The 72,089-nt window shown below is 39.6% G+C and overlaps 1 protein-coding gene across 1 annotated transcript; it reads left to right on the top strand.

The window, feature by feature from the left end:
- The first annotated feature begins 42,625 nt into the window (after positions 1 to 42,625).
- LOC101160579 (solute carrier family 2, facilitated glucose transporter member 9-like) lies at positions 42,626 to 71,587 on the top strand. The gene is made up of 12 exons (XM_004076895.3): positions 42,626 to 43,139; positions 44,594 to 44,692; positions 48,659 to 48,819; positions 49,346 to 49,470; positions 50,276 to 50,421; positions 52,716 to 52,848; positions 53,711 to 53,898; positions 64,573 to 64,683; positions 64,994 to 65,095; positions 65,560 to 65,635; positions 69,358 to 69,485; positions 70,588 to 71,587. The coding sequence occupies exons 1-12, from the start codon at positions 43,095 to 43,097 to the stop codon at positions 70,840 to 70,842; spliced, it is 1,569 nt and encodes a 522-aa protein (XP_004076943.1). The 5' UTR covers positions 42,626 to 43,094; the 3' UTR covers positions 70,843 to 71,587.
- The last annotated feature ends 502 nt before the right edge of the window (positions 71,588 to 72,089 follow it).

The following is a 72,089-nucleotide window of genomic DNA, read 5'->3' as shown; positions in this document are numbered from 1 at the left end:
TAACCAAGTGGGTTAAAATAGGGAAGAGAAAACAGACCGGCATGAGAGAGAAGAAACAAAAGATTGATGTCGCTTGTCGCTGAAACCCCGCATCAACAGAAGTCTGACTTAGTACTTTAGTAGATGTACTAAATATTATTCAGTATTGACGATAATAACGGAAACAAAAATAAAAACAACAAACAAGAATAAAGAAGACAAAACCGCACAAAGCTAAAGCAGCGAAAAGAAAACAGCCCGAGTAGAAAACACAAGAAGCATTAATATGAATATTGTTACAGTTGTCCAGGGTGTGTATTTATATATATATATATATATATATATATATATATATATATATATATATATATATATATATATATATATATATATATATATATATATATATATATATATATATATATATATATATATATATATATATATATATATACACACACACACAGTAATACATTGGTTATTTTGGAGCCTAACGAATTATTGCAGTCCACCCAAACGATATAATATGTATCAATGATAAATTATTGTCATTTAATGGGCAGCTCTGCTCATTTATTGTTTCTGACTTGCTTGCATTAATATTTCATTCAGAGACAACGCGCTTCCTCCGCTGGTTACCATGGCAACAGCAGGAATGGGATTTCTCTGCTCTTTGATTTCTCTGATGTGGCTGGGCCCTCTTTACCCCATGAGGTCACGTGATCCCAGACCCACGCCACGCTGACTGACAGCCCATGCTGGAACATCTGCATGGATGGAGGTTCTGACTGTAAACATCAGTCTCTGGGGCAGTGGCCGCTCACGCGCGCCGGACCGGTCAAGGCGCAAGCGCACTAATTTGAACAATTATCCCGACATCAAAAAAATAAGCAGGGAGAATCCGCCGGGACTTCATTACGTACGGGGAACTTAAATATTAATGTTTGATATGAATTGTAAAGCGAATTCTCTTTGGCCAGAGTGAAAAGCTGCACGCCACGCTGCACCTCTGCTAGGGGCAATAAATTAACATCAGAAATGTTTGTGCTGCTAATTTACTACAACAGCCCCCCAATGCATGAGCACATGCTGCTGCATTTGCATGCTCAAATAGTGAAGATGTCCACTATTTTTTTTTACACCCAATCATTAAGTATGTTGCTTTTATTTAGAGTATTATTGGGGAAAAAGCTTTTTTTTTCAGCAGAGTTTGATCAGACTGCAGATCTGCAAATCATGAAGTGAACATTGTCATTTGAGGAGCTCAAACGTTGGCGTTGGAAACAAAAGGACTTCCCTCTATGTTTCACTTCATCCTTCTCAGCAGCTGCACCAAAGCGTCTGTAATAAACTCTGGAACCACAAGATGAAAACGACTCAGTTGCTGCTTTTCAACTTAGTCCAACAGTGATTTAACTCATGGTCCTCTGCCTGCATGAGAAGAACTGGTTTGTACTCCATGCTTCCATCAGAACTGATCATGTTTCAAACCAAAATAATTAGGATAAACTTTCAGCAAAGCTTGTGGTTTTTTGAAAACACATTAAAGGAAGCATAAAAGAACTTACTGTATGTTTCTATTTCTCTTTAACTTCCATTTAAGGTTAAGTTCCAACGTTTCCTAAGTTTGATTCGTTATTGAATGAATGTATAACTGATGATTGGATTGTTTTTGTGTATTATTCTTATTTGATTGCTTGAAATAAACCATTTCAAATCAAATCAGAAAAATTTGACCTTTTTTTCATGCTAACATTGAAACACTGCAAGTTTTTTGTTGTTGATGGTAAAATATTTTGGTTGTTGTTACTTTTTCATTATGGCAATCTCTTTTTCATTTTCAAGTCAAGGCCAGGGGGGTCAAACTGAAGTAAGTATTGTGTTGATTTATGTATGTATGACCCAAACTGTAGACCCCAAATATCTAACTGGATCCTAACTTTAAATAGTATAGAACGTTCCACAGGGATCTGTAAACAAACCAGCAGGAAAAGGATCTGGGGCTGCTCGTGCCCCACATTTTAGTTTGATCCACAGTTTAAACCATCAAACATATTTTCTCCAAAAAGTGGAAGGGAATGTGTTTAAAAGAGACAGTTGGGGCTGGAGGGAGAAGGCCAGTGTTGTGTTTGAGTTCCTCTCTGATGAAAAAATGTACTGAGTTTGTTTTGGGAACTCACTAGCAAGCCTTTCTGTGTAGTAGATGATGGTAGATTTCTTGATTATGGACTCTCTTAAGAGTGTGAGAATCCGATTTTATTTGTCAACTGTAGATTTTTATATTGAAGTATTTTGAAAATATACTTGAACAGCATGAACGGGCTGCAGCCCTAAATTCTCATTTAGAACAATTATGGAAGGAAAACGTGTCTGTGAAAGGTAAAGTTCTGTTTACATCTGCTGTTCCATTTTTCTTATTGGTTGATTCCTTGATTTAATGGGTTGAATGCTATAAAGCATAAAGCGTTCAGCCATTGTTTTCCTGTTTCTCCATTTCTTTATTCTAGTATCTTACACCACTTTTTGGTGCTTAACTCCTAAACATTTTCAGCTATTTTAACCATTCAACCATCAAATTGTCCAGCTCTTTCAGCTTTTTCCAGTTATGACTGTTGGTAATTCAAATCTTTGAACTTTTCAAGATATTCCAGGATCTCCATCTGCCTCCATTGAAATAAATGGGGAATTCTTGGTGTAGAAGCTCGCTGGTTCGATACCCGGCTCTGGCATTTTTCACAAAAATATCTCTTTTGTTATTATGCTGTTTTTGATTTATTTATGGTCAACTTTGATCATTTCTTTCTTTCTTGCCAATTATTACCGTTTCAGTTTCATTTTCATTTTCATTCAGCAACGTAGCATTCAACCCTGCGTTTTCTTCTGGAAATGCAGCTCGTCTAGTTGATGACTGTTATACCTGATTGTAAAGTGTGATCAAGTAACCAACTCAACTCAACTCAACTCAACTTTATTTATACAGCACTTTAAACAGAACAAGGTTCACCAAAGTGCTGAACAACACAAAAATTAATAAAAGCACATGAAAATATAAAGCATAAAACACATAAAATAGGTCCGGATTCCAACTCAGTTAAAAGCCAAAGTGAAAAAATATGTTTTAAGAGCAGATTTAAAAATACTAAGTGAGTCTATCTGTCTGAGGTACAGGGGCCATTCGTTCGAGGCTACTTTTGATTTACAATAATCATTTAGTGATATAGTAATGGACATGTTTTTAAAAGGCAAAATGTGTAAAATCTTGGTAGAAAATGTTGAAGCAGCCTCTAAAACAGGGGCCCCTCATACACTTCTTTAAGTGTGGGTATTCCGTGGGCCATCAAAACTGTGTCATCAAAAAAATACAAAGGTGTTTTTAAAAAATTGCTGTCAGTCAATTATCATCCCTGCCTCGAAGTAAGGCACCTAATTGACAAACAGAACAGCCAATCAAACATGGTCTAATACACACATCACTGCACATACAGTACATGTGGCCCTCGTGTCAAAATGTGTGAGCTTTCCTGCCCTAAAAGCTCCAACCCTTCAAGGGAACAAAAATCCAGCATTTGCTTCAAGAGTGACAGAAGTTAATAAAGATCAACTGCCTGTCATGTCTGAAAAAACATTCTGGAACCAGGAGAAGTGATTCATCATCCTGTTTGTTTAGCAAAACATGGAAATTGCTACTGCCAAAGGAAATCGGCGCAGCAGGCTGTCTCATTGACTTTTATTCAGAAATGCTCAGGTTGTGACCTTGACCAAAAAACTAAAATAGTCTGTTGATGATGCTTTGGACCATCACTGTCATTTCATCAGATATGCTAACAGTAAGAGGCTGGACTCTCTGAGACTTCCTTAAGAACAATGGCCCCAGTGAGAAGCTGGCTCTGTGGCTTCTTATTGAGCCATCATTACAACATGTGTGTGGTGACTGTGTGGGATGGACGCTCTCCAAAGCTGCATCAATATTTCAATCAAAAGCTTTGAAATTTGCCCACAGTTCCCGTCCACATCACTCATGTTTTACTGCTCTCTTCAGTCAGGTTCAGATTAGGACTCTACTGTGTGCTAACATTCTTCAGAGATGTTCTCAATGAAAAGCTTTGAATCATCGCAGAAAGAGGAAATCCTTCAGTACATCTGAATTTTAGATTTCTATGGAAACAAAAAAAAAAACCCGAACATGTTTACTTCCTCCATTTTTTTATTTATTTACTATGTTTCAGTACTTACATTATATTTTAAAACACATTTTGAATGGGTCAAAGTTTCTTTTAAATATTATTTTTGCTACAAAGAATATTTTTCATTAACCTGCAGACAAAAAAAAAGATCTTTAGTGTCCCACTAAATTGCCATTTTGGTGTTTTCGTCACAATTTAAAATCTTTTCACAAAGTGTCTGTTCCTTGTGCTTAATGAGTGTACAGTCAGTGCACAAACACACTTCCCATTCATGGTGTTGGTTATGAAACACAACAAGCACAGAATAACACAATGCTACTACACAAAGTATTGTTATTTCTAAGCTCTCTGTTCACCTTACAGTGTGCTGAGAAAGCGCTGCAGTGTCTGTGCAGAGGGGTCTGCAACCTTCAGCGCTAAAAGAGCTGCTTGGGTCCAGATAGAGACCAAAACACTGCAGGAGCCACAAAGTCCCAGTTTTAGTGGACATCAAGAAATTCTTAAATAAAATGTAGCTTTTAAATCCTTCCAACACTTAAAGTGTAACAGGGGTACAGTTTTAAGACAATTTTAGCTTATTTTACCTTTGACAGCAGCACATACCTTTCAAAATAAAATACACTGTGTCAAAATAGATCTTCCTGTTGCAGCTGATTGAAATGTAAGTCAAACATACATTTTCTATCATTATGACTTTGGTGCTCCGTCATTCTTTATCTCCTTTTACTGCCAAAAGGGTAGTGACAACATTGGTGTAAATTATAGTTTAAAAATCTAAAAAGTATTTGAACTTTGCCTCTGAACAGCACCTAGACACTGTTGTTCAGCAGAGGATCAGAACATGTGCTTTAACCTTATTCTAACAATAAACTACTCTGACAGTAGGTTGAACCTTTAACTATATCATTTTGCTTACCCTTTCTGTTAATATGTAAATGACAAAACGTATTAACGACTAATAAATTCACTACAAAGCTACAAACCCATTATTCATTTAAATTGTTAATATTCCTCTTTCAAGCCAAAAAAAGCCACGAAGGAGAATAAAAGAGCTGCATCTGGCTGCAGAGCCCTGGTTTTAGCAAAACTTGTGCATTTATTTAAACCACTACAGAAAATGCTCTGCGTCACAAACTCTTTACAACTGCGGTTACACGTTGCCTATAGTGGTCACATGCATATATTAAATTAGGTCTGTGTTCAGCAGCAGATGTGACACCTGGTAAAGCACCTTACCAATGCAGAGAAGCTGCATGACTGTGCAGCTGCAGTGATCAGAGGCAGAATTGTTTTTGGGCCCAGATCCTTCACATACAGTATCCTAAGCCTCTGGCTGATTTGGCCTTGTATTAGGAACAGTATTCTCCCCAAATCAATTGGCGCTTAAAACATACATTTTGGAATCTTTACGATCTAAAACTTAAAGTAGAAATGGCCGGGCTACCCTTTGTATCAATAAAACATCTGCACTAACTAGCAATAAGCGTTTTACAGCACAGTACAGGAAGTTTGGTCCAGTCCTCTTTGCAAAATTATTCATCTAGATTGGCTGGTTTTTGAAAATGAACTAACATTTTCGAGGTTGTGCTACTCCATTTCATTCAGATTCAATTCAGCACTTTGACCAGGCCAGGTTTGGATTTGTTCTTCTTAACCCAATCAGACGTTGTGGATTGGGTTGGTTGTAAAACCCAAATCTACTTCATCTGAGCTCACAGACAAAAATGAGTTTTGGTAAAAAATTCACGTTTCTATTAAACTATTTGCTCCAGTCATACAGAGACCAGACAGTCCTCAGTGAGGCTCCTCAGACACCATAGTCCCAGAGCACCCCCCCACAGAATACCACAGGGGACGCGGTCAAACGCTTTCTCCAAATCCACGAAACACACACGGACTGGATGAGCGAACTCCCACGAACCCTCCAGTACCCTAGATAGGGTGTAGAACTGGTCCACTGTTCCACGACCAGGACGGAAATCGCACTGTTGTTCCTATATCTGAGGTTCGACTATCGACTATGAGAGGACAGCATTTTAGCCGATCATTGCTAGCTCCACAGAGAAAGTGGGTGTGTGTTAGCCTGGGGGCGGGCTGGCAGTGCAGACTCTTCCTGGAAGGGGCTGTTCTCACTTTGTGATGTCACAATGTGAGAACCCACTCATTTTCATGGATTGGGAGGGGCTGGTGTTCAGAGTGCAGGTTTTTAGAGGAATACAGATCAAATCACAGCTTTGTGGTTTGTTTTCATGAGGAATGAACATTATAATTCACATACAATTTCAAAAAATTCGTTTTTTATGGTTCAGACCCTTTAAAAGAAATAACAAAGAAGAAAACAGGTGCAGTAAATAATTCAGGTATGGCCTTAACTTCATGATACACATTTGACTTCAATCCATTCCGCTGCAGGCCGACAACTTGACTTTTCCGTTAATCAAGATCTGACACCAATTTGTCAGGTTTGAAAACCTCATTTAAAGCAAATACATATTTACAATAAAATATACAATGAGAGATAACCAATACTGATTTCATTGCTAAACACAAGCTGTGTAACACTGCAAATGATTATTGATTTTTCTGTCTGTTCTTCAAGAGAACTGCAGTGTTACACAACATAGACTGATCACCAGCATACAAAGACATGAGGAAACTTTTTTTAGTATTCCTCTCCATTTCTCTTTCACTTTCTCACCAGCCTCTTGGCTAGTGTGCTGACTTCTGTTCTTTTTTTAATCCACTTTTAGCACAGAGGACACGAGTACTGTGGGTTTGTGTTTTCCAGGCCTCGGGTGGCCAGAGGGCTGCTGTTTTCCTTCCCACTGTGTGACTGACAGCTCCTTATCAGTGCACTTATCATGCGAATGTCAAGGACTTCCAGAAAGTCCCATTTTCAGGTGATTGATGGAAGCCAGTCAGCAACTAAAGAAGCATAGAGAAAGAAAGAATGGGTCAGCGGGGACAGAAGAGCAGACAATTCACATCCAAAAAATAAAAACACAGTGAGAACTGGCTGAAAGTTGGAATCAGAAAGACTGAATTTACGTCCAAGCAGAACGAGGACGTTATTAGGGCATTGCTAATATTTTCCAATCTGATAAAAACACTTTATATATACATTTTCACCATGGCTTTTGACAAGGGCGACCAATTTGTTTGCAGAACAAATCAAACATGACCAAAGACTAAATAATTTTTTAAATGGGGTTGAATGTTCTGAAGCTAAATAGAGTTATGTGGAGCGGCTAAACACCTGCCGGGAGTGAGTAGATCCAAAACCTGAGGGGAGTAGGAAACAACAGAGAAGTTTTCACATTTTCCCAAAAAAGGGTTCTTGCGGGTCAGATGACAGGCTGAACAAACACTTGAGGAAAGTGGATGGCATGGTTGATGGGAGGAATTGTTAGCTATGTAGGAGGACAATAAGAATGTTTCATTCTTGGCCCAAGCTCCCAGAGCGGAACTAATAAAGTTCTGATGGAAAAAACTCTTCATAGTGAAATCCCTCACATTAGATGGATACTGTCTACATTCTCTGGGGAAGATCCTTGTTGGGATCAATCTAAGTGAATGAAGGCAGTGAGTGGATGTTTCCTTTATTTTGCATTGTTCTCTTGTTTCATTCATTTAAAAATAGAACATTTTTGCTTCATTACTTGGAGCAGTTTTACATCGATCACATTATTTTCAACTCTTTGCCTGTATTATATGCAGAAGAACTGATTCTAGTCATAGAGAGTCGCCACTTAGCACCGTAACCCTTGTTCTATCCTAGGCACTGCAACATTGGGAGTTGGGTCATCTAGACCCACTAGACAGTGCTCTGAACCTTTTTTCTTCAACGATTTGTGATCTTCACTGGTGTCCATGGATTACATGAAATCTTTCCACCTTTATCCACCTTTGTCATGGTAGGGAGAACACGCCAATGCAAGGGTGGGGTCATTTAAGATAGTACAAGGGATAATGCTATTCGCCTTTCAGCTCGTCCCTTCTGGGGTCGCCACAGAGAATCAGCAATCATTGACCTGCACAGGTGGTTTGGCAGAGAGTTTTACACTGGATGCCCCTCCAAATACAGCCTGTATTTTCTCCGCGGTGGAGACTGGCACGGTAAATACATAGTTAGGGAGTAGTGATAAGGGTCTTGCCCAAGACTTACACTGGATGAAGCTCATCGTGCCCTCTAGGAATCAAACCTTGGTTTCCCATGTGCAGGTCCTCCAAACAGCCAACTGAGTCATCCAGCCATGACCTTAATGCTGTCTAGCCCACCACAATTTACATGTTCTTTTTTTGTTAATTTAGTTTATTTTTCCCCCAAACAATAAAAAACAACAATAGATACACTTGTACACTCAGGGATAACTACTGTCAGTCAAAAGAGTCTCTAATTCACAGACGGATAAATAAGATTAAGCAGAAAAATAGTTTTTTTTTGTGATGCCAGCTTCTTTGGGGTCAAGTTTCTGAACTTAAAGGTCTTGGTAAATGTATACATTTATGCTTGGGGCGGTGACATAGCTGAATATTTGCAGTGGTAATTGTGACAGTGAAAAACTGCTCTGCTAATCTAACAGTGCAACATTCTGGACTTTCTTGAACTATTGGTCAACTGAAATGTACGAGCATTCTGTATGTTCTTAAGGAACATACTTAAGATAACTAACACAAACCTAATTTACAGGACTTTAAGCATGTCTTAAAGAAATCCTTTAACATTTTTTACTTTTCCCTTTTTAAAAATCAATGACCTTTAACCCTACTGCCCTCATGGATAGATACAGGTGAAAATAGGGCACACCCGTACGGGGCACGCATCTTTTATGATGATAGAAAGACCAAAACAGCAGAGTGCATGTGTCATCTGCAGCTCAGTCAGTGTGTGTGGTGCAGTCTGGGGGCGAGGGAGGCACGGGCTGCTGGTGCCCCCACCTACCGCTCTCTCACGTATTTCAACAGAAAATTTGTAAATTCACTGCTTTTTTTTTCATTTCTATTTTTTTACCCACACAGAAAAAAGTAACCATAGAATAGACATGTCTAAAAATAATATTAGACTTTTTTTTTTTTGTGGAAAAAAGATTTTCCTTTCCGACAGCCTCACCTGACTGTACATCACTGGTACACGGTATTTACATGCCGTCAATGAGGCGGCCGCATGAGCCTCAAGGGAACTTCAAGACACACTTGCACTTCCTCTAAAGTCCTTCTCTGACAATATTTTCATCTATTTTGTAATTGTTCCCAGTGTTTTTTTTATTCATGATTATGCAGTTTTTAGCTAAAATCAAAAAATCAGTGTCATTTTTGAGGCATAGTTTCTGCAGAGCGGCAGGATTTCATTCGAATTTCACCTCTGAGTTGTGGAAGGTTATGTCAACGCTAATGTAAGCCTCCATTAATTTCCATCACCCTTTTATTCATACTCTCCCACCAGTTGACAGCCACTCACAACCTCAATCTAACATTAGCGGTGCAACAAAAAATGGCAAACAGTATCGAAGTTATCCAGCTGTACGGTTTTTAGCCTGATGCCAGCTCAGATGAGGAATCATCTGGACAGAACTGGATATTGATGGAGTAGAATTTGTCAGATTTGTTTTTTCACAAATGCCCTTCTTGACACAACATGAATGACATCCATTAGCATGTACCAATGAGAATTCAGGTTTTTTTAAATTATATACTATTTAACCAACTTTAAAGGGAAAGGATATTAGTGTACAGCTAACATCATAAACTGAAATGGATCAAGGAACCAGGACTGTAGATTATTCTGACCAGCACAAAGCTCAACAGTGTAACTCATCATCCCAGAAGGTCTTGTGAATTGGTACAGCTTTCTAAAAGCACAATAGTGGATATTTTCAGTTTAAAAAATGTGCCAGGAAGTAGTCATCATCTAACAATTGCAGTGTTAGTGACACGTAATTGAAATCACTCCTCTGTCTTTCAGCAATTTCAGTCTGCTGTAACAAATGATGGCGGCTTGTGTTATGAAAACCTGGCTCATAGACACAACAACAGAGCTGTGACACCAAAGGCCATCAACAAACCTCACTTTAGACGAAACACGGTCAGTCTTATCAATAAATCCATCGCTTTTATGTCACGTTGGATGAATGTCTTCATTTTTTTCCATTCGGGTTTCATCTCTGGAGCTGAGTTTTCTAGCAGAGAAATGGTGGGAGGACATGTTTGGACTCTAAAATGACAGATCTCAAATCGTAATAACAATAAGTGGACATACAAAAATTAAGTACAAAGCCTTTGATAAACTGTTCAACAACCCGGACACTTGAAATGTTTACCATGTTGGGAGTCTGATGAAGACCTCAACTGTTATCTCCTTGGAGATGTGACCTACATTGATTGAAAAAAGTGTTTTAAAAAAAATAAAATCTGACTTTTGGAGTCATCTGATCATCCCAGGTTCATTGTTCTGTAAAATAAATACACCTGTTCATTTAGCAGTGTGTTCCAAACCTTTTTTCTATAACTGCAGGTTACCAGAGGACACTGAAAGTTGCTTTCACTTATGTAAACGTAAATCTCTCATGAAAGGAGGTCTTGGATTTATAACGTGCTTGCATGAAGTCATGTCCACCCAACAGGTGGAGTGTGTCTGTAGGAACAGTAGCACCATGCCGGCATCATGAGGCCCCAGCAGCCCCCGTCATCCTCTCACTGCAATGCAGGCGTCTTTGCCCTGAGTCCAGGCTCTGTGGGTCAAGTGTGCACTTCCTGCTCCGTGTGTTGGACCTGGTGGGAGGACGGGTGGCTGTTCGCTGTTTTCTCAGTTCTTACAAGTTCATCCGCTTAGCGAGGACAATGTGGCCTCTTGCGAGTAGAACTTTTTTTGTACACCATTAATCTGGTCTTATGACAGCATAGGTTATTGGTCTGGCACAATCACCAAAGAATAATAGAAATTCTCCCATAATAGAATTTATGGATGAATTAAAGGTGGTCTGCGATCATTTTAAATATTTCCTTAAGGTAAAAGAGCTGCTAAAATGACATCACAACAAGAACTAAATGTCAAATTCAATTTCTCCTGGAAATATGTTTGCAGATTTGAACATTTTTGCTCTAAAAAAGGTTTTTAAGGTGGTTTAACTGATTGTTATTTTTTTAAGTATTTGCTAAAATGTATCATTGACAGTTGCCTAAGTTGTGTCTTAAGCTTGTACAAACCAAAAAAGGCACTTTAAAATTTGTAGAAGCACATTTCATGTGACTTGTTGTTTCTGTTATGACTGTTTACGAAATTAATTTGGAAATTATAACAGTTCAAATGCAGAGATTTGGTTTTAAACTGACGAAGAGAAACAGTTTTAGAAGTTTCACAAGGAACTAAAAAAAGCAAACATGAAACATTCATTAACACAAACTTCAAAAAATTCATTAGTTCTCCTCCTTTGTGAGCTTAAACAATTGCACTTATTTTATGTCAGTAAAACTAAAAAATATATTTTATTTTGAAAAACGCAACAACTTTATTGGCTGCTTCGGTTTGTCAACATGTTAAAAATAAATGAATAAACAAAACATAGAAAAATAAAGCATTCAAAACAAATGGTGCTCAGAGTTTCATTTGAAACATTACTAAACATGACACTGTCAAGTTTTTCACACAATCACAGTCACAGCAGTGTCGTTTCTGTCTGTTTTAAAGCTCTGCTAGTGTAAAAGACAATTCCACTCTTCCTTCATAAAAATGAAAAGTGTTACCCTGACATCCAGCCTTTCCCTGACATCCAACCTTACCCTGACATCCAGCCTTACCCTGACATCCAGCCTTACCCTGACATCCAGCCTTACCCTGACATCCAGCCTTACAAAGTAATTCCAAATTCTAAAGTCCACCAGAACAATTTGAAGAATTGACCCTGCTAAGCCTAAACGAGTTGACCATAAATTCTCTTTTTTGATTATTGTTAGATGAAACTGTTTATGATCCAAGTCATCTTTAAAATAATTGAGAAAAAGCAGAAATTATCCAGAATGTAAAACAATTTAAAAAAAAAGGTTTTAAAATCGGGTCCATAAAGGTAAAGTTTTAGAATCTTTATGCATTTAAAGAAGCACTTCAATATTTGTTTAACTATTAAAATGCATTTTGTTAAACAAAGGAAACAAACATAACTCGGTATTACTAAACAAAGACCAAACCGTTTCCAGCATGTTAAAAAGCACTAACATTAGTTTAGGATCCGACACACAGACAAACACTTTAGAAACAGACTGGCTGGTGCCGTGTCAGCCCCAGGGATGTGCGCTGCTGCCTTAATGGCTTGCTCAGATTGAAATTAGGCTGGAAAGCCTCCTAAGCCTCACTCAGCAAGGAGGCACAGCCAGGACGTCTTCCTCCATCTCTAACTTTTGTGGAACCCAAACTGGATTTTCTTTTTGCTTTCCCCCCTTAACCTTTTCAACAGATGAGATGGATTCCAGCCTCTGCCACTTCATCAAACTCTAATCATACAAACTAACTTTCTTTGTTGTATTTGCCACTGTCACGTGTGTTCGTTGCTGTGGATCATTGGGTTAGGTTAGAATGTATTTATTTAAGGATCTCCAGTAGTCTTAACCAAAGGTAAGACTACTCTTCCAGAATAGCAAAACTTCAGTTATACTCCTACTTTAAGTTGAACACAAACATTTAGACTGAAAACTATCTAGCAGATTGTTGAGCACGTGTGGACTCTAAGTGTCGTGATAGGTTGGATGGCTGGAAATATTTTCCTTCATGTACTAATGGGTCATCTTTTAGGGGTCAGAGGTCTTACTCTAATTGGTTTAATGAACTGATCTGTGCAAAAACAAGCAGGTCTCAAGTCAGTCTGGATCAGAGGCCTGCAAGGAGCTGGAAGGCACAACAAACCAGCAAACTGACAAGTGCTAGACACAACAATGCCAACAGGCATCCAGATAGAGTTACTGAGGCTGTCTTTGTGTCGGCAATTCTGCACCTCTTCAAAGAAAATAACAACGTTAATGGAAACAGTGATGTTTCTGCAGAAATATACTGTTTATGAATGGGTTCCAAAGCACTGTGACGGTTATTTTGTGAATGAAAACGCAAACAGTCTGACAGTTGAGTTCAGCTTTTCTGACAATATTGTAACTAAACTTGTATGATATTTAATTCAAACTAAAAGACCATGAATAGTAAAATGAAAATACATTTGTATGCTTTTTTATATCAAAATAAAGAAAATATCATTATAAAATATTATTTTACTCCTGCATGAAATAAACTACAGTGTTTCATTATCCAGCATTGCAACCTTCTAAATATATAAAACACATTTTTGTAATATAATGTCTAAAGTGATTTATATTATGGACTAGCCATAGGAAACATGACATCACAAAACAAAAGTGTCACTGAAGACTTTTGGAGACAGTTTCATGATATCAATTTCAGGCTTTAGGATGGTAAACTGCAGTAGGCATCAATTAGTCAATCCTGGGCAGATGTGTGGAACTCTGTGAAAACAGGTTTGTAATAAAATGAAGCAAAAAAGAGAAGAAATTATTTTTAAGCCTCAGTGAGACTATTTCTCATTAGAGATAGTAAGAATGCAGAAAAAAATAAAGTAGCAGTACAGCATGCTAAAGAGGAAAGAAACTACACCTTGGAATGGTTTGGGGATAAATCATCTTCTATAACATGTAAGAAATGAAATGCTGTTTTGAGTTTTGCATTGAACAAATGGTTGCAAACTGGAATTTTGATCCACAAAGGAATTTTACAGCATATTTTCTGACTATTATACACATTCAAAACGCGGTAAAATGTCAAATAAAATGTCCTCAGCTATGGCATTATGTACAAATTTAGTTGGGCTAGATTTTCAAACATTTGCTTTATTAAATACTCATAGAGATGCAAAAAAAGGTGATTACAAAATGTTTTTCCAAAGAAAAGAAAAACAGCTGGGGATGCAAAAAGATTGTTGTTTCATTTATTGTGTATTCCAACTGCACCAGTGGTTTATAAACCAGGGATGCAGATTTTGGAACAATATAAATTTCGCGAATCCCCCCAGCGCTTTGTCTGCAGATACCTTTTTGATCATATGATGCTGCCAAAAGATCTTTTTTGGCTCACAAAGAGAAACTTGGGAAAATGGCTCAGAGTGACACTCTTCTTAACAAGGAAATTGTATGCTTAAGAGCTAAATTTTGCTATAATAATCATGTAAAATTAGTATAAATATGTGTATTTATCATGTTTGGTGCCTGTCATGTTTGCACACCCTTTGCGTGCAAACATGACAGACAGGAAGAACTTGAAAAAAACACCAGCAATGTTTGAACATCCCAATTTAACAATAGAATGTAAAAATCATTAAAGATGGCAATAAATTCCATCCTTTGTTTTCTAATCAAAAACACAAGTGTTAAATGACTAAAGTTGATGTTATCATAAGGCAGCTACAGGGATATGAAATCCCCCCTCTGTTGGCAGGAACAATTGACTGTATACAAGAACTGGAATGCCTGACCCCTCCCCCCCAGAATTCCCAGTAGAAAGTACCTGCTGGTTCCAAGAAGCCAAAATCCCATTGACTTCTATTGAGAAATAAACAGTTGTTACTCAGTCAATCTATTGGTCAGACTAATCGTTTCTGATCTGATACCTTTTTTTTAAACATGTTCTTGATAATCCTCTTTTTTTCTGTAGTTCAAGTTATTGATGTTATAAACTGCAATCAGATGCCTAAAAAAAGAACACTATATTATCAAATGTATTGGCTCAAAGGCCTTGACTCACATATGAACTAAAGTGCTGTCCCATTCCATTTCTGGGAAGGCTGTCCACAAGGTTGAGGAGGAATTTCGGACCATTCTTTGAAAAGGTCATTGGTGAGGTCACACTCTGGTGGAGAAGGCCTGGCTCTCAGTCTCCGCTCTAATTCATCCCAAAGGTGTTCTATGGGGTTCAGGTCAGGACTCTGTGCAGGCCAGTCCAGTTCATCCACACCAGACTCTGTCCTCCATGTCTTTATTGACCTTGCTTTGGTCACTGGTGTTCAGTCATGTTGGAAGAGGAAGGGGCCGCTCCAAACTGTTCCCATGAGGTTGGGAGCATGGAATTGTCCAAAATGTTTGGGTATCCTGAAGCATTCAGGGTTCCTTTCAGTTGAACTAAGGGGCCAGGCCCATATCCTGAAAAACAAGCCCACACCATGATTCCTCCTCCACCAAATTTCCCACTCAGCACAATGTAGTCCCAAATGTACCGTTGTCCAGGCAACCTCCAAACCCAGACTCATCCATCAGATTACCAGATGGAAAAGCAAGAGAAGGCGTCTCCACTGCTCTAGAGTCCAGTGGCGGCGTGCTTTACGCCACTGCATCAGACGCTTTGCATTGCACTGGGTGATGTGTGGATGTGTGTCCATGAAGCTCTCTGCGTTCTGTACTTGGGCTAATCTGAAGATCACATGAAGTTTGGAGCAACTGACTGTGTAGAAAGTCGGTGACGTCTTTGCGCTTCAGTATCTGCTGACCCCTCTCCATCAGTTTACACGGTCTACCACTTGGTGGCTGAGTTGCTGTCATTCCCAAACTCTTCCATTTTGTTCGGATAGAGCTGACAGCTGACTGTGGAAGATTTAAGAGCGAGGACATTTCACCTCTGGATTAGTTGCACAGGTTGCATCATATGACAGTTCCACGCTGGAAGTCACTGAGCTTCTGAGAGCGGCCCATTCTTTCCCAAATGTTTGTCAGTCTGCATTCCTGAAGGCTTGATTTCATAAACCTGTGGCCAGACTAAGTGATCAGGACACGTGATTCTGATCATTTGGATGGGTGAGTCAATATTTTTAGGAATATAGTGTATGTGTCTCACGTCAGACTTTCAAAATATTTCATTGACAGATTCTGTGTAGATTGCTCTCAAGTTGTAGGAGTGTGGACTTTCAAATAGCTCACTGCTGATTGGTGAGAGTGGTTGCCATGGAAATGTTGACTCAGACCGACTCGGACCAATCACTGCTTGCTTATTACATCTGGCTCCAACATGTCCATGTCCCGAAACATTGCAGACTAAAGTTGCTTCATTTGATTAGAGCTGGAAGTAAACCATTTTCTATGGGCAACGTCACAATCACTTGTTCCAATTCTCAGATATAGTCACTGGCAGTGACCTATTCTTATTAATCAAAATAAGTTACAGCACAATAGGAGTGGAGACTAGGTTTGTGGGAAGTTTAGATTTAGAAGGTGCTTGATGCCATTACATGGACGTTTTGTGCCCAGGCCACAGCCTGACTGAATATGAAGGCAAGGCTCACCTGCTTCATGACAAGAGAATGTTAGTCGCATGATTTCTCTCATTCTGAAGAGTTGTGCAACCACCATTTCCAGGAAAACACAATGTCAGTTATCTCTTCATGGACACTAACTCCCACTATTTAAATTTGTTCATTTCTGTATCTGAGCCATTTTCTGTTTGATTTCTTTGTGACTGTTTCATGAGGTAAAAATATTTTATAGTTAATTTCATTTAGAGTTTTTATCCATTTTATTGCTTAAATAATCACATATGGATAAGATGCTAAACAAATCCCACCTCATGGAAATAACTGAAGATGAGTAATTGTTCAAGACAGACCCGCTTGATTTTAATTTTACTTTTCCGCTTAAATCACAGTTTTTATGGAGCACTGACAGGCAGAGAGTACGAGCCCTGGGTGTTTCTAATCATAAATATCTTTGTGGGTGACATGCCTGAGAGGCATGCAGTCAAGAGCTTCCGACCATCCCCAGGAAGCTGTAGAAACCTACTCCAGGAGTTATGGTGACTTGTGACTTGGCCTATAAATAGAGCTAATGGCTCATTTTGTAATAAATTATTGATATTTTTTTGTTTTTTGGCTTTTACCATAGTAACAATCAAGGTATTTGTTTTGTTAAATCATTAATAGGACCAACCCTATTGAGTTGGGTTTTGCCATGTTTCATTTTTGGTGGAATGCTTAGTACAGTACAAACAAATCTTTTGTTTCAACTAAAGAGTTAAATGATTCTGAGTCCCCTACATGACTGCAGGAAAAAGAGCTCAGCTGATAAGTTGAAAAGCAGGTGTTGCTTTTCAAGTAAACTCGTCTGGTTAAACAAAGTTTTGTTGGATTAAGTGACAAAATGTAAACGTATTATTTTGTTGAGGAGCTACCTCGTTTTCTTTTAAGTTGACTAAATGTTTTATTTAAATGCAATCCAACAAACCAAAAAGAAGCTTAAAGGCCTGTACACAGCGGGACGAATATTCGCCAGGCGTTATTCGCCAGCGTTTTTCGCCACGTTTTTTGTGTTCACACCCAGGCGATTTTCGCTGACGATAAGCCGAGCGAACATGCAATTTCCTTCCCTGACATTAGATGGCGCTTAATGTAAACAGAAATACTCCTGTACACAAGGTGGCGCTGCGCAACTTTACGCTTCTTAAAGTCGCTTTTCACTCAGAAGAAGAGAGCAAGTATTTACGCGCTAGTCAGAATAATACAAAGAAAACATGAATATTTCAAGCACCAGTAGCTCCAACTGGTGCTTGGTTCGGGGATATTTTAGAATTTCCGTCATTATTTCTTCGCGGCAGTGTAGACGCTACTTGACGTCTATCTTGTTCGCTGGTATGTGTGCTCAGCAAGGCAGTTTTGTGTTTGAGCGCCCCCAAGTTGTGTTTTACTGTAACTTCAGAAGCTCCAGACACGTGTGCAAAAGCGCCATTCTCATTGGTCGAATAGATTTCGACGCAACGCGTCGGAAAAAAAAAAACGAACCCGAGGCGTTTTTTTTTTTTGACGCTTTGACGCGTGGCGTTTTTTCGCGTCGGTGTGCACACTCTCATTGGTGCCCTTTGTTTAGTCACGAGGCGTTAAACGTCGGCGAAAATCGCCGGCGAAATTCGTCCCGGTGTGTACGGGCCTTAAAGCAGCTTGAAATGAATCAGCATTTCAACCGTGAGTTATGAATGTAACTGTCATGCAGGATGTCAGGGAAAATTTTTCTTGGCATCAGAGAAAACAAATTTAATTGAAACAGTTGTTTTGAAGTTGTTCCAATATAAAGCTCCTGCCATGGTTACATTAATTACATCCTCAAATAGATTGGCTTTGCGGGAAGATGTTGTGTTGGGATTTACGCTGCCTAGAAAGACATCTCCAACGAGGAAAGCCTTTGTAACAGCTAATACACAAGAAACTGACGTCATCGCCCCGCCTCCCCTCTGGAAATGCTAAGTGGAATTGAATTACGCTAATAAAGGGTGGATGTGAAAACAAAAATGCAATCCCCTCTTTGCATTTTCGTTTTAATTATGACACAGAATAACCGGTTTTCAAGTAGAAATGAAAAAGCATTTTGAAGTGTTGATTTTTCATTTTATTTTTGAGTCATTTGAGGCAGTTACATTTGAAAATTAAAAAGCATTTCTGTTAATCCCTTTTAATTGTCAAATTAGACAATTTCTAAATGAATCATGCTACACATTTACCAGAGAACCTTTTGAAAATGAAATGTCAAATACCGTTTTCTCTATCATTTTAATTAAGTGACAGAATAAGCAGTGCTGAAGAAGAAAATGAAAAAGCATTTTGGTGGATTGCTTTTCCATTTTAATTTTGAGTCAAAAAATGCAGCTTCATTTTGAAAATGAAAAAGCATTTCTGGTTTTGACTTTTATTTTTAATTATATGACAGAAACGCTCCCATAGCTTCTACGCCCCACAACAACACATTAGGCGCACCGCCTCATAGAGCGCCCCCTTCAGTTTGGAGAAAATTTTAGACTTTCAAGTGCGCCTTATAGTCGTGAAAATACAGTATATAATTTAACCATAAAATATGATATGATTTATCATGTTAATTATGGACTGCACGGTGGCACAGTGGTTGGTGCTCTTGTCTCACAGCAAGAAGGCCCCTGGTTCAGAACACCAATGGGGGGCCTTTCTGAGTGGAGTTTGCATGTTCTCCCCGTGCATGCGTGGGTTTTCTCCGGGGTCTCCGGCTTCCTCCCACTGTCCAAAAAAATGCTTCATAGGGTTAATTGGCAACTCTAAATTGTCCCTAAGTGTGAATGTGAGAGTGAATGGATGTGTGATTGTGGCCCTGAGACTGACTGGTTACCTGTCCAGGGCGTCCCCTGTCTTCGCCCACAAGTGGCCGGGATAGGCTCCAGCAGCCCCGTGACCCCGAAAGGGACAAAACGGAAGAAGATGAATGGAGGAATAATTATCATTATGACATATATTTTATAAAGGGACAAGCTTTAAACAGTTGCCACCACCACCCCTCCATAGCAACAAGAGGTGAGTGTCAAAGAAAGGTTTTCCCTGTTCCAGGCAGGTTGCGGTTCAAAATAAATATTTGCATTTTAACTTTTTCTATTAACTTTTTCCTAATATTCTCAAAATAGGAATTAACTGAGTCGCAAAGTTTCTTTCGATAAAACCAGGCGTTTTAGAATACGGTGGGCATTTTTGCACACCTGCACTATAGCTATACATTTTACATTCTTCCTCTGTCTGATATGATCTGGTATGTTTATAAAAAGATATGAGATATGAAACACAATCAGTAGTTGGTAAATATGTTTGCTTCATATGTTTGTAAATCTGACTCTGAATGCGTCAGTGCCTCTCCAGCCACAAACCTAACTACACATCACTGGTCTGAAGTGATATTTTATATCCAGACTTCACCCTGGTTTTCTTCTATCTCCAGGTTACCACAATAGGAAATGCAGTAAACTGGTTTTTTGTTACAGAGAAATTTTTTTGGATTTTTGAAATGGGGATGAATGAGCTCAGATGCAATTTACCTGATGTGCTTGCAAAAAATTGGATTGATAAATACAGTTCCTAAAAGCACACATGGTCTGTGTAAATAATAATACTCTGTTGTTGAAAGGATTTCAAACATTCTACGGTAGGACTTGAAGTCGATTTGAGACTTGCCTGCTTTTGACTTGGGACTTGACTCAGGACTTGAGACTTACTTGTGACTTGCAAAACAACGATTTGATCCCACCTCTGGTCTAAGGATCCATTGCCTTGGTCCTGCAACATGGTCCTGGTGGAATTTGCCCATAACACATAGCCCTTTCAGCAAGGGGTCTCTCACCTTTCAAGGTGGTCTATGGCTACCTCCTGCCTATCTTTGGAGGGTGAAGTCAAAGTGCTATCAGCCCAAGCATCTGTCAGATACATCCTTTGAGTGATGAAAGAGGCTTCACTAGCTGTTCCTCAAGACTATTTTATCTTACAAGGTCAATGTTAACTCCTGGAGATGTCCTTATCCTGTCTGGGTCAGAGGGTCTGGTTATCCACCGCCAGTCATCCCTTTCGGGTCGATAAACAAAAACTTTCGCTGAAATTCATTGGACCTTTTCCCTTCCTTAAAGATGTTAAACTGTGGCTATCCATATAGACTTTACCAGACTCTCATTCTTTGCTCCGTTGTCTCAGTTCCTATAATAGACTCTGATCTGTTTTCGTCCTCCAGACTTTGTCTTTCTATGTCAGTGAAGTGTGTGGAGAATTGAGAGGTTCTGGGTACTGTCCCCCTTTTTACTCTGGATCCCTCCTTTGTGGATTATTGTCCCTGCTGCCATGTAGTTAAAATGACACAGGTGGAGCGACATTTACAAAAGGTTTTTATGCTTTGTAAATTACTAAGGGTTTTAAAAAAGAGACGTGTTATTTCACTATGTGTCTATGTGTTTGCATAAAAAGGGGAGTAGAAGAGAAACCACATGAAAAGGAATAAGAAATGTTTTAATCAGCAATAAGTGCAGCTAACACAGCATCACTCAGCAGCATAAACATTGTCAGAGCTTAAAACAGTCCAGATCTCCTTTTGCCTCACTCTTGTATACACATGCATCAATGCACGCACACACACACACTCACACATGTGCAGCTGGGTTGGTTAATCATGGTGATGGTGGATTTACATGGCTCTACATCCACAGCCAGACTGAAGACTGTTTTTTAAAAATGCTCTGTTTGTGGTCAATAAAGTCTTGTGTTCCTTGGAGCACAGTAGACAATTCCTACAACGTATTAATTGGTCTTTCAATTATGATTATGTTGTTTCTAGACTAAATTTAAAAACCTGTGTTGTTTTCTAGGACATAGTTTCTGCAGAGCGGCAGGAGTTAATTAAAAATTCACCTTTGCCTTGTGGACGGGACTGTTGGCGTGGAGTGTGCCTGCTCTGATTTCTGATCATCCCTTTGTTTACATTCTCTTCTGCTAACTTACAGCCCCCCATACCCCCATTTTAACATTGCCTGTGCAACAAAAATGGTGAGCAATATTGTAACTATCCAGCCGTACAGTTCTGATCCAGATTCCAGCTCAGACCAGGAAAACAAAGACGTCCATGGATCTGTCTGACAGTGGATGATCGGAATGGAGCAGAGCAGGAAGCTTGAGGCTTGCCAATTGTAGTATGTGCTGAACAATTACAAGCTTTTTTAAATAGGGTTTTTTTGTCTGCTCCTGAATTACCATTATTTGAATAAAGAAATATTCTGAAACATAGTTTAAATCTTATTTTCTTCGCATTTGTCCTTCATCATGAGAAAAACGCTACAAACACATGTTAAGAACACCAAAAACAGCATTTTCATTGGAGTGGGTCTTTAAATCGAGAGAATTTCTACAATATATTCATTTCTGATCACAGGAAAGTGGAATCAAACAACCAGTGGGAAACACCAATTAACAAATGGTCATTTTGACTCTTCAGCAAACCATTTCCATCCAGCATGCACCTTTAAAAAATGTAGAGTCTAGTCGATAGGAAAGCACATCTCAGAGCCTCTGTACATGGGCATTGTTGAATTTTAGCTTCATGTAATTGAAATGCAGTAAATTGTCTTTGGCCGGGTCAAAAATCAAAATCAAATATGTTCTGCCTGTGTTTGTAAAGTTCAGGAAATAGTTTTCAATTAAAGTAAACATCTGCAGTCATGTCATTGTTGCGGTCACAATTACAATCAATCACCAGTCAGTCACTTTGACGAGTGAAGGCAGGAAAATACTCTGCCTTCGGAGGCAAGAGTGGATATAGTTAACTGTATCTTAAAATTCTGCATTTCCACAGGCTTGTTATTTTAAAAAGCTTTAATGAATCAAACTTTTGTTTGATGTTAGTAAACAGTACCACATTAAACCAGCTCCAAGCGGCTGCATGCTGACTGGGCCCTCTAGTTCCTGTGACAACCAGGATGATTGATCACCAGCAGCAACGAGTCTCTAACCTGATCAGGCAAATTACCATGGTGACTGCCAGTGCCATATGACTCCCATGTCACAAAATTAAATCCACCGAGCTCATCACCTCTTCTTGGTGACAAGCTTATGAAGACACACCCACAGGAACATTTCCCACAAACATAATGGAGACTTTTTTATGTAAAACAACTCTCTGATTTCCCTTTATCCCTCCCTTTCTCACACAAACACACACACACACACACACACACACACACACGCCTCTCCGACCTCTTCGCACACAGTCGCAGAGGATGGAAGAAAGTGTCTGTTAGGGCCTCTGGGGACCACAGTGCCAGGTGATGTGCGCGATGGGGGACATGAAGACTCATTAATGTACTGAAGACTTAATGAACTTGCACTGAGAGCAGAGGTGCAAAAAGAGGAGGGGTGGGTAGGGTGTTTACTTTATTAGTTTACAACAGATTAATGGGGATAATCATTTAAGTGATGGAGATGGATTACCCTCTCAAAGCTGGCCATAGTATTGCAGAGCCACCCACTTACACCGTTAGACAAACACACGCACATGCACACACTTATGTGCACAGCTGATGAACCAGTTGGAAAAACTGAGGTGTGTGTGGTCTGGTTGTCGTTCATCACACATTCTATAAAGACAATCTTTCCTGTCAGGGAGCCATTTTTGTCCACGTCTGATTTTCTCTGGATGGATGTGATTTATACTTGTGTGTGTTATAAACACAATAGAACCCTCGCCAATATATATGTATATATATATATATATATATATATATATATATATATATATGTACTGCTAGAATGAAACATTTATTATTACAGTTTATTATCAAAGAATGGAAACGTAACAGGAGTTAGAAAATGTCATTTTAGTGTGTCTATTTTACTTTATGACAGTTATCTTCATTAAACTTTAATTAATTACACTTTATACACATGTTGGTAAACATTGCCACATCAAAGCTTTGGAGTAAAATTTTTGCCATTATTCCAAGCGCACACGCTTCAAATGTGCCATAATAGCCAGCCAGATTTCAGTTTTCAAGAGCAAAAATTGATTTATTTTGACCTATTTTTGAGTTTCAAAATTCTTAGAGCTTTACGCTTAAAACATGAGTTTTGCAGTTGGAATAATGGCACAAAAATCACTCCATAAAGACCAGCTCCAAACATAAGCAGCTGCATTACGGACAGTCTTTGTAAATGGATCAAGCAGAAATTACATCAGTTATTATGTCCTCCAAATCCTCAACTTGTCTCTTAGACCTAATTCCCACTTGGCTTTTTAAAGAAACCTTCCCCCTAATTAATGAATCCATACTAACAATAATAAATACCTCTCTAGAAACAGGTTACGTGCCACAGTCTTTTAAATATGCAGTTGTTAAACCACTTCTGAAAAAGCCAAGTTTGGATCCTAGCAACTTGGCCAGCTGTAACCCTTTTGCTATCCTAGGCACTTTAACATTGGGAGTGGGGTCATCTAGACCCACTAGACAGAGCTCTGAACCATTTTTCTTCAATGATTTGTGATCTTCACTGGTGTCCATGGATTACATGAAATCTTCTCCACCTTTGTCATGGTAGGGAGAACACGTAATTGTAAGGGTGGGGTCATAGTATGGCACAAGGATAGACCAATATCAAACCTGCCCTTTATTTCTAAAATCCTCAGAGTTGTAGTTAAGCATCTTTACTGCCACCTACAGGACAACAGCCACTTGGAAGATTTTCAGTCAGGGTTTAGACCACAGCACTGAAACTGCACTAGTTAGAGTCTCTAATGACTTGTTATTGGCCTCAGAAAAGGGACTACTTTCTATTCTGGTCCTGTTGGACCTCAGTGCAGCCTTTGACACTATCGACCATGGTATTTTACTCCAAAAATTAGAGCATGACATAGGGATCAGCTCTGCTCTCCAGTGGTTTAAATCCTATTTATCCGACAGGTACCAGTTTGTTAATGTAAATGGACAGTCCTCTCATTCCACTTGAGTTAGCTACGGAGCCCCACAGGGCTCAGTTTTAGGACCCATCCTGTTAATGTTTTTATATGCTACCCCTAGGAAACATAATCAGGAAACACAGCATTAATTTTCACTGTTATGCAGATTATACGCAGTTGTATTTATCCATTAAACCTGACCAGAATGACCATATAGAGAAACTGAACGCCTGCATCAGAGACATCAAGACCTGGAGGACAATTAATTACCTCCTCTTGAACCCAGAAAAAACTGAGGTCATTATACTAGGTCCTAAAAACCTCAGAGATGCTCTGTCTGATCGGATAGTCTCCCTGGATTGTGTGAGTATAGCCTCCAAGTTAGAAACCTAGGGTTTTATTTGACCAGGATTTATCACTTAAGGCTCACATATCGCAGGCGTGCAGAACTGCCTTTTTTCACCTGCGGAATATTGCTAAGATCAGAAATATACTTTCTAAGAGTGATGCTGAAAAACTCATCCATGCATTTGTTACGTCTAGACTGGATTACTGTAACTCCTTGTTAGCAGCGTGTCCTAAGAGTTCCTTAAGAAGTCTCCAGCTTGTCCAGAACGCAGCAGCTAGATTGTTAGCTGGAACTAGCAGAAGAGATCACATCACTCCTGTGTTAGTTTCGCTCCATTGGCTCCCAGTTGATTCTAGAATCAAGTTCAAAATCCTCCTGTTAACCTATAAGGCCTTACATTGTATGGCCCCATCCTATATTAAGGACCTCATAGTCCCTTACCATCCAATGAGAACACTTCGCTCGCAAAATGCATGACTGCTTGTGGTTCCTAGAATTAGTAAAAGTACAGTTGGAGGTAGAGCGTTTAGCCACCAAGCCCCTGTTTTATGGAATAAACTCCCAGCTCATGTAAAAGAGGCCGACACAGTTTCTACATTCAAAGTTAGACTGAAAACATTCCTCTTTTGACAGGGCTATTGTCAGACTAGTTAGTATTCAGAGATTATTTACCTTACTGTTAATTTGTTTAAATAAAACTTAACATAACAATAAAGTTGTTAATAGGCTTCTAAAAGTTTGAAGCTGGGGTAACTATGGTGCACTGGGGTTCTGTCCTCCATTCTCGTCTACTTCTACCCTTCCTCTCTCCTCTATTCTTGATCATTACTTATCATTTAGTTCTCCATGCCTCTGTTTGGTGCATCGCGATTCATGTACTGTCCCTCTTGGGAGTGCTTCCAGATTCCAGTTGGCTCATCCGTGGTCCTGTTCCTGACCGTGTACCTCGTCTCTGGCTCGCCTCTACTACTGCTCCTACACCTGGCTGTGGATCCGTCACCCAACTTCCTTTGGATGAAGATCATCTGCTGGACTTTAAATATGTAGTTGTAGAATTAGATAAGTTATTTCTTCTCTATGAGTTCTGGTAAATCGCCTGTCCATCCTGGGGGAGGATCCCTCCTTCATGTGGACACCCCTGAGGTTTCTTCATTTTTTCCAGAATCCGTTTTTTTAGGAGTTTTTCCTCACCGTGAAGGAGGGTCTAAGGGCAGGGATGCCAGTTTTGTTTAGTCAGTTTAGTTAAAGTTTTAGTATTATCCTATTGAATTCTATGCATTTATGATCCGTTTTGATTGTATGTTCACCTTACAATCACCGGTACGAAGCCCACTGAGACGACTGTTGTTGTGAATTTGGGCTATACAAATAAAATTCAATTGAATTTTAAAGGTGTCACATTTGAATAAAAGGTGAATTTCTGCAATCACTTTCAGATTTCCTCCACCAAAAAATGTCCTGGCGATGCAGTTGGCATGGAGTTCCACATTTTGACCCAACTGCCATAAACCTAAGTCATTGTTGGATATAACATTCCTTCTCATGTTTTGGTCCCGCTCCTGGTGTTGCCAACTCTAGTGCAGGACCTCAGACATTATAACACACTTCCTGGCAGCCCTAAGAGACTAAATGGAGCTTTCTCAGGATATTTTTTTTCTAAACATATCATTTAAAAAGTGATAACAAATAAAATATAAAAATGAAGACAACACACAAAATTATTATTTTTTCTAAATAGATATAGTAAAACTCCTTATTTTTAAGTTTCCGTTTTGGGGAATTAAAACATGAAGCACAGTCATTAGAAACCAAATAGCTAAAATTAAAGCCATTAATTAAAAAGAAAAATAATATTTTGGTTGCTTGTGAGATACAAACTGAACTCTTGGACACAAAAGAAAGCCTGTTTAACCCTTGTGTTATCTTAGATGACCCCCCCTTCCATTGATGTGTTCTCCCTACCATGACAAAGGTTGATAAAGGTGGAAAGATTTCATGTAATCCATGGACATCAGTGAAGATCACAAATCATTGAAGAAAAAAGGTTCAGAGCACTGTCTAGTGGGTCTAGATGACCCAACTCCCAATGTTAAAGTGCCTAGGATAGCACAAGGGTTACAAAAAAGTTTTTTCAATAAATAGCATTCACCTGTTCTGAGCTGTAAGGTTTGCCTGGACGTTGATGCATGTGAAGCTGCAGAGGCAGGTCAATAAAGTACACCAAAACACCCCAGAGAAACATTACTAACTTCTCAGTAACTCCCCATTAACAAGTTCATATTATTGTTAAAAGAAACTCCACAGCAATTCCTCTTTCTCTCGTAGTGAACCAGCATGTTTGAGGAGTGCCAGTTGTAGACACGTCCTTATCTTCATAATTTGTTGTAATTCTAAAAAAATTATCTAAAAATAACTTTTGGTAAAATAATAATATTGACACGTAAGGAAAAAACATCGAGAAACAAAAATATCTCGGGAATCATTTAATAAATTATCTTGAAAAACAAAAAAACTTTTTTTGTTGTTGAATATAATACACGTTCTTACATTTTGAAATCTTACACACAAAATAACTTATATAGTTAAAATGAATTAGCTAAACACATTTATAGTAAGAAATAGCTTAAGTAAACATTTGTTTGAAGAATACAATAAACGATGCAATAAAACTCATCTGTTTTCATCAAACCTTTTCCTCAGATTTTTTTTATTATCTGTTTCTTGCATTTAGTCAATTTAGTAAATTAGGGAAGTTCTTAAATTTTAGTCAGAATGTTTTTACATGAGGGGCAAAAAAACCAGAATCAAACAGCAGAGGAAAACAGCTGTGCAGGGGGGCATAAACCTGTCTAAAAAAACATCTTTGCGCAGTCTTTTACTTGGAGAGAGCTACCCAACCCAAGAGAAAAACCCTGCAGTTCCTGAAGAATACCTTTTATTAAACAGCGTGTGTTGAGAGAAAAACTTTTGTAAACATAAAATCCAGATAAAAGTGTTTTGCAGCCAGAAAACAGCTAGTTTAGTCCTGCTCCCCACACCTCAAGTGCTGTTTCTACAAAGCCCTCGTATGCTGATAGTAAGTTTGAAAGGGACTGGTCTGTTTTAGAACCTGTACGCTTTGACTCAGAAGACGTAGTTCCTTTCCGCCTTGGTTCTGCCATGGTCAAAGGAAACCGGGTGGTGAGTCAGGATCAAGGAAGCTTGATGACAACAAAGAAACACAGAGAAGATTTGGATTTTACGTGCAAATGTGTGTGTGTTTTGTGTGTGTGTTGTGCATACCCATATGCTCTGTCTCAATCTGTCAACTGCTCTGACACAGAACTGTATTGAGCAGCAGCAAGTAGGGGACGGCAAAAGCAAAGGGGACCATAATTAAACCGTGAAGAGGATGGTCTTTGGGTGTGGAACATAGTGTATGTTTGTGTGTTGTTCTATTTTTCTTCCTCCATCAATATGTTCAGCATGAGTTGTCCGTGAGCTATTTTTTTTGAGGGGGGGGGGTATACAGAAATGTCATCCTTTCTGAATTCTTTGCCATCTAAGGAAATGTCTGATGAATTGCTAGCGTTAGATATTCACAGAATGAGAGCGGGTTAGTGTGTCTGTCTAGATGTAACATGTGGCACTTTTATTGCCAGTGGATGGAAGCAATATCCCATCTAGCCAAAGGTGGACGTGTGTGACAAAATGCTGTCTTAATTTCCTACAAGGAGCAGTCCCTGTCTCCATCAATGCTAAACTCAATCACCCAGCAGGCTGAGCAACAGGCTAGAGCAGTGCTTCACATTCCTATTAGCCTAATGTTTATTTACAGCTGGAGACCTGAGTATCTTATTGCTTGTGGATCTCGCTTCATCCCTGATGACTACAGTATAATGAAGTGAGGAGTGGGTTAAAATGGGGAAAAGAAGCAAAGCTTTCTGCATGGCACTTCAGCATAAAAACGATTTTTCCCGGATTTAGTGATATGTGAAATGAAGTGTTTTGGGCAGCAGGTGATCTGTACAACAGACACGAACAAACTGTAATGATTTTTAGGAAATGAAAAAAGATCAGCCAAGAACTCCATTTATGGTAAAACATATTTCAACAACATTCCACAACATTTTGGAATAGAAACCAAAAACAAGAGAGTTTTCAAACTGCCAAATTAAATATAAATGTTTTTTCACATTTACATATTTTTACACTTAACATACAGTGGGGCAAAAAGATATTTAGTCAGCGACATATTGTTGCAAGTTCTCCCACTAAAAAAATGAGAGGTGTTTAATTTTCATCACAAGTATTCCTCAACTACAAGAGACAAACTGAGAAAGAAAATCCAGAAAATCAAATTTAAAGATTTATTTGTAAATAATAATGGTGGAAAATTAGTATTTGGTCACTTACAAAAAAGCAAGATTTCTGTCTCTCATAGACCTGTAACTTCTTCTGTAGATCATCCTCTGTCCTTCACTGTTACCTGTTTGAACTGCTTATCTATATAAAAGACACCTGTCCACAACCTCAATCAGTCACACTCCAAACTGTCTAACAGAGCTGTCTTAGGACAGCAGAAAACAAATAGTTGACTTGCACCAGACTGGGAAGACTGAATCTGCAATAGGTAAGCAGCTTGGTGTGAAGAAAACAACTGTGGGAGCAAATATTAGGAAATGGAAGACATACAAGACCACTGATAATCTCCCTCCATCTGGGGCTCCCTCCAAGATCTCACCCCATGGGGTCAGAATGATCACAAGAACAGTGAGCATAAGTCCTAGAACCACACGGGGGTCCTAGTGGATGACCTGCAGAGAGCTGGGACCAAAGTAACAAAGGCTACCATCAGTAACACACAACGCCACCAGGGACTCAAACCCTGCAGGGCCAGACGTGTCCCCCTGCTAAAGCCAGTCTAAAGTCTGCTAGAGAGCATCTGGATGATCCAGAGGAGGATTGGGAGAATGTCCTATGGTCAGATGAAACCACAATAGAACTTTTTGGTAAGGACTCTACTTGTCATGTTCGGAGGAGAAAGAATCGTGAGTTGCATCCAAAGAACACCAGACCTACTGTAAAGCATGGGGGTGGAAACATCATGCTTTGGGGCTGTTTTTCAGCAAAGGGACCAGGACGACTGATCCGTGTGATAGAAAGAATGAATGTGGCCATGTATTTTCAGAGTTTGAGTGAAAACCTCCATCCATCAGCAAAGGCATGGAAGATGAATCATGGCTGGGTCTTTCAGGATCACAACAATCTCAAGCACACGTTGCCCGGGTAACGATGGAGGGGCTACGTAAGAAGCATTTCAAGGTCTAGGGGTGGACAAGCCAGTCTCCAGATCTTAACCCCATAGAAAATCTTTGGAGGGATGGCAAGTCTGTATTGTCCAGCAACAGCCCCAAAACATCACTGCTGTAGAGGCCATCTGCATGGAAGAATGGGCCAAAATACCAGCAACAGTTTGTGAAAACCTTGTGAACACTTGTTTGACTGCTGTTATTGCCAAAAAATGATACATAACAGAGTATTGAGTTGAACTTTTGTTATTGACCAAATACTTATTTTCCACCATAATTCACAAATAAATTATTTGAAAGGCAGACAATGTGATTTTTTTTTCTCATAGTTGAGGTTTATCCATAATCTATCAGCGGCTGGGTAGCTCGGTTGGTAATGTGAGAGGGTTCAATTGCCGGAGGGGAATGAACAACGGTACGGGGGCAATTACCATATCAATGGTGAGCAATTAACATCAACGCTGCTGCCTCCTGAGTGTGGTTCTGCTGCAGCCCACCGCTCCCCCAAGGGGATGGGTCAAAATGCGGAGAAGAATTTCCCCATTGTGGGATAAATAAAGTATCAATAATAATTAATAATAATGAGTATTATAGCCTCTCTCATCTTTTTAAGTGGGAGAACTTTCACAACTGGTGGCTGAAGAAATACTTTTTTGCCCAGCTGTACAAATAAACAATTGAAAGAAATCCCTGTTAAAATTAGAAAAAGATAAATCTAGTGAATATCTTTAACATCATCCTAACAGTTAACAGGTTGTACATTTTTTATTAAATTATAACATTTATCGGTACTTTATCCTTTCAGCCAAACACACACAGTATGCCGACATGGATGTATAAAATCAATGTTTAATTTGAAGCAAAAGTAGGTTGGTTTTTTAAAATAGAAAAAAAGGGTTAGGTTAAAAAAAAAACTTCAACTCTAATATACAGTTAGAGGCAAGGAATCTGCTTTTCATCACTAAATGAACACTACAATAACTTTGAAATAAATGCTGTTTGCTCATTGTTTAAACAAAGAATATTCTGCCAAATGGCTGAATTTAAATCTCAATAAGAATTAATATTTGTTAATACTACGAAAGATAAAAAATTCAATGGGGAAGTTTAGTGACAAACTTTTTTCCCGCTTCATTATTTTCATAAATTTTCCCATAAAGACGGGCTGCAATTTAGCAGTAAATGTTTTCTTTTACATAATATTACTGTGGTGGTATTACTTGATTCAATCAAACTAATTGTTGTCATTACTTAATGCTCTAAAAAAACAACAACATCAACATGTATGACAGGCCCACCAAATCACCCACACAGAACAGTTACAGCTCTTTCACGCCTCCTACAGCACAGAAGGAAATTGCTTCATGCAGCTTAACCCTGGTGCTATCCTAAACACTTTACCATTGGGAGTTGGGTCATCTAGACCCACCAGACAGTGCTCTGAACCTTTTTTCTTCAATGATTTGTGATCTTCACTGGTGTCCATGGATTACATGAAATCTTTCCACCTTTATCCACCTTTGTCATGGTAGGGAGAACACGTCAATGGAAGGGTGGGGTCATCTGGACCCCATAGGATAGCACAAGGGTTAAAGTGAAACTGGGGGTAAATATACATTGAAGCCCTGTGACAGACTGCCAACCTGGGCAGGGTGCACCCCACCTTAGCTCAACAGCAGCCGGGACAGACTTCAGCACCCCCGTGGCCACAAAAGGGGTTCAGCAGGTTAAGAAAATGGATGGATGGATGGATGGATGGATGGATGGATGGATGGATGGATGGATGCATGGATGGATGCATGGATGGATGGATGGATGGATGGATGGATGGATGGATGGATGGATGGATGGATGGATGGATGGATGGATGGATGGATGGATGGATGGATGGATGGATGGATGGATGGATGGATGGATGCATGGATGGATGGATGCATGGATGGATGGGTGGATGGATGGATGGATGGATGGATGCATGGATGGATGCATGGATGGATGGATGGATGGATGGATGGATGGATGCATGGATGGATGGATGCATGGATGGATGGGTGGATGGATGGTAGCCATCAGTAAAGCAACAACAGGTGGGTTTTTGTCACACTAGTTTTCTGTTGTGTGCTTTACTTAGCACTAAAATACTTTTCAAGAATAATTTGTTATTACCTGAAAATTCAATAAGAAATGGGCATCTCTTTATGTGTTTAGCATTTTATTGTATAAAATACCAATATTCAGAATATAAAATGTCCTCAACGCTGCATTCCTGTTTTAAAAAAGAAATGCATGTTTTTAGTTTAAATATTCTCTTCTTGCTACAGAAGCTCTGTTGAAAGTGTTTTGACCGCCTAAACATGAATCCTGTGACAGTGGGACAACCAGCTTGAAGAGACTTTTTCATCAACGTTTCCCCCCAGCTAACACATGGGCTAAGCTTGGAAGAGAGGGGGAGGCTCTACCCAGAACCTAAAACATTACAATGTTTGATTTTGAACCAACTAATAGCCTCCAAGCTCCAAACTCTAGCATAAAAAAATTGCTTTGACTTATAAAGATAAAAAAGCATCTCATTCTTTCAGTTTCAGTGTAAGAAACAAACTGTTTGACAACCAACTCCAACATTTAACTCAGAATTTACCACAAGTTTAGCTTTTGTTGTGTGTGTGTGTGTGGGGGGGGGGGAATAAACAAATATTAGGTTCAACAGTGGTTGTACTCATGAACTCAACAACACACAGAAGCACTGAGGGGCTGGATTACAGCTAAACACTGTGCAGCTAAAGGTAATGAAGCATAAAGTCATGAGGGAGAAGAATAACAAAGAATAAAAAAGTGAGAGAGAGGTGATTAATATAAACCAGTGGATATTAGTAACTGAAACATAGGAAGGCTTTCAAAGGTTTTTTTTAAAAAGATTTATTTTGCAGTTCTTCTGTGGTCTTTTGAAAGAACGATGGTGTTTGTGTTTACCTTTTCTTATGATTTGTTTTTGCAACAGTTTTATTCTATGGAGCAGCAAGAAAGACCTGAAACCACTTTAGAGCAACTCATAAACATGCTTATTGTACAAAAAACAACATGGATGGTTTATGCCACAGACCATCTACAGGCCTTTCATTTCCAACATGTTGGCTAATTTCTTTTCATTTCAAATATTTACATTGATGTTTCCATTATTAAAATCAGTATATAGATTTCAGTTTTCATAAAACCTTAAATAATCTACAGATGTACCAGCTTATTGTATAACATGGATGAGAGCATTAATGTTAAAAGCAGAAGCCACAAAGATCAGAAACTCAGGATAACAGAAGGAACCAGTAGGTGGCAGTAATGCACTGTAAAACAGAAAGAGAAAAGGAGAAGTAATCTGGGCACTGAACTGTATGACCCTTGAGCCATCCTCTGACCCCACCCTTACATTGACGTGTTCTCCCTACCATGACAAAGGTGGATAAAGGTGGAAAGATTTCATGTAATCCATGGACACCAGTGAAGATCACAAATCATTGAAGAAAAAAGGTTCAGAGCACTGTCTAGTGGGTCTAGATGACCCAACTCCCAACGTTAAAGTACCTAGGATAGCACAAGGGTTAGACAAGGATAAAGAAGAGTTGAGCGTAAAACAGCTCGGATGATGATCTTGCTGTCAGGAAACACCTCCAACATTTGTAAATGGAGAGAGGTGCTACATGAATGGTCAGGTTCAATGTCAGTCTTTGACTACTTTGGTGACTTCAGCTCTATATTATATCTATTTAAAAAGTTTTAAGTGTTTATTTGCATTTAATTCTCTAAATACGTGTGGCCAACCCCAAACTTGTTTCTTGGCGCACAGACCCAGAGGAAGGGTCAAGATTAGGATTACGATTGTGGTTAATAAACCAAATGGTTCCTGAGCACGGCTGTTTTTGCAGCTCACTGCTCCCCCAGGGGATGGATCAAACACAGAGAACACATTTCACACAACAAAGTGCGTGACAGCATACATACAGCCGACAACAATATACAACCTTGGATGCACTAAAAATACGTGCGGGAGATGCAGCGATGTGCCATCTTGGCTGCATGTATTAAATGTGGCCAGCATGAATTTCCATCAGTTTTTGTGCTGGTCACAGTTCTGTCTCAGGAATCTTGGTGTCTGGTTTGAGAAATCTATGTCTCTAGACTCTCATTCAAAGCTCCTAGTTAAAAACTGTTTTCCTCACCTGAGGAATGTGGCTAAACTCCAGTTTGATCTGGAGCTAATCATCCATGCTTTTATCTCTTGTTTAGACTACTGCAATTCTCTTTTTACTTGTTTTAAAAAAAGTCTCTTAAACATCTCCAAAACGCTGCAGCAAGGCTTTTAACTGGAACCAATAAGCTCACTCATGCCACCCCTCTGCTTTTATCACTACATTGGCTTCCTATTAAATTTAGAATGGATTTTAAGATTTTTATTTTAGGTGTTTAGAGCCTTGGATGGACAAACCCCAAACTATATTTCTAACCTCCTAACTCCCTTCCCTCCTTGAGGTCCACTGATAAAGATCTTGTATGTGTTCCAAAAACTCATTTTAAAAACTGGCGAAGACCAGACAGTCACTCCCAGACTTTGGAATGACCTCCCTCTGTCTCTGCGCCACATTAACTCAGTCGAGTGTTTGAAAACTCAAGTTAAGAGGTATTTATTTAGGAGAGATTTTAGCCGACTTTTACTTATGTTCACTTTTGTTTGTTTGTTTACGTATATGCCTGAGTGTGTTTTATTGGGTTTTACCTGCTTTAGACTCTGTGTGCCATTCTGTGTTTTTTCTCTGATTTTATATTGTTTAACATTGTTAAGCACTTTGTGAGAGTCGTTCTCTGAGAAAAGTGCTGTATAAATAAAGATGTACTTACGTTCTTACTTACTTTTCATATGTGCTGCATTTATATCACATGTGGTCATTATGTATCACTAACAAATCATTTCTGCAGTTTAGCCATGACCCAGAGAGCCACCAACACAGAATCCTGATTAAGAGACAGATGAAACAAGATACGCAACACAAGAATAGCATTTTGATGTGAAGAACCCTGATATAAACACAATTGGATATCATGCTTTAAGCAATGTCACGTATCGGTAACTATAACATAAATCAATCAAGAATACTATTTACTTCCATGATTCCTGAGGAAGTTGGAACAAATCAAAATGCAATTAACTATTAAAGGAGAGCAGTACAATATGACTGTTATAGTCAGGATACCTAGACTTATTTCAAATAGAAGATAATGATCTTCTGTTGTCATCAACATTAAAAAAAATTTAATTTATAAAGAGTAAAAAATTAAAGAGTAAAAACCAATCGCCAATTGTTTTTCTTCTTATTTTCAATAAATAAAAAAATAGGGTTTTCAATTTTATTAAAACTAGTCTTGCTTCTGCTGATAAATTCAGCATTGTAACAGGTTAAGAGAAACAGCTAGAAGACTTTTTACATGAAAGAATCCAGACCCATTCAATGAGCTGACAGCATCATGCAATTCAAAGCTTAAAGGGCCTACATAATGCTTTTTGAGTTTTGAAGCGTATAATATATGGAAGCGTTTGTGCAGCATAATTAAAAATATAAGTGAAAACCAGAAATGCTTTTTCATTTTCAAAATGAAGCTGCGTTTGTTGACTCAAAATTAAAATGTAAAAGCAATCCTCCAAAATGCTTTTTCAGTTTCTTCTTCAACATTGATTATTCTGTCACTTCATTAAAATGATAATGAAAATGGTATTTGACATTTCATTTTCAAAAAGTTCTCTGGTAAATGTGTAGCAAAATTCATTTAGAAATGTCTAATTTGACAATTAAAAGGGATTGACAGAAATGCTTTTTAATTTTCAAATGTAACTGCATCAAATGACTCAAAATTCAAATGAAAAATTTATACTTCAAAATGCTTTGCATTTTCTACCTAAAAAAAGGAGATGGCACAGCTTCTCAGGACTTGTAAAAACACTGTAAAAAAATTGGTATATTTAACAGTAAAAAACTGTAAAACCACGACAGGAAAATCTAGTAAACTATAAAACTGTTTAAAATTGTTGTTTTGACTTAAAGCTCCTGTTAATGAGTTCACTGGTAAAAATTGTAATTAGTACATTATTTCTTTGGAAAAAATACATAATCATACTCTAAAGGACTTGTTATTTTAACAGAAATTCTCCATAATGCCTAAAACAGTCAAACACCATTAGCTTCACGACTTGCACACGAGTTGCAATCACTTGCAACTTCGGCTTGTATATATTTATAATTTTTTTTGCCTGAACACTCCGTTAATAAACCGAAATTCATCGGTGAAAACCACTTGTCGACCTCCATCTTATTTTTGCATGAAGATCCAAACAGCTAAGTCAGAAAGAGCATTTTGAGCCAATATGCCACCGAGGCCCCATGAAAATAACTGGATTCTGGTCCAGTCCAGGAGAGGCAGCAGAGGAGGCCGCGTGTGCGAGCGAGAAAGGAGCATGTTTGTATGTGGTCCAGACCGGAGCAGTCGACGCTCCTATGCTGAGATGGCCAGAGAGGACCCGCAGCTGAGGAGGGAGCCCGGTTTCCTCCCTGAAGAACACGCACGACGCCGCAGCACACCGCCAGCGTCCGATCACTGGCGCTTTGACCCTGACGATGAGGAGTTTCTACGTGCTCAGAGGCCCCGACGCAGAGCCAGACCCGCAGACCAACATGGCGGCCACTGGGTCACAAAATGGAGAGACGCAGCCAGAGCGCCCCCACATAGACTGCAGTCAGATGACACAGACTTCCCCCAAAAGGTGTGTGTCATTAATAGAATCATTAAAGCAGTGCATCATCTCAACAATGTGTCCAAGGAGGATTATCAGCCATCTTTACATAGACTAAGCCAAAATCTGACAACCATTATTAAACCAGCTTCCCCTAATTCACAAATACAAACTTTAATAGAGGGAAATGCAAAAAACTGGACCTACACCACCATTTTGATTCTCAGAGAACATTATCAAAACATTATCGACGTGGAGCTGAACACACTTTCCCAGTTTTCCACAAAAGGTTGGAGAGGACCCTTTGAGATCGCCACCTGCTGGGCCAAGAGACATCTGGGCATGCGTCTGAAACAGGAAACCCTGGACCGCTGCCAGAGAATGCTCTCCACCAAACTAAGAGAACCGGCCCCCCCCTCTCCTCCTCCCTCTTTTTCAGAAGTGACAGAAGAACCAGAGAAAGACCTGAGCCTGGAGCTGGCTACATCATCTTCACCAGCAGTCCAGCCCCCCCTTTTTACAAGGCCACAGAGCCCAGCAGAAACACGAAAATGTGCTCCTAGGAAGACCAAGAGGAAGAACACAGAGCGGGACGGCTCACCTCTGCTTCAATTCACAGAGATGAGTGACACTGAAGGTTCGCCCCCCACATCTCCTCATCCTTCTCTTCTGACTCCTCCCCCATCACAAGGGGAGGCCATCCCTGTAGCAGAACCCTCTCCCATCCCGGAGTTGCAGCTCACAGAGGACCAGTGTGCATTCCAGCAACAAAAGACAGAAGCCCCTCACTCCGCCCTAGCAGGACCTGCAGCATTCTCTGCAGCAGCTGTGCAGGTATGCACCCCAACACGGCATGCCATCACTCCAAGCATATATATAGACTGGCATCTCCACATACATCGGGAGACGGTCATTGTGGGAGATTCTGATATTGGCAGACTTCCATCTTTCAAGTCTGACCATATCCAGATTGACAGCTTTCCTCAAGCTACATGGCACCACGCTGAATTCCTGCTGAAGAACGCCACCTTCCACACCGAACCAAAGACTCTTTTATTGTCATTCGGCATCCACCAGAGGACTCATCATGACAGGGATGTCCCAGTGTTGGCAATGTTCCAAACTGTTAGAGTGGCAGAAGAACTTTTCCCAGATGCCAAAATTGTGGTCCCTGCAATCGACTACTCACCTCGCCTGCCACCACGACAAAAAGCTGTGCTGGACTATTTGAATGAACATGTTTTGGAACTGTTTAATCCCTCTTTCAGGTGATTCTGTTGAAACAGGCCAGAACAATGTGGACTGGACTGCAGACACAGCGTTGACAGTTCTGCAATACTGGAGTTCCTGGTTAAAATAATTCCCCCTTAATCTGCTTTGGAGGGAGGGAAAATACAGAGGGATCAACATGCATTTACATCTGTTTTTTTTTTTTCAGTGCAGCTCCAGCACAAAAGACGGCTCGCAACCTGTGTCTTTCCCTCTCTATCCACAAAAGGGACTTAATGTGTAAACCAATCAGGTCCATTTCTCTTTCTTTTTCTTTTTTATCCAGCAGAGGGAACCAAAGAGTCGCATAATCGGAATGTTTAATTTTGACTGTCAATTTCTTTGGGCTTAACCATGGCTGTTTGACCTTCATTGAACCATCTTCATTTAACTGTCCCTGGTCCTGGCCTCTGACCCTAACCAGATGGGTTTGGTCCCCTAACCCTAGCCGGATGATTTCTTTGCCCTAAGCCTAACCCTTTTGGACCCATAAGGCCCTATACTTACCCACTTAAAGATTTGGATCCAAAATAATGTCATAATTTGACCCATACTTACCTGCTGTGATTTCCAGACAGCTCCATCCACGAGCACAACCCTGAAACAAAAAGTAAAAAATAAAATTAAGGGGAGATGAAGGTGGAGCCATGGTGGAGACAGAGAAGGCCAGTGCCTCAGGGCCCCATGCTCGGCATGGGGTTCTTATTTTTCTCATTCACAATATGAGTGCGACTGACAAAAGCACAGGTTTTTAAGGCTTAATGTTAATGTGCAGTTGCTGTGAAATGTGTTTTTTGCAGGAATTTGAGAGTGGGGTAAAATGAACTACCATAGTTTCACGACCACAGGGCACATCGGGTCATAGGGTGTGGTCTCAGTTACGGGGGATTTTTCAGTCTTTGACACATACAAAAGGCGCAGCGGGTGTTGAGGTGCTGGCATGTTAACGCCCTATTCGGACCCTTAGAGCATCCAGAGTGGGTTAATTAAAGAACCAGTCACTGTTATTTCAGAGGAAACCTTTTTTTTCACTGTTCCCTAACTGGGCAGCACAAACTGAATGCACGATGACAGACTCACTTGCGCTCAGCGCCTGACCTCCCTCCTTGTTCTTCACGCAGGTGCGTCTGCTTTCTTCCTTTCTACACAGGTGCTGGCGAAGAGATGTATGGTGTCAATTTAGCGCCTAAAGAATTGTGCAGCATTCACTGGCAATTATTCCCAGGTTTGACAAATCAACTTTGTATAAACCATACAAGGCATGAAAAGAGATGGAAACCCCCTTTTAGCATTGAGCTAGCTAGCATGCTAACACAGGAGAACAATGGTGATAGTTTGTCATGCAACATCTAACTTTCTAACATCTTTTTTCACTAGCAGCTAGTGGTGGAACTCCTCATCTTACTTTGCTAGCGTCCTCCAGTTTCATAAAGTACACGTTTGATCGTTTAATATAGTAAAATATTTGAAAAACGTGAAGGACTCACCCTTTGAAACTGGTATGTTGACGTAAGACTCGGAGTCATTCGGTAGCCGATAACCTTCTGGATGTGGAGATGTCCCGCCTCCCCTCCCCTTGACTGACGTGTCGCTTTTTTTACGTGTCGACAGGTTTTAGAATCAAAACAAATAAAAATAAAAGCGCGACTCAAAAATACAATTTCAAAATAAAACTGCAAGTCAAAAACAGGATTTCAGAATGGCGAGAAAACAAATCGGCAACTCAAAAATACAATTTCAAAATAAAACTGCAACTCAAAAACAGGATTTCAGAATGGCGAGAAAACAAATCGGCAACTGAGAAATATGATTGTGCTTTGGGTTATAGCTTTTGGTTGCAAATTATAGGTTTTGGTTCTCAATTTATGCATTTTGATTCTCAGATTTGGGGTTTTGATGCCCAGTTTTACGGTTTTGCTGCGCAATTCTGTAGGCGCTAAATTGACACCAGAGACGGCTTAAGCACACACACAAACACTCAGTGTGTGTTTAATAAATGCAGCAGGAGCAAATCTGAGTTAGTTCTGATTTAATTTTTAGTTTTTAGTCATGAAACAGCATCTAAAAATCCATCAATCCATGTAGCTGATAGCTGCAGTTTAAACAGGGCTTCAGCAATTTTGTAAACAATGTTGTGGGGACCCGGGACTTTGCCCTGCCCATGGCAACTAAGACTCATTGGAAGTGTTAGGAGAGAGTTAGGAGAAAAGTTAGGAGAAAAGTTAAGACTTATACGCGCATATTATAATTGCGAAAAATTTGGTTGCTTTATTTTATCTATTTTTTTCTTGTTCATTTTAGGGTGAAACATTGATTTTTCTTCAAGTAAAAACATTTTTTTCCTGAAGTGAAATATTGCCTGTACAACAGTTTATCGTGAAATCAACAACAAAAATATGTTCTTACCGTAAAAATGAAAAAATGTTTTACCGTAATTTTACGGTACCATTCTGGCAACCACAGCTGCCAGCGTTTTACTGTAAAGACTACTTTATTTTTTACAGTGTAGCAGCATTTCTGCCTTCCGCGGTCCGTTTGTCGAAACTTCCCCCCGGATCTACTACGCAGATTTGAGAAACTCTAAACCATCATATGGATTTGTGATTCCAGTGGTGTCCAGACAAAATAAAGGCCGATGTAATTCCCACATATTTACATCAAAGATGCTCATTGCGGCATTGCAAAATCAGCGCAAAGCTGTAGGAGACTATCTCCTAAATGTGCTTTTCTGCGCTGATTTTGCTGTTTGAGGACAGCTGGTGCCCCATCAGCACCTCTAGCAGATTCGCCATGCTAAAAGTTTGCCGTTTGGACCAACACGCATCTTCTATATGTGCTTTTTTTACTGTCATGATTATTATTAAGGGCCTGCTCGCTCATAATTTTTTAAATCTGTGCGGTCAGTGCTTATTTCTTAGCTGCAAGGACCGCGAGGAAGGGGTTAGTATTAGGCTAATACGTGCTAAAAACATTACCCAGGGGGGAACTTAAAACTCTGTGCAGGCAATGCCGCAAACACTCACTGCTTTCTGCTTTCTTTAGAATTTTTCATGACATGACTGAAGTAGTGGTGCACTAGTGGCATCTCGACTGCATGCTCCTTTGCCTGTCAAATAACTAATGTGAAATATCTTGTTAGCAGTTCCTGTAGACTCAAGCCACAGAAATTATAGGACAGTGACTGGAGAAGAACAATGGACCCGTTACAGATTAGCATCACTGACTTGTCTACTATGTATTTTAATCAAGTCCGTGACCAGTGAGCCCAGAAAGTATGACACAGTTAAGGTTGTGTGATCACTGGTTAAATATGTGGCTACTGGGACTGGGGAGGAACCTTTGTTAGGATACCTAAGAACAACAACCTCATACACATAGTAGGGTGAAGTTTGGCCTTTAGCTTTGCTCACAATGGAACCTGTTGCATCTATATAAACTATGTCTATAAACTATGAGCAGAGTTGTACCATCATGCTTCAAACCTCGCTTTGAAAAGCTGTGCTCCACAAAACGTGCTCATAGTAGATTGAGAAAAAAATCAGCACAATGTTATTTGTTCAGAATAAAACGTTAAATATATTGGTGCTGCTGTGTTAAGGTTTCGGATCAATTTATTGATTGAATTATTTTTCTCAGCATCAAATGGTTCAGTTGGTCAAAATGTTTCTGTTTTAAATAATGACTGACATATTTTTTTATTTTAGGCACTTTAAGTTTTTCTGTTTTAGACTAGAACAGGGTTTCTGTGTGGCAAAATAAAGTAAATATTTGTTGAAAGTGGATTTATATTGCTGTTTTCTTTTGTTAATGTTAAAAGATACTATTTTAGGTATACTTACACAATTTTTAGATAATGATCTTATTTTCAGCTTTTCTGGTTTTCTGATCCTTTTGTATTTCTCCCTTTGCTTCATGAAGTGGCCATGCTTTGACTTTCTATATCAGTCTTACGTTCCAGCCCAGTTTTCTGTATTCTGCATCCCACATGACCAGTCTGTGACAAGGACGGGCTTGGATGATTTTTTGAAAGTATTAATCAGTTGCAGGTCAGTTGTGAAGCAAATGTATGCTGAGAGCAGCAAAAATGTTGGTGTCAAAGTGCAGGATTTGTGAACAAAACCAACCTTTCATTCTTTGGCAGTGGAAGTAATCAAAGGATTAAGAAGTGTAATGCTGGGCAGGTGGTTACAATCCAGCAACAAACACAGCTTTGCTTATTTCAGTTACCACAAAATTATGAGCACATGATCAACATTACTGCTTTGGGGACTTTCTACAAATATCTCCAAAATAATATTCCCACTGCATCAGTGAGATAGGTCAGTCAAAACCACAATGTAGGCAAGCGATCGCTTTAGCCAGCCTCCCAAAACCTTTATATTTATAATCTTTTTATTAGAGAAACTTTCATGCATTTCTTCAGATCTTTTCGGGTTTCTGTCAGTTCATGTAAAATGTTCTCCCTCACTGCAGTCTGCTTTGCTCTAATCTCTTTTAAATCTCATGATTAAAAGCCGAACCTTCACTTTCACTCTTACTTTCCTCTTCATTACTTCTTTGTTCATACATTTTCAGTCTCAAACAATTTTAACCTTTTTACCCTCCTTTGTCTAAGTTATACTTTACTTTCTCTTCTGTTTGCTGCTTTTTTATTTCCACTGTCCTAAATAATTCCTTTTTTTTACTTTACACTACTCTTTTTATTGGTCTATCACTTCTCTTTTCACTTGCCTCTTCTCTGTCTCTGTAAATTCAGTTAAACTTAATTGCTTACAGCAAGCTCCTCTCCCACTGTGTCACGCTGCTCGCCATCATGTGATGGCACTGTGTGTGCCTGTTATCAGGGCAAGCGAATTGCTGCCTGGTGGAAGAGAGGCCTATTCTCGCACATGAACTATCCCGGGATTTGCTGTCTATGTCTTGGAGAATACGTGACCACGCCTGCTACTACTGGCTTTCATTGTAATGCAGAGAATCCTGCTGTCTTTTGAGGACTAAAAACACATTTGATAATGGCCGAAGAGGTTTTGATTCCATCACCAAAGAAAATCACATCGGTAAGTCCAAAGTAACTAACTGCAAGATACTATTACTGATTTTTCTCGATACTAGGGAATTTGTTTGCTGTTTTCTAATACACAGTTCTTTGCTAAAGTCTTTGTCTCCTTATTTGTTAGACTGGATTTTCCTCACAATATTTAAGGTTTCCCTTAATCCTTTTGAAGTGGTTAGCAGCTGTGCTTTTCTATGTATTCAGAATGTCTTTTCTTCCTATGGACCACCTGAGTCTGAAATAAAAGTTTGATTGAATTGATTGATTGATGCATTGTTATGTCAGGATACGTACTTGTTCAGTTACTTAGTTTTGTAATGTTTGTTTATAGTAGTAGTCATACATGCCATGTGTTGTGCGCAGTTCAACCTTCTTTTGGTTGACCAATGTGAAATTATTATTGCTGTCTTCAAAAACATGGTTGTAGTGGTTAGCACTCTCATCTCACACTGAGACGGCTCTGGTATTCAAATCCTGGCTAGATCCTGTCTGTGTGGAATTTGCATGTTCTGCTCGTGCATGTGCCGGTTTTTTCTTCAGGTTCCTCTCACAGTCCAGAAACATACTTCATAGAGCTTGATTGATGATTCTAAATTGTCCCACGGTGGGAATGTATGTGGTTGTGTGGCCTTGCAATATACTGGCGACTTGTCCAGGGTGTACCCCACCGTCACTTAAAACTAGCTGGGATAGGCTCCAGCAACCCAGTGACCCTGAAAGGGATTTGGTGGGTTTAGAAAATACATGGATTAAATTATCCTTGTGGTAGTGTGATGACATTATTTCAGTCAGAAATTGCCAGATCGCAATACAACATCCTATCTTACTCATGGAAACATTGAGGAATTACAACAATGCCCTAATACACTTATGAGAATTTACTACATAAGCATTAACTATTATGTTTTAAATAGGTTAAAGGCTAAAGTGCAAAAATGAAGGTCTTTTTGACCATTAAAATTGTTTTCAGTTTAACTAATGGTACTATTGTCATGTAAACAAAATCAGTTGTCCTAAATTTTAGCAGGCTTTTTATTTTTGCAAACAGTAAAAACTTCAAGATGATCTATCAAAACACAAAAGTGCAGCTGAGCTGGTTGTTTATCACAACAATTAGCATAATTACTAGCATTAGAATTTAAAAAAAAATGTTTGGTAGAAATGTGGGCTCAAATTGTCCTGGCATTTACATACAATTTGTACAGAAGTAGTGGGAAGTGATTTTAAAGGGCATTCAGTTCAAATAGGGTTAAGCAGAGGCACCCATGCATCTGGTTACAGCCAACCCTCCTTTGATTTACGATGCTACAAACTCTACCAAAGCTCTTTCAGTGCATACATTGTTAAATAACATAAATGTAATAAAACGCAAACTTTCTGAATGAAATGTATGAATGTATTTGTGTACGTATGTCTGTATTGTAATTTTCCTAACATATTTTTATCTTCTGCTTGCAGCACCTCACTGGCTCTTTGTTAGCAGTGGCATTTCTTACATCCTTTGGAAGCTCTATGCTTTATGGATACAATCTTGCTGTGGTCAACTCCCCTGCCATTGTAAGAGACCATCAGTTACAAATGATCAATGCATTAGCAAAGCTCAGCGACCTAGTGGTAGTGTATGACTTGAGGGTTGCGGGTTCAAATTCATGGTCAGGTCAAAGACTCCCGGCTTGAAATGAGGCACTGAATGTTCAAACTGGGTAGCAAACCACTAAAATGATTCTGAATGCTCCTCGACTGCAGCCCACCATTCCCAGAGGGGATGGGTCAAATCCAGAGAACAAATGCACACCCATAGGTGACAGCCAGTGTTCCATCAGAAGATATTCAATGTTGTCAGGGTAAGATTGATGATTGGTGCAGACACATGTGGTTGATGTAAACAGGGGTAATCAGGAAGTGTTGGGTTAGTTTGGCATTCAGGACAGGAATGCTAAAGGACAGTTGGTGGTGGACTTTGACGAAATAATGGAAATGACAGTGATGAACACATTTTCCAGAAAAGAGAGCATTTGGAAACTCTGATTCCACTCTCCGCTTTTAAACGCAGAGTAAAGGACATTTTTAAAGAGTCGTGTAAATGTTTTCTTGATCAGTAATTTAATATGTCTAAAACCTTCCCTCTCCTTTAAGTGTTTTTAGCATTTTCAGGCCAACATTGTAAATAAGAAATTGTTCTGAATGTTTTGCTGGTGAAGTAAAGGTTTCTATCTATCTATAGCTTAACCTTTCAGAGTGGAAGGATGAGCACACAAGTTAATTATATTGATTTCAAATGACAAAATGCAGACATTGTAACTTGAATGAGATCTGCAAAGTTGAGGCTCAGAAAGTGAAGCCAGACAGCAAATGATGGTGGTGTGGAAGATGAAGAGAACCAGAGCAAATGATCAAGTGGTAAAAGTAAAAAAAAAGAAGAGTGATGTGCAGCTTTCAGAGAGGAGTTGAGACAGGGTTTGGGAGCTCAGGAAGGTCTTCCAAAAGACTGGACAGCTACAGCAAATGTGATCATGGTTCTAGGTGTTTCATCTGAACTAAGCAGATCAGGAGTGTAACGCTTCTCAGATTATGTGACTAGGCGCATTACTCAGAGTTCGTCTCAGGGAGCCCAAGGTGTGTAAATGAAAACAAGACAGCGATGAAAGTAAAATGCAATCGATTGTATTAACAGAAAATAGACATTTAAACAATACAAAAAAAAACAACAACAACAAAAGGAACCGGGATATGGGTCTGAGTCCTATTGAGTGGTTTCCAAAAGTCTATTGGTTGGGATGTAGTTGAGGTTTGCTGCAGCTGAGGAGTTATTGAGGGTGGAAGTATCAGGATCTCAGATTTGGGTAGCTCGCCATCAAGTTGTAGATCAAAGCATACATAACAAAAAACCTGACCTAGAAAGGGTCAGAAAAAACAAATCAAGAATTGAACAAAAACAAACCAGTCATTTCACTGGGTATACTGAAATAGATCAGATTAATCATCATTGTAGAAAGTAAAAACAAGAGAACCAATATTCTTATCAAAAATCAAATAGCTGTTTCAAATAGAATTCGAAGTGTGTACACAAGTCAAACAATTCCATATCAAGGTTCAAGGTAAGTGGATAAAAGTTTTAAATCAAAAATGTACTCTGAAGTTACAAATTAATTTTATCCCATTATCAAAGTAGAATAATTTTAAACAAATTAAACTTTCAAATTTCAAATGTTGCGCAACGTGGTTTTTCATTCCATTATCTAATTCAAAGACAGTGGCCATTTTGGCATCATGGAAATAAAAGTAAATAAAACAGTTCAAAATGTTCAATTAACACAAAAGGAGGAAAGCGACTTAAAAATGCTTCGGCTTGAATTCAGCCGACTAAATTAAAACAACCAAACAAGAACCATTAAATAAAACAAAGTCTCAAAGGTGAGGCAGCATTAGCTTAGCTCTGTGACTATGATGAAGCTTTTTTCTGTTTTCGGTGGCGCGACCGCAAAAACTCACCGATGAGCAGGTCTCTTTGGTTTTAATGAAATGGAAAATTTGAGGTTTCCAAATATGTCTCAAGAAGGTGTTTTAGGCGTCCTGGTGTGGCCACAGCAGCAGCAGCAGCAACAGCTGAGAGCTCAGAGCAGGAAGCAGCCAGCAGGAAGTAAGGAAGTAGGAAGAAGCAAGCAGGAAGTGCACCCACTGACCTGGAGCTTATATACACAATTACCCTTTCAAAATAAAGGCGAGGCCAGGTGTTCACAGTTAATCTGATGGCTAGGGGTTACAGGAGACTTTGTGAGGATGTGAAGAAGTTCAGAAGTGTGGAAAATGACACTGAAAGGAGAAAATACAAGGGAAGAGGGAGATGCTGCACAAGGTGAAGGTGTAGACTGAGCAGAGGACCATCAAGGAACACAGTAGATGTTCAGGGTTGTGGAAACACTTTCAGTGGAAAGAGGGGTGTGGACTACCAACAAGCTTACTCATGATTGGTGACTGTAGTTGCCCTAAAAACATGACCCAGACCGACTCGGTCAATCACTGTCAAGAGATTGGGCCTCATTTTGCGATAGCCGCATTTACTATGGGTGACGTCACACCCTCTCTGTCCAGTGACAATGTATTGTAGCAATGGTCACAGAAACATAGGGCGTGCTGTCAGCGCAAGGAATCAATTACCGTTGCCTGTCTGGGTGGATTCGGGTTCGCGAGTGAGCGCAGAAAAATCCAATTATTTATGATAATTATGTCTTTCTCTTCTAAAAAATGGTAATAATGATTTAAGTTTGAGTAGAGGTCTTGTGGTTTTATAAAGAGCCATTTTTAAAAGTGCCGGAACTGGTGAGTACCTTCCCTCTTAAAAGCACTGCTTCTGATCTTTAATGTCCCAAGCGTAATATATATATGTATAAAGTTTACTCTGAAAGGCTTAAGTGTAGCCTTCTACAGGCCCTTCCATAACAAACTGTAAAACCAAGGAAGAACCACTTGAACACAGAACAAGCCGACACAGAAGGCTCAAGGAGAGCCTCTTAAATATGATGTGGCTGATTAGCAGAGTGTAGGCAGCTGTGACTGCTTTACATTAGCACAGGTGGATGGGCGGGGTCACAGCCAGCCTGCACAGAAACACAAAACAAAATGACAATAAAGAAAAACCATACAAGCAAAAAATTCACATTCAAGGGGAATAGCGAGGTTACAGGGAGCAGAGATAAAGAAGGAATCATTTTGAGTATTTTGGAGCTGTTATGTATATATTTGTTGCCCATTTTACAATACGCACAATTTTAGGTAAAATTTTAGGTAAAATAAAAACAGGAAAAAGTTCCACAAATTTTCAACTAATCACTGTTTATAATTCAAAATTGTTTCGGCTTAATTGAATAAAAATAAATTGATATGAACTATTTGGTGGTTACTGTTACTGAGCTGAAATGAAAATGTTTGTGCAAGAACTTAAAGAGAGTTTCTTTTCACAAATGAAGGTTTGAATTAAAGAGACCAATACACTCCTAAAAGTTGATTAAACGCACATGCAAAGGGCAACCACATGCCATCACAGTTTAAAACACTTGGACAGGTAGAAGAAAGAAGCAGGGTGGAACTTTAAATAGAATTGAAGGTTTCTGAACAGTTAAACTTTTTTTTTTGGTCCAGTGAAAAGAGTATAAGTTGTAAATGACACACATGGAAATAAAATTGTATTATTGAGAAGAAATGCTCTGTAATTAGACTGTAAAGTTTAAATAAACACAGTGTCTTTTACAAGGTGAAAAAGCATTGAACTAATGAGGTTAACAACGTTTTTTTCGCTGTAGTGGGTCACAGCACAGATAAAGGACTGTGGAGTAGGTAAAGTACCCTTATAAACACAAGAAAATTAAACAAAGTCTAGAAGTTTTATAGTCTTTTTTTTAGTCAGAATGCCAAGGAATTCACTCTATCAGAGTCCCTAGTATGGATTTAGCTTAACTCTCAGTCTGACTTCAGACAGTGTTCAATGTTCCTGTTTTCACCCTCTTTCTCTCTTCCTCTTCTCAGTACATTAAGGACTTCTACAATAAGACCGTTCTGAGTCGTAATGGAACAGGACTCAGCGGGGAGACGCTAACTGTCATGTACTCTCTCACTGTGTCTGTCTTTGCTGTCGGAGGTCTCATCGGTTCGCTCGTTGTTGGCATGCTGGTCACTCACTTTGGCAGGTAAAACTTGTTTACACAAAGTGCATGGATCAAGATTGTGAAACATCTTTAGCAAGATGTTATGATAGACCTCAAGTAGCATGATGTTAACAAAGAAGAAATAAAAAAATGGGTACTGCATTGGTCAAAACATCTGGACAAACATAATATTCTTGTGTTTAGGTAAAGTCCTAATCTTGCTCAGCGTGGATAAAAATCCAATCATACAAAAATAGCATGATGAATTTTTTGTTTTTGTTTTACACATACTATGACCAGCTTCCCCAGCTCTTGAAAAGTAGACACCAACAGTGTTACCAATACCATTCTTGCTAAGATTTTGCTGAATTTTCAAGATATTCGAATTCTATCACATTAAAAATTAGATGAAATTCCTGCCTCTGCAATGTTCAGCAACTGATTCAAACCCAGTTTGGAAGAATGAGTTTCTGTCAAGTAAACCCTAAATTACATAAAAACCAGAGTTTTTCCGATTATTTATATTAGGAATGACTGACAGTGTTTAAATGCTTTTCTGAATTTGTAGAAAAGGTACAGTGGTAAACACTGCGGTGCTGGTGTTTATTGCTGGTGCCTTGATGGGCTTCAGTAGGATTTGTGGTTCACCTGAGATGGTCATCATTGGTCGCTTTATAACTGGAATCCACTCTGGTAAGGAAATCAAAATCCCAGGACACAAAGTGAAAATGCACATTTATCTTTCATGTGGAGTGCAATTGCAAGTCTCCCCAAAAAGAAAATCTTTAATCAGTGCATTGTGGAGAAGTGTACAGTCTTGACCATTACTTGTAAAACTCCTCAGTCACTGCACAGCTAAGTCTAAGTTTTATTTTATCAACTAATTTATTTAGCTTTCATTGTTGTAAACTGCTAAAAAAAAGGATTTCTCCGCTTCAATAAAGTTTTAATTAATGGATTGATTTTTTTAAAAGTCTTCAATATGACCACACCCACTGGTGTAATGAGTCACGTGCAATGCAGTTTAAACTATGTACCTAAACTGAACCCAGTGTTTCCTGGGCCTGTTATCTTTGTGCACCCCTGCTTCAGTTTAAAAGAGGACGCTTTTTTTATTCTCAGTGATCTGTTTGTCACTCGTTTAAGTCTAATAAGTTTTGTTTAGCTAGTGAAGATTTGTAGTCTGTCCTCCACCATTACATTTTTTTAATTTCACAAAGTCTTTATCTCTACCACAATAACTCACTTTTTTTCAGCAGGCTGCTAATTCATTAAATTGTATCATATGTCAAAAAAGATATACTAGAAATAAATGGAATCAGGCACTTAGCACAGTCATTTTATGAATTAATTACTAGTATTTTGTCCTTTACGTAATATACACATAAGATGCCATTAGATGTGAAAAATAACAATAAAGAAAACTAGGTCCCACAATTTTCTACTGAATTCCAGCTGATCGTACCAATGTTGGGTCTTTTCTCATTTGTTCCTGCAGGTATTTCTCTCAGTGTTGTACCCATGTACCTTGGTGAAATAGCACCAAAGAACTTGAGGGGATTCTTGGGTCTCGTTCCCAGTATTTTTATTGGTACTGGAGTCTTTTCTGCTCAAATCCTTGGTCTCCATGAACTTCTTGGAAAGGTAATTGAAACTGTCATCTAACAATAATCTATTGTTTGTACTGGAGCGACATTCCGTATGCCAGTGTAAAACCTGTACATATGAAAATAAACTACAATTTGATTTGATTTGATTTGATTTCATTTGGGGGTAGAGGATCTTGATAAAATAATCTGACACTCCATAGGGATGTTTGGTTTCTGATACTGCTTGCAGACCATGATACACTGTAGTAAACTGGAGAAACACTAATTTCACCATAAACTGGCTACTCTGACTGGCTTTTGACTTTTTAATTATTGGGATTCTGTGTTGTTTTTAGGCCATCATTTTTAAGCATTGGTAGGACTTGTTAATATCAGCCACTTAACCTGGATAGCAGTTCCCACACTTACCTCAACTTCCTTCCTTATGACTATTGTACAGTCTCTGGATGGTGGAACTGGGATGGAAACCTCTGTGCATGGAATGAGTTTGTGTGTGTTAACCAATGTATCTCTTCCTTTGGTAACCCTCTAGGGCAGGGGTGGCGAACAAGTTTGACACAAAGAGCTGAAATTTTTAACTGTGAGAGTCAAAGAGCCACGCTGACCACTGACCTGCCAATAATAATAATAATAATAATAATAATAATAATGGCTTAGATTTATCTGCGCTAATTCTTGGTGCTCAAAATTCTTCTAATGTGTCTATTATTGTAAGCTACTGTTGTAGCCTCAGCTGCCCTGGGACAGGCTGACAGAGGCTCGCTGCCATGCTGCTCCTCATGAATGATGCTGGCTTTTCTGCACTTCGAAAGCAGTTCAAGCAGACGCGTTAGCCCGAGTTTCTACCATCCATTCACAAAGTGTGGCATTACTCTCCCGGCGCTGCCTCACAGTAAAAGGAGCGGAAGATGGAAAGCTTTTCATTGTCATCCGCTGGAATTTGCTCGCCTGGTTGGAAAGATGGCACCGTTTCAAAAAACTAAAGCACCAAGATGGACCTCCTTGAAAATTTTCCGTTTTTATTTCCTCTGCAAGCGTTACTGCCTTCAGTCAAGTCGGTCTCGGGCCACCTCGCTTTATTTCCGCAGAAACTCCGCTGCGTCATCTTGACTTGTCAGAGTGCGTTTTCCAGCTTCCTCTACTTGTGAACCATGGATTCATTCATCTTGAATTCTCTGGCAGCTGCTCGATTTCCGAGTTCCTCCGCGTAGGTGATAGCTTGCAGTTTAAACTGTCAGCAAACATCATCTTTCTTTCAGTTCGGTACAAAATTGGCGAAATTGCCATGCCGAAACAGTTCGGTCCAACTTCGTATACCGTTACACCCGTAATGGACACTTGTGAAAGTGGCTTAGCAATGACATGACCTATGCTGCATTTGGTCAATCAATCACCAGAGGCCGGTTTCATATAGTAGCAATAGTCTCCATGACTTCCATTTGAAAATTTGGACTTTTTAATACAGAAATTGATGGAAGTTTGACTATTGTACATAAGGATGGGCGCTATATTGGTGCCAGTATCAGTAATGGGTGATATTTGCATAATTTGAGTTTACCTGTCCAATATTAAAAATCTACCAATATCCTTCTGACTGTTTTCAGGAATTTTTTATTTTTGAAATGTATACTTGTTCCTTACAGATTCGGAAACTTATTTTTACAGTCACTGACAGTAATTGACTGTTTTCAGGTCAATGTTATTTTTGATAGAGATACATGTTGTTCCTAACAGATCCCTGATGATGGGGAGCTTATGGTTTACAGTTATGTCCAACATTCAATAAATGCTCTGAATGCTAGCAGATATATTTATATGAAAATGTTAAAGCAATACTTGTTCCTGTGAGATCCTTTGCTGTATTTTAAAAAAGTACAGGTACAATGGAATTGTCCAGTAAAAGAAAAGTTGTACATTTCTAATAAAGAAACAAACAGGAAATCTAAATTTTGCGTTACTGTAGAGACTCAAGTAACGGTATCGGCAAATATTGGCTATTGCGCACAGTTACAGGGAAATATTGGTTATCGAATCGACTGGAAAAAATTATATCAGCCCATCTCTAATTGTGCACTAATTTCAACGCTATACATAACAAACCTACTTACAACCTTGTATCAACAACATTCTCAAATAGTCTTTGTTTCTAATTGAAGTATTATTTGCATTGTTTTTTTTTCCAATTAGCCAATGGGGTGGACCAATCGGAGAATTCAATAAACATCCTAGTTGCCCACTTCTTGAAAACATGTTGCACAGTGTTCAAATGCTTCTGTCAGTCTGGTATCCTTAGTATACACAGTAATTAAATTGATATTAATATTGCAGGAGGAGCACTGGCCACTTTTTTTGTCTGTGGTTGTGGTACCCACTTTCATCCAGTTGATACTGTTGCCGTGGTTTCCAGAGAGCCCTAGATACCTGCTGATTGAGAAGAACAACGTCCACGCCACAATCACAGGTTTGTAGTGTACTTTATGCTTTGCAGCTATGGGTGTTTAGATCAAGGTTTTTCAGTTCCGGTCCTCAAATACCCCTGGACTGCATATTTAACTTTGTCCATGTGTCACATGACATTATTTGTTTTGTGCATTTGACCCCAAAGCTGTTATGCTCTCAGGCATGGAAGTGTTCAATGCCTGTAAAATGCAGAGTTTCCTGACCTCGAGAAAAATTGGTTGTGTTGTGATAATCGCTGTCATTAAAATCATTCAAGAAAACATTAGGAACTTTTAACCCTAACTCTGAGCGATGCAAGGGGTAAAGTGCTTTAAGTGGCAACATCCCTTTTGCATAACCACTTTTAGAATTTCTTAAAAGACTGCAGCCTGAACAAAAATAAGGAACACTGGGCTTCATCCTAAAAGACCACCATTTGTCTTCAATGTTTTCTTTATAAATAATCATCTCTCTTTGAAACATACAACTGTAAAGAACTAATCTTCCCCAGATGGACAACAGCAATATCACATTTTTATTTCTATTTAGTAGTAACTCTGATTCACTTACTCATACTGATAATCTCAACCAATCTGTTTACTGTCTAAACATATGGGATTGTCTACTTTTCTGCACTGCTTTTGCAGTTTATCTTTGGTTTTGTTAAGAAAATGATTGCTTTGTTTCAGTTCTCTAGGATTTTGTTTATGGTAGGATTTCAATAACTTTAATTTTTTGTTAAAAAAAACAGGGGGTTTCAAATTTGTTTAATTTGAAAACTGAAATTTACTTTTCTTTTTCCTACCTACTTTTAACTGCAGGTCATTAAATCAAAGTTGTAAGTCACTATATTATGCTGCACATTTCTACCCTTTGCCTTTCAGCTCTAAAATGGTACAGAACCAGATGTAACATTCAGGCAGAGATTGAAGAGATGCAGGAGGAGCAGCGCTCCTTGTCTTCAGTGGAAACTCTGTCTGTCCTGAAACTGTTGCAGGATGAGACGGTGCGTTGGCAGGTGCTAACGGTTGTGGTCATCAACATTGGCATGCAGCTTTCTGGTATTGATGCTGTGAGTACACTAAGCAACAATAAAAAAAAAATTTCTATGGCATTTCTATGATAATGACCTTTGGCACACCAAAGAACGATCTTTTAAATTAAATATTAGTTATTTTTGCAGCTCATTCTAGAACCGGGAAGTAAGACGACTTGATCTCTGAGGAACCAGTTTTCTCTCCTTGTGGGTGTTACTCATTTCATGACGTGATCCTAAAGTCGGCCTTAACAGCGTGTCTGCGTTTCTCCCACAAAAAACATTCAAACTTTTGCAAAGATGGATGTGCATATATGCCAAACACCCCTAGCTCTGGAGCAAAAGTGTGTTTGTGTGTTCAATTCAATTCAGAAATAGTTATATTGGACAAGTAAAAAACAAATGTATATATGACAAAACAAGACAAAATCAAAACAGGGATGCCCACTCTTTTTTGGCATGTGAGCTACTTGATAGATAGATAGATAGATAGATAGATAGATAGATAGATAGATAGATAGATAGATAGATAGATAGATAGATAGATAGATAGATAGATAGATAGATAGATAGATAGATAGATAGATAGATAGATAGATAGATAGATAGATAGATAGATAGATAGATAGATAGATAGATAGATAGATAGATAGATAGATAGATAGATAGATAGATAGATAGATAGATAGATAGATAGATAGATAGATAGATAGATAGATAGATAGATAGATAGATAAATGAAATTTCCCCATTGTGGGATTAATAAAGTCATCTATCTATCTATATACAGTACAAAATCGTTCTGGAGGAATAATAAAATGGCCAAAGGAAGATATACAGACCACGGATGTTAAAACACGAAAGCTACTCACCATGCATGGAGGGTTCCATTCCAAATCCAGCACCCTCAGACTGTATGCTAGCCGCAAGGAAGGAGGCCGAGGACTAGTGAGCGTAGAAGCCACTATCCAGGATGAAACATCCAAAATGCATAATTACATCAAGCTCAAGGCCCCAAATGACAGTGTGCTCAGTGAATGTCTCAGGCAATGGAGAGCAGAGGATACAGTGCTGGAGGACAGATCCTCATGGGAGGACAAACCCCTGCATGGGATGTACCACCGGACCATAACTGAAGTGGCTGATATCAAGAAGTCCTACCAATGGCTAGAAAGGGCTGGCCTACAGGACAGCACTGAAGCACTCATCCTGGCAGCTCAGGAACAAGCCCTGAGCCCCAGAGCAATAGAGGCTCAGATTTACCACACCAGACAAGACCCAAGGTGTAGATTTACCACACCAGACAAGACCCAAGGTGTAGATCTACCACACCAGACAAGACCCAAGATGTAGATCTACCACACCAGACAAGACCCAAGGTGTAGATTTACCACACCAGACAAGACCCAAGGTGTAGATCTACCACACCAGACAAGACCCAAGGTGTAGATCTACCACACCAGACAAGACCCAAGGTGTAGATCTACCACACCAGACAAGACCCAAGGTGTAGATCTACCACACCAGACAAGACCCAAGGTGTAGATTTACCACACCAGACAAGACCCAAGGTGTAGACTGTGCAAAGAGGCGCCTGAAACAATCCAGCACATAACTGCAAAGTGTAAGATGCTGGCAGGAAAAGCATACATGGAGCGCCAAAATCAAGGGTCTGGAATACTATACAGGAACATGTGTGCAGACCTTCAAGCTCCCAGGACTCTGGTAGAGGACCCAAACTTGGGTGAGAAACCACCTGCGGAATGGTAAGAGGGGCATTTTTTTTTACAGTACAGACATGTATATTTACAGTACAAAATTGTTCTGTAAATACAGTAAATCTAATTTTTCAACATAGATATCTGCGGCTTATAGTCCGGTGTGGCTTGTACATCTTTTTTTTTTAAATACAACAAAAAGATACAGGTGCGCTTTCTAGTCCAGAAAATATGGTAATTGATGTAAACTGACTTGGAAAGCACATATTAGTTACTTAAAAATAAATTGTCCAGAAGTATCTCAGCGTTGAATAAAGCCAAACTGGTTCTGGACCACAAATCACTCTACGTTATTCTGTACATTGGTTTTACTATATTTTTCTTTTTGTGTAGAGGTTTGGGGGGAACAAATCTAAAACAACATTACATTCACTTTGAATACTTCAAAAGAAAGCAATATGAATCATGGACAGTCAGTTATCTTGAGTACCGAACAAATTATTCATACAATAAAAATTACTAAAATGTTATGATATAGTAGAGTATTGTACAGCTCAAATAATATTAAAGGCAGAAACTATGTATTACCAATAAATATCCAAAGGTTATTTATTACAATAGAGGATAAATACACTTTCAAGGGAAAACGAACATTTCTCATACACAAAGCACATACAAACAAAAAAAAAGATTTTGTGTTTCAATTTGTGGAGTGAAGTTGTGGAAAAGAACCAGTAAATGCTTTAAACAATGTCCAAACATAAGAGTTTAAGTATGAATACAGAAATATGATCATGGATAAATATGTACAAATACAATACAATACAGAACATTAGAATTTGTAAATTTGCATGCTTATAAAATGAGATTTTGTTATTTATTTGGGTGATTTTGAAAATAAGAATTTCATGTGCAGCTGTAACCAAATATATACTCTTGGCTAGGGCACTGGACTTTGATGTTGGGAGCACTGGGTTTAGGAAAGTAATGATTTAAGGCAAGGGGGTGAAAGTTTATAAGTTTTTTCTTCTTCTCACTCCCTTTTGGACTTTTGTTGTTTATATAATTTTGTCTTGCTTGGGCGGCAGTTTAGCTCAGGCAGTAGAGCAGGTCACCCAACAACCGAAGAGTTGGCGGACCAATCCCTGCTTTCCCTAGCCAGCTTTCCCCCCCCCCCGAGCACGGTTAGTCTGCAGCTTACTGTTCCCCCCAGGGGATGGGTCAAAATGCGGAGAAGAATTTTCCCATTGTTGGATAAAAAAAGTATCAATTATTATTATTCTTCTTTTTCTTTCGGCTTTTCCCATCAGGGGTCGCCACAGCGAAGCATCCTTTTCCACCTCACTGTGTCATGGACATCTTCTACCCTAACATTAGCCAACTTCATGTCCTCTGTTGAGACATCCATATATCTCCTCTTTGGCCGTCCTCTTGCCCTCCTGCCAGGCAGCTCCATCTCCAACATCCTTCTACCAATATATCCACTATCCCTCCTCTGAACAAGTCCAAACCATCTCAGTCTGGCTTCTCTGACTTTGTCGCTAACAAAGGCAACATGAGCCGTCCCTCTGATGAACTCGTTCCTTATCCTGTCTAACCTGGTCACTCCTAAGGAGAACCTAAACATCTTCATCTCCGCTACCAATTATTGTTATTATTATTGTTTTATAACATTTTTGCTTGTTTTATATCAGGGGTGCTCATTACGTCGATTGCGATCGACCGCTCGATATTCAAAGACATGAGGGTAGATCGCAGGCTAGCAAAGTAAATAACCCAAAAAATTCAAATATACTTTTTTTTTAAATCCGCAAGCGAATCAAAATCCTCACCAAGAAATACATGACTTGATTGACATGCAGAACGGCCAATTGAGCATCCTCTGATCCATACGTTACTGCACATGAGTGTTTAAAGACACTGAGCAGCGCAAATTCTGTATGTCATCAGAAAATCACTACCTACCTCACAGCACATCAAGACACAACTGGAGTATTTATTGAGGCCTGAATTGCCCCGCACACCTCCACATTCCTGCCCGATGGATCCGAGCCAACTAAGGCTCCGATGTCTGGTTGGTTCGCCATTACCATCCTGTCGGTCTGGATCTGGAAGTCCAACAGGATCTTTGCCCTCTCATTCTCTACCAGCTTCAGAGGTGTTTCCCATTTGGACCTTGGGGTTTTCAGTCCATACTCTGCACACATTTTCCTGTCTATTATTCCAGCCACTTGATTTTGGCGCTCCATGTATGCTTTCCCTGCCAGCATCTTACACCCTGCAGTTATGTGATGGATTGTTTCAGGCGCCTCTTTGCACAGTCTACACCTTGGGTCTTGTCTGGTGTGGTAGATCTGAGCCTCTATTGCTCTGGGGCTCAGGGCTTGTTCCTGAGCTGCCAGGATGAGTGCTTCAGTGCTGTCCTGTAGGCCAGCCCTTTCTAGCCATTGGTAGGACTTCTTGATATCAGCCACTTCTGTCAGGACCAGGTCTTGAGGACCAACAAAATATGACAGACCCAGGAGTAAGAACTTCAGAGTTTATTTGAGGACCAGAGCAGGCAGGATGATGGCTGAAACTTGACACCAGAGGGAGCTGAGGCAGACTTGTGGGTGATGAGGAATGAGAGGAGGGGAACGGAGCAGAGTCCAGAGCCGGTCTAGGAATGAGGAAGTCCGTGAACACAGAGTTTTGTAGATGAGGAATGTCTTACTGCTTGGTATCTTGAGAGAGGACTTGGCAGTGAGAAACTGGAGGTCGCAGGCAGGTAGGTTGATTGTTGGAAGCTTGAGGCAGGCAGGCAGGCAGGCAGGCAGGCAGGCAGGCAGGCAGGCAGGCAGGCAGGCAGGCAGGCAGGCAGGCAGGCAGGCAGGCAGGCAGGCAGGCAGGCAGGCAGGCAGGCAGGCAGGCAGGCAATCTGAGAGCATGGAGCAAAAAGCAGGCTTGCAGACAGACTGAAACCACAAAGCATGAGTAAGCTGGGAATCAGGCAGAAGACTTGACGTTCCAGCAGTGAGTGGAGCTGCATGGCAGCAATATATACTCAAGTGAACAGGTGGAGTGAATCAGAGGTGACGAGCAGCAGCTGGGGGGGCAGGGCAGCTGCTGTCATGACAACTTCAGTTATGGTCCGGTGGTACATCCCATGCAGGGGTTTGTCCTCCCATGAGGATCTGTCCTCCAGCACTGTATCCTCTGCTCTCCCTTGCCTGAGACATTCACTGAGCACACTGTCAGTTGGGGCCTTGAGCTTGATGTACTCATGCACCTTGGATGTAAGTAAGTAAATAAATACATTTTATTTGTATAGTACATTTCACAGACAGAAGTCACAAGGTGCTTCACAGGTTAAAATATGTATATATACATATAAAAACATGAAAGACAAAAAGCATAAACCGCATGAAACAATCATCTCAAGCACAATAAAAGCAGTTTCAGTTTAAATGCTTTGCAAAAATAAGAAGATTTCACATGACAAGCACTATCCAGGATAAAACACTCTTGGATAGTGGCTACCACGCTCACTGGTCCTCGGCCTCCTTCCTTGCGGCTAGCATACAGTCTCAGGGTGCTGGATTTGGGATGGAACCCTCCATGAATGGTGAGTAGCTTTTGTGTTTTAACATCCATAGTCTGTATCTCTTCCTTTGGCCATCTTCTTATTCCTGTAGGGTATCCTATAACTGGCAGTGCGTAGCTGTTTATTGCTTGGGTCTTGTTCTTGCCATTGAGCTGACTTCTCAGGACTTGCCTTACTCGTTGGAGGTATTTAGCTGTTGCTCTTTTCCTTGTTGCCTGCTCCAGGTTGCCATTTGCCTGCGGAATTCCAAGGTACTTGTAACTGTCCTTAGTGTCTCATACTGTTCCTTCTGGGAGTGAGACCCCTCCTGTGTGGACTAAGTTGCCTCTCTTAGTCCCATCCGGCTACATTTCTCGAGCCCGAATGACATCCCAATGTCAGTACTGTAGATCCTGGTGGTGTGGATCAGGGAGTCAACGTCACGCTCACTCTTAGCATATAGCGTGATGTCATCCATTTAGAGGAGGTGACTGATGTTTGCCACATTTCTGAGTCGGTATCTATAGCCAGCCTTTTTGATTATGTGGCTGAGGGGGTTCAGACCTATGCAGAACAGCAGTGGGGACAGAGCATCACCTTGGTATATCCCACATTTGATGGACACTTGTGCAAGTGGCTTGCCGTTGGCTTCAAGGGTGGTTTTCCACAGCTTCATTGAGTTTCCTACGAAGGCTCTTAGATCCTGTTGATGTTGTACAGCTCCAAGCATTCAGTGATTCACATGTGTGACATTGAGTCACACATGTGAATAAATATCGTTCTGACAGGATTTTAAACCGACACAATTATCACCAAATAATTATTTCCTACACCCCTCTCAGAAATGCAATTTGAGCTTTATTTTCTTTATATATGTCCTCCATCATTAGAAAAATGCCACAAAAACATGTTAAAAAAGCAATTCTTATCAGAGTGGGTCTTTAACAAAATCTAAAAAGAGGTTGAAGGTAATTGAGATTACATGAATTTAGACGTAAAAATGGCAGCAGTAGATTTGCGTCTTGTGTCACCATCAGGCTCTTATGTCTGTCCATTTTCTATACCCACATTATAGGGTTATGGAGGCTGCTGAAGTCGATCCCAGGCAGGGTACATCCAGTACATTTCCAGTCCAATGCAGAGAGATTTCATATTAATCTTCTTTAAATCACTGACGACATTAATGACCGAAGTCAGAGCTCTGTCTTCCCCTTTGGTTTTCGGCGGGAACCATCTCCAGAATTCTGAATGCACTACATCTCCCAGCAATCCCAGCGCACAGTTTCTGGATGCCTCAAACCTGACTCTCATTTGCAATCACTCACAGTTTACTTAAGTACTGCACTGAGCCTCACTCAGTGCAAAGTATTTTTTGTTCCGCTCTGCCTGCATTAGCAAGCATTACTGATCTTCTGATTGTGGTTTTGGACCCTGTTTTGTCTCTGACTCTGTTTGCCTGCCCCTTGCATTTTAAATTGTCATTAGTTTTTGATGCCATAGTCTAAATGCAAATGCACTTCACAAATTTACAGTTCCATTTCCAATTCAGCCATGCATTTTGTAATTTGCCACGTAATAATAAAAATATCACATTTCCGTTTATTTTTGCTTTAAATCAATTTTAAAGTAACTTCAAATCTATTGCATTGTAACCCTTGTGCTATCTTAGATGACCCCATTCTTGCATTGACGTGTTCTCCCCACCATGGCAAAGGTGGATAAAGGTGGAAAGATTTCATGTAATCCATGGACACCAGTGAAGATCACAAATCATTGAAGAAAAAAGGTTCAGAGTACTGTCTAGTGGGTCTAGATGACCCAACTCCCAACGTTAAAGTGCCTAGGATAGCACAAGGATTAATAGTAAGTAAGTAAGTAATCTTTATTTATATAGCACTTCTCACAGAGAACGACTCACAAAGTGCTTCACAAAGTAAAAACAATATAAAATCAGTAGCGATACCCAATAAAACGCACACAGGCATAGAAATAAACAAACAGGCAAAAGTGAACACAAGTAAAAGTCAGCTAAAAGCTTTCCTAAATTCAATTCAATTCAATTCAATTCAATTTTATTTGTATAGCCCAAAATCACAACAACAGTCGTCTCGATGGGCTTCGAAGTAAAACATTAAATCAAAAGGATCACGAATACAAAGAGTTCAATAGAAAAATACTAAAATGAACTAACAAACTGACTAAGCTATACTGGCATCCCTGCCCTTAGACCCCCCTTCGCGGTAAGGAAAAACTCCCAAAAAAACCGGATTCCGGAAAAAACGAAGAAACCTCAGGGGTGCCCACATGAAGGAGGGATCCTCCCCCAGGACGGACAGGCGATTTACCAGAAATCTTAGAGAAGAATTAACTTATCTAAATCTACAACTACATATATAAAAGTCCAGCAGACGAGCTTCATCCAGCCGTGGTTATCGGGACAGTCAAAGGCGCGAGTCGAGCCGGAGACAGGAACCACAGCCAGGTGTAGGAGCAGGAGCAGAGACGAGGTACTCGGTCAGGTACAGAGCAGAGACGAGCCAGAGATGAGCCAGAGGCAGGATCCACAGCCAGGTGTAGGAGCAGGAGCAAAGGCGAGGTAAACGGTCAGGAACTGGAGCACGGATGAGCCAACTGGAGTCTGGAAGCACTCCCACTCCCCAGGAGGGGAGAGGAAAAGAGGGACAATACATGAATCGCACTGCACCAAACAGAGGCATGGAGAACTAAATGATAAATTATGATCAAGAATAGAGGAGAGGAAGGGTAGAAGTAAAAAAGGAAAGAGGAAAGAGGACAGAACCCCAGTGTACCATAGTTACCCCAGCTTCAACTTCTAGCAGCCTTTTAAAAGAAATAGTTATTATTAAGTTTAATTTAAACAAACTAACATTAAGTTAAATAATCTCTGAATACTAACTAGTCTGACAATAAGCCTGTCCAAAGAGGAATGTTTTCAGTCTAGCTTTGAATGTAGAAACTGAGTCGGCCTCTCTTATATGAGCTGGGAGTTTATTCCATAAGACAGGGGCTTGGTGGCTAAACGCTCTACCTCCAACCGTACTTTTACTAATTCTAGGAACCACAAGCAGTCCTGCATTTTGCGAGCGAAGTGTTCTGATTGGTTGGTAAGGGACTATGAGGTCCTTAATATAGGACGGGGCCATTCCATGTAAGGCCTTATAGGTTAACAGGAGGATCTTGAACTTAATTCTAGAATCATAAGTAAAAAGGTCTTAACTTGAGCTTTAAAACACTCGACTGAGTCAATCTGGCGCAGAGACAGGGGGAGGTCGTTCCAAAGTCGGGGAGCAACTGCCTGAAAGGCGAGGTCTCCTCTTGTTTTAAAATGAGTTTTTGGAACACATAAAAGATTTTTTTCAGTGGACCTCAAAGAACGTGCAGGAGTGTAGGGAGTTAAAAGGTCAGAAATATAGATCGGGGTTTGTCCGTGCAGGGCTCTAAAAACTAAAATCAGAATCTTAAAATCTATTCTAAATTTAACAGGAAGCCAATGTAGAGATAAAAGCAGAGGGGTGGTATGAGTGCGTTTATTGGTTCCAGTTAAAAGCCTTGCAGCAGAGTTCTGGACCAGTTGGAGACGTTTAAGAGACTTTTTGTTAAAACAAGTAAAAAGAGAATTACAATAGTCTAAACGAGAGGAAATAAAAGCATGGATGATCAGCTCAAGGTCAGACCTGGTCAACATTGGCTTCAGTTTAGCCACATTCCTCAGGTGGTAAAAACAGTTTTTGACCAAGCGCTTCGAATGAGAGTCTAGAGACATAGCTTTGTCAAACCAGACACCAAGATTCCTGAGACTGGGCTGGGCAGAATAGCTCAGTGAACCAAGGTGTCTTTTGATGGAGGGAATTTTGTCATCAGGAGCAAAAATTATTGTCTCTGTCTTGTTTGGGTTCAGGAGTAAATGGTTGTCATTTAACCAAACTCTAATGCTGGCCAAGCAGTCTAGGAGATTTGAAAGATTTGTGTAATTATTTTTACCAAAGGAGCAATAAAGCTGAATGTCATCAGCGTAAAGATGATAAGAAATATTTGAAAATTTGCTGATGAGTCTCCCAAGGGGAATCATGTAGAGAGTGAATAGAATGGGTCCCAATACAGAACCTTGGGGAACGCCACAAGACAGGATATTTGCTTCTGATGAAAGAGAGTCAACACAGACCTTATAAGATCTACCACTGAAATAGGAGACAAACCAGCTTAGGACAGAACCAGATAAACCGTAGTCGTTGTGAAGACGTTCGAGCATGATGACATGGTTTACAGTATCAAATGCAGATTTTAGGTCTAAAAGAACGAGAACGGTGAATTGACCAGAATCTGCCGCCATGAGCACACTATATGTTGCTTTGTGTCAAAATTCAAAAGACACTGCAACTAATTGGTGTAATGTATTTTCATTAGTTGGGTTTCACGCTTTGTCTGAACCCAAATTTAAGGTGCTTTTGCACACTGTCAGATTCTTATCAGGGCAGGGCCGCCTACCTAAACACGCCAAGCCTCAGCTTTCCTTTCAGTCAACCAATTAAAAATATCACGGATACTCAACCAACCAGAAGAAGTAACCAGGCTTTCAGTTGCAGTTGCTTAGTTCAGTTGCAGCTCACCGCTCCCCCAGGGGATGGGTCAAATGCGGAGAAGAATTTCCCCATTGAGGGATAAATAAAGTATCTGAAAAAAAAAAAAAAGTATTTACTATCCGAGGTCAAGCTATGGACGGCGCTGCTACTCAACTTGCTTCTATGTTTATAAATACGGCAGAATCTATTGCAGCTCTTAGACATTTTTTTTGGAGCCCATCTTTAAGGACTGCTGTGTCATTTAAGAAGCTCTTCTGTTTGTCACTCTGTTGGGTCAAACAAAGAAATGAAATGTCTCAGAGCACATTTAAACTCTAATAAAAACAAAAAAATGAATTTACACTGTCCTCTGTACAGTTGTCATGATCAGGAAAAAGGCATCATTTCAAAAAAGCTTTTTGAAACTAGACTGTAAACCATTTAATTGTTCTGTAAAGTTGAAGTTTTTAACATAAAAATCAATGGAAACCTGGTTCTGGTCTTTTGTCAAAATGCAGCATTTGTCGCTTCCTGGTTTGCGTTAAATTCAGAAAAGAAAGGTGAGAGGATGTTTGCACCTCAAGAAAATAAAAAACTGAAATGCACAGCCATTTATTAAATCATCATATTATTTCTTAAGCACTCTTCAAAAATGAATAAACAAACTAAAAATAAATGTATTTTCCTATAAGGGTGTTGGTCTTCTCTGTTCAAAAGACAGACACGACATGTAGAGGATGCTCAAACATCTCCTTGGCAGGGGATTGTGATACAGAACACTGATGATTAGAACAGTGAAAAGTGAATCTCATTGAAAAATGTAACATTATTCTATTTTTTTCCACTGCAGATTTGGTTTTACACCAATGACATCTTTGAGAATGCTGGTATCCCTCCCCCTGAGATACCATACACCACAGCCGGAACAGGAATCATTGAAATTATTGCTGGACTCATTGGGGTAAATTAAGCTTCAAAGATTGTGATATTTTTTAAATATATTTTTCATATTTAATAAAGGAAAAATGAATTTATGTATGTATATATGTACACCGACAGAAGTAGAAAAAATGGGCAATCTGGAAAACCATAGATTGCTTAAGTGGGATGAAGAACAATAGATTTAAAAATTTTGAAGTAAACGTTTAATGGAAAGCTTTGAAATTGTAAGATATTTTAAAAAAGAGGGAAGTCAAGCTGGCGTCCATTCAAAACCTTATTTGGTCATCTTTTTTAATTTACAATGTGTCTTATCCCTGTGTTTCTTCAAGTGTTTCACCATTGAGAAGCTGGGCAGGAGGTCTCTGATGATTGGAGGGTTTACAATGATGAGCATCTGCAGCGCTGGAATCACATTAGCTCTTCTTCTAGAGGTTTGAAAAACTTACATCAGCCTTTATTAGAGATAGCTGCAGCTTATGCTAGGAAAACCAGTAGTATGTGTAAGCAGAGGCGGAGCTAAAACATTTTTTATTGGGGGCAAGAGGGGTCAGAAGACTTCAGAAGGGTGGCAAATGAGAAAAGCATATATGCTTTTCCACTTTTCCATTGCGTTTACATGGACAAAAGTATATATGCTTTTCTCATTCCATTTCTCATTCCACTATAGTGGAAGTCCAGATGGGCCAGCATTCACAATACAGGGGTGAAGCAAATAATTTGAGGGGCTCAGCATTTCCTTTCAAAATATTGATTTTGTTATTTTTGCAGTGCTTGATTTGGGTATCATCTGCCTTTTAATTTATTTTCCCCAAAAAACTGTGGTTTGTTCAGATGCATTCAAAAACATGAATCTGCTGTATAATGCACATTACAGGCTCTTTCTTCTCTCTTCTAGACTCGTTTATCATTCATGCGGTATGTTAGTGTCTGCTGTGTGGTTGGCATCATCGCTGGTTTCTGTATTGGTCCAGGTAAGTTTTGTGAATCAGATACTAACTTGCTGTGAGACAGCTAGCAGAAAACTGCAAAGACAGTTCGCAAACATTTTTCAAAACTATTGAAACTATTTTTTTCTGCGCTAGCTGCAGTCCTTCTCTTTTGAGTCACTAAAATTTTAAACATACATCCATTTCTCCCATTCATGGATATATTTATTCATTCATCTTCTAAACCCGTTTTGTCCCTTTTGGGGTCACCCTGGACAAGTCGTCAGTCTGTCGCAAGATATTTATTTATGGACAGATTTATTCATGAGCGAACTACTGCCCCCTCAGTGTAAGCTAAGATGCCCAGACTTCACTCACCTCGACCACTTCCTCCAGTTCCTCCGGGGAAACCCCAAGTGTTCCCAGGCCATGGTCTCTCCAGTGTGTCCTGGGTCTTCCCCGGGACCTCGGCCCAGTGGGACGTGACCGGAACACCTCCCCAGGGAGGTGCCAAGAGGCATCTGGACCAGATGCCTGAGCCACTTAGACTGGCTCCTCTCACTAGCTGCGTTTACATGGACAAAAGTAATCGGAATGAACGCCTGATCGGAAGAAAAATGTGTAATGTAAACACGCCGTCCAGAATACTCTGCCCCCATCAGATTTGTTTGGATCAACATTTATTTCCGATCGAGATAGGTGGGTTATGCCGATTGTTGTTCATGTAAACGGTTCACTCCGATCGTGGGTCACTACTGCTCTGGTTTACAGTCATGCATAGACGGTGTTTCCCTCCAGAGAAAGCTTTGGAACTCAAACAGGACCAACCGGCTCCGCGGACACCCGGTGCGAACCGGGACCCCTCTGTGCTCCGCCCTTGCCTCGCAGCCTCTCCCTTCCTATCTTCTCTGACATCACTGATAAGGGGGCGCCAGGGAGTAGCGCTTCGTGCTCTGGCTGCTGGTGGACGGAGCGAACTGTGTCTCTGAGCAGAGCAGCCGGACTTATAGCTTTGTGTTTGAGGCGAGGATGCTTCGTTATGTTTGGGAGGCTTTGGACTGCCATCTATGTGAACGAGCAGCCGAATTAAGGACAACCATGTCTCCCGTCTCCGAGCAGAGCTCGGACCGTCAGCTCACTCAGCGGCTTTGGGGCGGTGTGTGAGCTTTTCAAAGCAGAAATGTTGCTCAGTCCTTAGAAACCGTTCAAACAGTCACGTGGATTTGTGTTTCCAGTCGTGTCCCGACAAAATAAAGGCTGATGTCATTCCCACATGTTTACGTGCAGCCAAGATGCAGATTGCAGCATTTCCTGCATGGATTTTATGTTCATCCAGGACAAATGTTGTTGTTAGCGCGTGTTAGCCTCTCCTTACCCTGGCTTCTTCTGGCTTTGTTCTGCCACAAAAAATAACCAACCACACAGATTAAAAATAAAATGAGCGAACAGGCGCTTCATAATAACCACAACATTAACAAAAGCACGTTTAGAAGATCATCTTGTATATCACGGAGGTGCTACAAATATGCATGTGGCAGCTCGGCTTGTTTATAGCGGGACTCAGTTCCTCTTCCGGTATTTTAAACAGAACTGCGCATGTGCAAATGATTTATTACGACCAAAAGTGCTGCGCATGTAAACGTTTGTTCTATCATTTGTTCTAACGGTTGTTCTAACTGTTGAATTCGAATCCGACCTTTGATCCGATCAAGATATTTTGCACATGTAACCACGGTAACTGTGGAGGAGAAGCGACTCTACTCAAAGCTTCTACGGATGACCGCACTTCTCACCTTATATCTAAGTGAACCCCAAGCCACCCTGCGTAGGAAACTCATTTCATTTGCTTGTATCTGTGACCTCATTGTTTTTGGTCTTGTGTTAGAATAAAGATCCACCTGTAAATTGAGAGCTTTGCTTTCGGATTCAGCTCCCTCTTCACCATGATGTACCAGAACAGCAACCACATAACAGCACCAGGTGATGTCACGCTCCCTCCCTTGTAAACAAAATGACATTTTAACTCCTCCCCCATGGGGCAGGAACATTCCACCCACCCAGAGAGGACAAACTACCTTTCTTAGGTTTAGAACCATGGCCTCAAACCTGAAAGTTCTAAACCTTATTCTAGCCGCTTCAGGCTTCAGCAACCTCTAGAAGTCTTGGCTCAGTTAAGCCACAAGACAACATCATCTGCAAAGAGCAGAAAAGAAACCCTGTGGTCCTCAAATCAAACCCCCTTCCAGCCCCTGCTGCAGCCACTCCTTCAGTTTGGGGGGAAATTCTGTCCATAAGCCCTGGTGACGGCAATACAGGCGATGCAACCGAATGAAGATTCTCTTTTCTCATTAAGGTTATTATAAACTATGCGTTCTGGCTTGTCACCTGGGACCTGTCTCCCATGGGAGACCCTACAGAGGGGATTAGCTCATTTCCTAGGATCACTCAGCTCTCAAACCTCTTCACCACATTAACCCCTCGACAACTGATGCTCTTTCAGGTGTTTTTGCTGCCATCTAGATGCTAAATAAAGCTAATTTTGGAGTCGAAGTTGTCATATTTGCATCAATAGGTGTCAAGAGGGTTAAGAAGGGTGATCCACGGAGGGTAACCTTTGGAACATGAAACATATTTGAAAAACAATCTTTTAAAAAAGCCAAAGGCTTGTAACATAGGTCCTAAGACAAATTAAGAACCGTCTCAAACAATCCTTTTGTCATGAAAAAACCCGCCACTGTTAGCCATATCATTCCAATGGCGTTCAATGAAAGCAGAAACTGAGCCTTAATTTAACCGTGAGTAGGATCAACATGAAAGGAACAGCAATTTAATAAAACTTTTTGAATTTTCTTGCAATTCTGATGTCTGCCACTACCTACTGATTTGCAGCAATCCCTATAGGATGCCCCTTTAGAGTTCTGATTCTTCTAATTTTTCCGCTAGTTTTTGATGACTTCATACTTTCATACTGCTTCTTTGTCTAATTAAAGGGCAAAAGATCATAGATGTCTAACTCATAGTTTCTTTAATGACGTTTGAAATAGTGAGAAAAAGTTTAAAAAAATGTTTACTTATTTAATATTTCTTACTATTTCTACATACATATTTCATTTCCCCCCATTTTTATCATTTGATAATAGAGTTGTCAAAGACTTTTGATGTACTTTTATTTTGAGTGTGTTTCTCCTGAAGATTTAAAAAATAATGGTTTAATTCACCAAAAACAACAACCAGGTATATTTGATTACTGTCTTCATCAGTTTTACAACTGCATTATTTTTATTTTGAGTCAGCAAGCAGTTTTTTCCCCAGACTTGGATTGTTTTTTACAGACAGTTCTGCCCTCTTGTGGTAAAATACCAATACTGAATCTGAAACCAGTGAGGAGTTTTCTTACATGATCATCTATCTAATGGTCATTTCATATTTAACCCTTGTGCTTTCCTATGACCCCCCCTTACATTGACGTGTTCTCCCTACCATGACAAAGGTGGATAAAGGTGGAAAGATTTCATGTAATCCATGGACACCAGTGAAGATCACAAACCAAAGGAAAAAAGAAAAAAGGTTCAGAGCACTGTCTAGTGGGTCTAGATGACCCAACTCCCAATGGTAAAGTGCCTAGGATAGCACAAGGGTTACATAAAAAGTTTTTGACTTGATGTGAGTGTTTCACATGGAGTAGCATGGGAATTCTTTGTGTCTCGTTAGCCAGTCTTCGTACAGCTAAAATGTAATTGCTTGTGATGGCTTTCCTCCCGTTCCAGCTGGAGTTCCCTTCCTTGTCACGGCAGAACTTTTTAAACAGTCTCATCGCCCAGCAGCATACATCATTGGAGGGTCCCTGAACTGGCTGTCCAACTTTACCGTGGGCTTTGTCTTCCCCTTTTTACAGGTGACTGTAATACTTGTTAAAACAAGAACTCATAACTGAAAAGCTGAGCCAAAGTCTGAACGAGTGTGACCTTAATCCATTTACAGGGGCATCCTGAAAATCTGATCTGAGTGGTAGGATCTAACAATGAGCTGCTACAAAGAACCAGAATGACAAAAAAACAACATTCCCTTCTCTTAGCTAAATATTGAACTTCTATTAGCATAGTTGCATACTCTGCATTACTACCACAATTTATTTCATTTTTTGTGTAGCTCAACTTGCACTAGTTCAAAAGCTCACATATGCTTAAACCATTCTTTTAAGCTCCTCCCACACAGTTCTATCCATACAGTTTGACATCCTGCCACAGGGTTTCTATTGGTTAACTTTATTTGCTGGTAGTCATATTTGGTTTTCTGTTTAGAGGTGGAATCTAGTGTTTGTGCAAGGAGACACAGACTGATAGGTGGCAGGTTATCAACATTCAAACAAGACACACTTTGAAAGTAATATTCTACAATCTCAGGTAAAACTTTATTGCAGTTTTATTGTTTTAGTGCTACACATCATTTTGGAATCATTTGAGTTTACCTTTTCTTTCAGTAAATATAGAAAACACTAGTTAAATAAAGCTTACTTTATCATTATTATACTATATATATTGTATCATTATTTACTTTGTCACATTAGTCTCTGTTTTTCATAAAGTTCAGAAACAAACATAACCTTAAAAAAATGCATTCCGTGTTACCAGGCTGTGAATGACCTGATCTCTGCCGTCAAAAAAGCTAAACGGGCCTTTGTTGATAGCCTTGGAAATCACCTGGGAGTCAAACTTAAATGGGATGTTAGCTCATACAGTCCAGACCAAAAGTTTGGACACACCCTCCTATTCATTTGAATGAGAAGGTGTGTCCAGACTTTTGGTGTGTACTGTATATTTACTAAGAATGTCCATAAACAAAATATCTAGATATGGAGATTTCCCAGTTGAAACTGGGGTTACTGAGGCCTCTGATATATGAATATGATGTGGATTCATTTACACATACACCAGTTTTACCAAAACTATCATTAATATTTCTTTTCTCTTCTGTCTTCCTTTTTTCTGCCCCATTAGATGTCTGCTGGGTCCTACTGCTACTTGGTTTTTGCCACCGTTTGTGCGTCTGTGGCCGTCTATGTATATGTTGTGATCCCAGAAACCAAAAACAAGACGTTCATGGAGATCAGCCAGATGTTTTCTAAAAGGGAGGCTGCTCTGGAGACGCAGTGTCTAACTCACAGTGACCATCTAAAGCTGCAGAAGATGAATGGCTATGGCGTAATGGAACATACCTCTCTGGAGTTTGACAGCTCCTCCTCTATTCTCTAGCAGAGATGTCATTTTTGAGGCTTTTAATTCCCAAATAAATACTACAATACAGCATCAGACTTAAGCTGAATGAAGTTAGACTTCCAACTTCAGCTAAACTCAAAAAAGTTACTTTGTAAAATTGTCATTTAAAAAAAAAAGTCAAATAACAAGTAATAATACCATTATTGTGAAAAAAAGGGCCCCTCATAACACCTTTGATCAAATTTCATCTTTCCAGAATGTTGTTTATTTCATTATAACTGACTGGCTTTCCAAAAAAGGACATTGTGTTGATCCATTTGTACAAGCGGCACAAAGTAAAATCACTGTCATCATTTATTTTTCATTACTCTGAACTACTTACCTGAAATAAATATTTACAATTAACTGTGTATTGTATAATTTTCTTTAAGAGGTTTGACATGAAAATAGGTTTGATTCCGACAAATTCTCCTGACCCGCTTTTAGTGGAAGGGGTGTGGCCTAACAGTTTACTCTTGAGTGGTAAGAGTGGTTGCAATAGAAAAGTTGTCTCGTACTGATTCAGCCAATCACTGCTTACTGACGTTGGCTCCAACCTGGTGCCGTCTGTATAGCAAAAAATGGTGACTGTACTGACTTTATTTGGTTGGAGCCAGAAATAAACCATTTCAGGGTGATGTCACCCTCACTTTGTCCCGTTCTCTGATACAGTCAATGGTTTCTTCACTCATTGTTCCATTCTATTTGCACTTCCTGGAATAAAGGTCTAAGAGTCCTTTAATTGGTTTGAGTACAAACTTGAAATATTTCTGGTGCACAGCCTTTAACATTAGTTTTTGTGTTTCCGAAAAAAAAAAGCTAACATTACAACATGTAATGCATGAAAAGTCCTGTGTGAGCTCATTCTAACAGTAATGAGGAGAAAAAGCCTCATCATGCACTATGGCCTCTTAACCAGATAAGCTGAAAAGTTTCTTCAGACATCACAATGTAATTTTCCTGCTTTGGTCATTATTGCACTCAAAACCAAAGCCTTCCTTTTTTGGCAGCAGCAGGACACCAAAAGACAACTGGCAGAGTCCAGGTAAGACTGGAAACAGGCCTGACTCCCTTTTACCTTTGCAAACTACTGCTCTTTGCATTTAAGGTGTTTCTAATTCTGATCATTTGGGCATGAATAAAACGAAGGGCGCAGCTTCAATTTAGTTTTGAATGTCATTTGATTTTCCCACACTGCTTAGGGGCAGAATGCTCAGACATGATGGAGACCATTTTTGGAACAA

The sequence above is a fragment of the Oryzias latipes genome, chromosome 15, assembly GCF_002234675.1.
Source record: "Oryzias latipes chromosome 15, ASM223467v1".
NCBI classification, from domain to species: domain Eukaryota; kingdom Metazoa; phylum Chordata; class Actinopteri; order Beloniformes; family Adrianichthyidae; genus Oryzias; species Oryzias latipes.
The sequence above is the reverse complement of the archived record's forward strand: the minus strand, read 5'-3'. Positions and strand labels throughout refer to the sequence as shown.

Bases quoted from the DNA above. Each gene is read 5' to 3' on its own strand.
- LOC101160579 (XM_004076895.3), top strand. From the start codon at position 43,095: ATGGCCGAAGAGGTTTTGATTCCATCACCAAAGAAAATCACATCG. The intron at 50,422-52,715 runs GTAATTGAAACT...TTAATATTGCAG, and splicing joins TCCATGAACTTCTTGGAAAG to GAGGAGCACTGGCCACTTTT. The intron at 53,899-64,572 runs GTGAGTACACTA...TTTCCACTGCAG, and splicing joins AGCTTTCTGGTATTGATGCT to ATTTGGTTTTACACCAATGA.